The sequence below is a fragment of the Alosa pseudoharengus genome, unplaced genomic scaffold (assembly GCF_046254945.1).
Source record: "Alosa pseudoharengus isolate Yale_2024_CS ecotype anadromous, Long Island Sound unplaced genomic scaffold, YU_APseudo_1.1 YU_APseudo_1.1_scf_3, whole genome shotgun sequence".
NCBI lineage: Eukaryota > Metazoa > Chordata > Actinopteri > Clupeiformes > Clupeidae > Alosa > Alosa pseudoharengus.
The window spans coordinates 9,798,020-9,870,108 of NW_027468718.1; the positions used below are offsets into that span (position 1 = coordinate 9,798,020).

A 72,089-nucleotide genomic window follows, 5' to 3' on the forward strand; every position below is an offset into this window, starting at 1 on the left:
CTGATGTAAATTTGAAACGGTGTAGCAATAGCCAGTTATGCTACGTTTACACAAGGATATGGAAATAAAAACGTATTGCCTATCAGTTTAGCATGTAATAGCCATTTGCATTGTCTGTGAACATCTTGAGAATGTTATTGTAAAAGCTTCAGAGACTGTTTCAGTGGCTGCATTGCTACAGTATTATTGGAATAGTTGGCAAAATCTGCCCAGTTATCTTCTATGTTACTAAGTAAAGTTCTAAATTACGATTCATGCCTGCAAGTATTTCACCTTCATACAGTTACCATAATACGTTTGTAATTTATTTCAGGATTCCTCTACCTCATCTGATTTTACACCCTCAACCAGCGCAGGGGCCAAAAAGCAGAGGGGGGAAGGGAAGCAGAAAAGGGAGAAGGGAGGACATTGACCCTGACAGTCAGAGACTCCAAAATCTGCAGGAGAGGAGAAACACAGAAATCCAGACCCAGATCCAGTTGCTGGGAGCGCAAGAAAAAGACCATATCCTCCAAAAGGTCATGTTGAGGCTCCCAGGACTGATGTTTGATGTGCTGGCCTTGCATGAAGACAGAGAGAGGCCAAGAGTACCTGATGGGGGTGGACTACACTGGTGTACCTGTACCAACTGCCGGGAAATGGACTCTGACCTGGAGAGGCTCTGCTGCCGCCAGGCCCCACAGAACTGCATTAGTAGGCTGGCCTACATGCAGTACTACATCCTGGATGAGGGTGTTCTGAGGCTAGCCCGGGCTGCTTGGAATGACATTTTTGCAGTTGATGATGCACAGGAGCCCGCGGTTGAACAAAGACAATACAGACACACAGCCTAACGGCAATTTGTGCTATGGCAGCATGGTCGCCTTGGAGTTGGGAACAGAGTGGTGATTCCCAGCTGCTGTGTCTGGAGGATCAGGGAGACTTTTCCTGACCCAAGGGGTCAGTATACTGGTTTCAGGGTGCGCCGACTCATGTGAATGAGTATTGTAAATAATTTTCATTATGGTGTGATGTTATTTGTTATACTTCTAGTTTGCTTATTTTTTGAAAAATAAACAGAAAACACAGTGAGGATTTTTTTTTTATTTGCATACATAACTATTTACATAATACAGACACACACCCACCCCCCATCCCACCCACACACGCACACTCAGCGCTCACTGTGGGGGACACTCTCCCCACGCGTAACATGAGTTCGAACCAGTTCTGCGGTGGATGGTTGCGGTGTAGCGGCCAGCAAACCCAAGCGCCTAGGGTCATCGAGCCAGAGAGTCTGTCTCCTTGGAAGACCAGCTCCACTTCTCAGTCGGTGCGGAACAATGGCCCTCTGCAGGTCCGTAATGTAGCCATAGTTCTTCTTCTCCTTCAGGCCATACACACTCCAGCATTTCGATTTCTTATTGTAGTAGCGCCTGTACCTGCAAAGGAGACACAGTTTGTACTATTGTCTTTGCAAATCTGACTATTAGGCATAAATGGTTTTCTATGGGAAAGCATTTAACACTTAGACTAAACACTTACATCTTTTGACCTTGTCTGTTGCGCGCGGGAAGGCGATGATTATGACTGTTGTAGTCGATCGCCGCCAGCAGGGTCCGTGTGCGGTACACTGCTGGACTGTAGGCAAACCGCTTTCCAGCGTACATCAGGATGTGATTCTGGAAATTCTCCAGATCCGCCGTAGTCCGGTAGGATGTGAGAAACAAACCAACTTGCTCTTTACCAGTTTCAGTAAGTGAAAGGATCACAGTCTATGGGAACCCCGTTTCATTTAGATAGCTTCTGTGCCAAGCTGAGAGGCCAGCCAAGCAACCAGTACAGACATCAAGATTGGCATGTGTAAGACACTGCTTTACATACACAGTATAATTCCAAGAATTTATTTATTGTAATAGTCTTGGACAAGAATAAACTTACCTGAAGGTAATGAAATTCCCCACATCCTTCAACCACCGCTTGTCCAATACAATGGCTGTGAGAGCCTGGTGAGCTGCTGAACCTGTAACAATTCATATTGTGAATAGGCTGATGGTACATGCATATTCAGACACATTACATGACAATCACAATACAATTACCTTGTTTTATCCAAGGTTTCTCCTGGGTTCTGTCTCCTAGAGGTTCATGCTCACAGCATCCCGTTGACCATGTGTGCTGGTTGCGGACATGATGCAGGAGTGCATGCCACTTCAGCTAAAAAAAACTTTAAAAAAAACACACACACACATACCATGTCATCTCTCCCACCTTTTTCACACCCCAAAACATTGGTTGTGTTTACAATTTTGCAATTCACATAAACCTACCTTGAACTGTTCCTCAGAAGAGGCTTGCTTGGCACAATACCAGAAGTGGTTTACAATGTCCTTTATCCAAGGCAGGAGGTCTGACTGGTCCCTCACTGTACCAGCCTGAAAAAAAGATGTACATGTTACATAGCCACAGCATGAACAGCTTCAACTATCCAATGAGGGTGTGAAAAAATGGCATACCCGTCGGATCTTCTTCCCCAAATTCTTGGCTGCATGCCAAATATCGAGGGAATGCTTCAGACCCTGTGCCTTGTATTTGCCACGTTCAGGATCTAAGAAATAGTAGTCATTACAATCAGACATACCAACATGAACAACAGGAATCTAAAGACCACATTTGTCAAAACCACACATTGTCCTTACTGAGCAATGCTGAGATTTGAGGATGTGCGTCGGTGACCACCTCGGTAACATGGATCTCTGGAAGAAGTGCATCCATTGTCCTAATGAAGCACTCCTTCTCCATGATCACCGAATTTCTGTTCGTCTCCCGCTTGTCGACAGAGACAATATGCACAATGTCACGAGAGTCTTGCTCTATAGTCGTGTACGTGCAATATTGTGCACAGTGGCCTGTAGAATGAGAAGAAAGTTTATCGTGTGTGAACTATATGCACCATAACAAACTATGTCACATGAGCATGTGCCCCCCCCCCCCACACACACACACACAAACACACACACACACACACACACAATACCTGGAGAATCCATTCTGCCATCACCTAAGGAGTAAACAAAACAAAAAAAAACAATGTTACAAAGGTTAGTGTTATTGACTTTCACAGCAAGTCAAAGGCATGTCGCTGTAATCAAAGATGAAGTAAGGAGTCTCACCTAGGACAACAACTTCATCCTTCTCCTTCAAACGGGTTAGAACATCAGCTCTAATCTTTTTCCAGAACTGTTCAACTGGTTCAATGCAATAGGCGTCTTGAATCTTGAAAAAGGTAGGCTCAGCCACCATCCCCATTTGCATGAACTTGAACAGAAAGGCAATCTTCCTGTAATTGTTCCCGGAGAGCAGTATGTTGATGCCCAGCATGAAATCACCTCCCTGCATGCCGTACTTCAACAAGGGCTGCGAATTCCACCGCCACAAAGGGTGTCCAAAGGGACATAGCTGTATTAGTGGAGGGGTAAACAAAAAAATACCCCAGAATGAGTGACCATCATAAATAAAGACAGGATGTCAAATATTGGTTAGACTTACTACGACAAGTTGTTTAACCTGACAAATTCTCTGAAAACAGCATTCCATAACAGTTTGGTGCTGCCAGTAATGGCCCAAGCGTTCACACCTTCATAAGCCAAAACCAGCTTCTTTTCAGACAGCCCCCCTCCCCCAAGTAGGGTCATTGTGTTGTTCCAACACTAGTCTCAACCACATTTGCCAATACCATTGTGTAGATAATGGGAGATTACTGACAAAGTGAAAAACTTTCCATATGAAGACAACAAATTCTTGCTAATTGCAGTTTGACAAAGCATTACACACTTCACACAGTAGTAGAACATAACTGCCAAATGGAGCTGGGGGATGTTCTTTCCAGATTATAGTGTACCTAATTAGAGAAGTTACAAGACTTACCCATTCCAAGATGACGCCAGTTCCCCTAGGTTTCAGGGTCACCTGAAATGGTGGTCCTGCAGCGCATGCTGTCCCTGTAACCTTGTTGAAGTTGCTGCACCTCTGTATAGGCAACTGGAGGTAGGTGGCCAGCGTCTTTAGGTTTTCATTATAAACAATACTGGCACTCTTGCCAACCAGGTCATCTTCACAATCAACCTTGTGTGAGTCTGGAATATCGCTCACATCATCTTCTGGGGCAGTAGGCATCGCAACATCAAGCACGGCCTCATCCAGGCTGATCTTGTGCAGCTGTTCAATGTCAGCTGCACCTCCAGGACTGCAGATAGATAAAAAAACAAACATGGATTCCTGGACTAGTTAGTAACTACCATCACTGTAACTACTGTTCTCGCTCTAAATGCAATACACAACATACCGTATCTGAAGAAAAGGGATATCATCTTCCTCAGAACTGTCCCCATCTTCACAGAACCTTGGGTTAGTCCACCGCTCATCCATGTCAATGCTGCACATATGATCAGATAGATAGTTAGCCAGATAGCCAGACTTGAACATTCATGAAATAGAGAGAAAATAGAAAGAAAAAAAAATCATGAGCAAGTCTTACGTGCTATTTCTCAAATCGTTCCTTGCTTCTTCATCTGGAGAGTCACACTCCTCCTCTGCAATACTCATAGAGTGCATGCTGCAAGTAGTAGAAATAAACGATTGAAAAAGAATGTTCAGTCAACCAGTACAGTCTACAAACCATCGTGTCATTGTATGAGGCAGACCCACCTGGCTTCTAACACACCCACTTCTTGTGTGTCCAGCGGTTGTACATCTTGGACTGTGAAGTCATCCCTAAACAACAAAAGAAAATTGATTATGAGCAAAAATCGTAAAGATCTGCAAAGGAGACTGAAAAACGATAGTTCTAGTCCTGAAAAAAATACGCTACCTATGGTCAGACTCCTCAGTAACGCTAGACACCGGCAGCTGTGGTGGTTGTTTGTGTGTGGCTTTGCTAGGTGTCGATGTTACTTGCCGTGTTCGGTAGCTGAGGGAAAAAAGAGATAAAGTCGGCATGTTTAGTATCTGTAAACCTCACAACACTAACGTGCATGACATGCTTGCACACTCACATTTTCACTCCGAGAAGTCGCAAACATAAGTTTCCCAGTCAAATATCCTCCATCGCCAAAAATCAACTCACAACCTCACTAACGCTAGCATGCTAGCAATCATAAACACTAAACATAAACTAAGAATGAACAACTTTGGGAACGACAGAACATTTGGGGTGATTTTGGCAGTTATTGTTATCCTTCACGGCATTCAACTCAGAACAGCAGCGGCAGAAAAACGCCTTATAAACACAAACTTACGTGCTTAGCGATAGTTAGCAAAATAGCTAACGCCTTAGCTAACATTGAGCCAGTCGATATATAAAACAATCTACAATGTAACGTTATTGTACACAGATCTATGCACACCGTTGGTGAAAAAATGATTATTACTTACAAGTCCAGCAGCAACAAAGCCAAGTCACCATCAGTACTGCATCTTGTAGCCTCCTTCAGCTCTCGCCAACGAGTGTAAGCTGGTCCAATATTCACTCTAGTTCGAGCTCTTTCTCTATCATGCTCCCGTTTTCTTTTTTTCGCCTCCTCCGACAAACCCTTCCTTTTCCTTGCAGGCTCCGTCATGATGATAATTGAAAAGCTACCTGGCTGCTAGGTATCTTCCATTTATATGTACCTGCCGAGTATGCTCCACCCAGAGCCTTGCAGGATGCTCCACCTATCGGCTTTTGTAACGCTTGCCGTAAAGCAGGTCACATTTGTAGTCTCATTCGGACTACAAAACGCTACCCGACGACCCAAACTTACATAGTGCGGTTATAGCCGATAGAGGGCCGCAGAGCGAATGCGGAAGTGCCGTTTCACCCTGTTATGAGTTGATGAACCACTGAAACGAGTATGGAAACATTATTTTAAGGTACAAAAAACTCTTTGGTGTTGCTTTAAAGATTCAATCACAGCTATGAAAAGAAATAGCGCACCTACTCATACACCGGTCAGAGCTTTAGAACAGATAGATGCGGTATCAGAATCCCCAGGTTTTTCAACACCACAAATAGATGCATCTGTATGGCTTCAATTTTAGAAATCTTGTAATGATTACTATGCTATGCTTATGTCTGCTGTTTACAAAGGCTGTGATGATTGTAAATGTAATGTTTTTCTTTTTTCTTCTGTTTCTTTTCCTGCGATTTTCTTATTTTTATATTGGTTTATGATATTGTGTGACATTTGATACATGTATGACCCATGATATGTATATACCATTTCTCGGTCTTTCAATAATAATAAAAAAAAAACATAACTCTGAAATATCATTTGACTTGTTTATTTATTATGACACCATTTCAACACTTTTTTAGATACATGTCATTGGGTTGAGCATGCTGCACACATGTGAATATATTACATATACATTTACATGGTTGTAATTTTTTCACAAATAATGAAACCATATTATCATTTCTATCTAAATTTTCAGAATATTTAAGTAACACATCTTCATAGCATAAACCCCTCATATAGAAAGAAAACACAATGTTGACCGCATGTGATAGACGTAAAGTCTTGCACTTGCTGATTTGAATACAACAGTCGATTACCCATGTTCTTCAAAAATGTGTAAATGTGTGGAGGAAATATGTCACTGTCTGGACTATTCCCGAAGCTGTCGAAAAAACACACATCACCTTCAGCAGTTATGTATGTAGCTAACCAGTGTTCACCAGGTTGGTCTGAATTATGCGTATTAATTATCACAGATGTTGGTAAGTGATACACGGGTGTTTGAGGTAACTGATCACAAGCAAACACCCCTTGAAAATATGCATTTTTGGATATATTATCCATAATAGCCGATAATTCAACAGTGTTCATGATCTTTCAGTAGTAGTCCATCAAAATCTGTCTTCGATTAGACACCTCGATTATACTGTCAAATACGGCATACACAATCAAATTTATAGTATTCGTCAGCGGTTGTCTGAACCGAACTTCCAATCGGATATTGCCTGACTTTATTAATGACAGATGCTGCCCACACTCCTCGTCAGGGGTTAAGTTAAATGCGAACATACTGTATCCTGCTAAGAAGTCTTGTCGGTTTATGACCAATGCTTTGTTTTTCAGGTGTCTTCCAGTGGATAACACCAATTGGTAAAACTCACGTACGGCTGATGCTTCATTAAATTTTGGTTGTAGCGGCTTAGACGGGTATTGCTGTCCATCTACATAAACGGCTAGGAATTCCAGATCATAATGTTTAAACGCATAAGGGTTTTTAGTGTAAGATCCAGTATAGGCATCATTATCGACCATGGCTAATATGATGGATTTTGGTAATGGCCCCAGAAATAGGTTTTCCTGATTAGCCACCCGCGTACCAGCTGGTATTGAGAAATTTTTTAGACATACTCTATCGATAGGGTATTTAGCAGTGGCAGACTGCAATGCTTGTGCATGACCCAGTCTCACAGCCGGAGATACAGAAACTTTCTTCACAAAAAGACTTGCTGAAAGAATGCAGATTTTGTATGCTACAGCATCGCTACGCATTAGACAAAATTCATCCTTTGCTCTAGTTAATCTTATTTTGATATCAACCCCGTTTAACATCAATTTTTCTTGAAAAAATATGTCACTATGGATCGGTGCTAACAATTCCACAACATTGCTCTGTTCAGAAAATGCGGCCCTCTTTGTGAGACCTTCGTTAGCCCCTGCAGGATTCCCATCATCCATATGGCCAGCTGTGTCCCGCCGAGAAAATTGTCTCCAGGGCCTCACGGTCATAATTCAATAGACAATCTATAATACACCGGTATGGATATGTGTTTGAGCTCTGTGATATGAGACGATCCCCCAGTGTCACGTCGACCTGCGAGAAAATTGAGCCGCCAGGATAGTTTATCATTCCCACAGGCGCCCCCGGTGGTATGTCCGCCCCATTGGGTAAGGTGATTTTTACCCTTGTATATAAGAATGAATTATTCAAATCAATATAGTCATCGCCATGCCCCGCGATGAAGTATTCCAAAGGTCCAGTTTCTGACAGAGCCGATATGGGGGGTATCTCAACATAGGTGTTTTTCTCTATAGCCGTTTGAGTCATAGGCACTGTAAAAATATCCAACTCAGATTTGACACACTCCGCCGACATCCCGTGTATCAGAGCCATGGTTAGAATATGGATTTACGCCTCTTTTTAGCAGGTCTACCACCCCGTTGTTTACTCGGCGCCTTCCTTTTCGACACTGATCTTTTCTTAGACTTAACATTGTTTTTCTTTGTGTATCTTCCTGTTCGCACACCCGGAGGACGTTTCATGTTTCGACGCTGCATCACTAACACCCCCGATCCCTCTTGACCGTTGTGGGGTTGCATGACATTGCTCACAACATCGCTGACGATATTTTTAGCAGCAGCTTTTAAATGCGGTTTAGCGATGCCTATACCTCTACGTAATAGAGGCATAGCCATTCTGTACAGACCTTTTAGGAGCGATCCCAAGCCGAATCCTCCATACATAACAGGCCCCCCGGCGAAACCATCAATATGTCCACCCGCCTGGTTTTGATAATATGCTACATAACGATGTGGGTCCGCGTAGGGATTAAATTGTTTCATTTTTAAATTGTTGGAATTTGTTTTACAGGTCTGAAATGGAGTTTTGTAATCACTTTGCCGTACTTGAATGCCACGTTGTGATTCTGATCACTTTTCACCTCTATGGTAATGTCGTCAATGTGTGATTTAGACACACGTGCGTAGTGTGGTTTGTCGTAGCCGATTGTGACTATATTTTTTGTTTCCCCCGTTATTTCTACACATCGTAGGAGGGATACATAATAGTCACCTACAACTTGGTGGTCTATAATGTCTGTATAGACAAACAACGCATATTCACCGCCATACAAATCAGCAATGTGGGGGGCGTATCTACCGACGCTTCCGGGAGGTACCACAAATGGAACCATTTCTTCAAAACCTAGAATCCTGGCTAGCTTCCCTCGGAATGTTAACGAAACACCACTTTTGGATGATGTCACACGGACTTTGTGAAGTAGTTCATCATAGGTAAATTGTATATGGGACCCGATTCTATTGATTTCTTCTATGATATCAGCAATGCTATTGTAGAAAGCTTCACGAAGTTCACCAACAATAAGGATGTTAGTAGTTGTATCGGTAATTGTAAATTTTGAATGTTTTTTCTGAAATGGAACCCATGTTTTGGGATACATAAACTCGATTAAAGTAACCTCCCAGGCCCCCCTTAGTGTTAGTGTTTTTGCCAGTTTAGTTCTGTAGCTGGATATTCTATTGTCGAGGTAGATATCACGACACGCATTGCTTGGTAAAGTCACATAAAAACCTTCGTCCTCCATGATGTCGCTGGTGTGAATAAGGATACGTAAGTTGCGCTGTGATTTAAAAAGCATTTTTTAAGCATCAACGACATCTTTTGCGGGGACCCATGAGTTAAATTTTGATGGCCAACCTAACCATTTCACCAATACCATACGCGTCCTACCCACTCTTTTTCTTTCCAAAATCTTTTCCACTTTGAACGCCTTATCCCTGTTTATGAGAATTTTTTGCAACTCCTCTTCATAAAAGGTCCCTTCTAACATGTCTCCATCATAGTCTTTCAACCTATAAACAGGAGGGTTTCGATGTACACACTCCGCTATGGTGAAAAACTCCCGTGTGTAGTTTTCCTCATAACCCTTTGTGAATGCGCCTCTGACCTTAGATACCCTAACAAGATCTCCTATTTTGAATTTGAACACAGATTTTTTGGCAGCAGTAGTCTTGCCACCATACAGGTTTTTAAACACAACGTTTTCATTTTCTTTTGTCACATCCACAGGTCTCATCTTGATACTACGATGATAGGTGTTATTATAAGACGAAGGTAAGATGTCACAGTAGCGTTTAGAGTTGGCAGCTGTCAGATAACGCCACATTCTTGATTTAATAGTTCTGTTGAATCGTTCCACAACACAGGCTTTTAATTCACTCCCCGTGGCAAAATGATGGATGTTGTTTCTACTCATTATTCTCTGAAAATGGTGATTAAAAAATTCCTTCCCGCGGTCTGTCTGCAACTTTTCGGGTATACGACCCTCTTCTATGATTGATTCAAAAGCCGCTGCTACCTCCCGCCCTGTTTTGCTTTTCAAAATACGCACCCAGGCATATTTGCACTTACACTTGAAGGTGTGTAGTAGGTTGTATTTAGAAGATCCTCCATGTTGCACCCCACACAAGTAATGACGGACCATGACATGCGTTCACAATCTTTTATTAGTCAAACAGAATCACATATCCATCAACGGTAGTGAATCAAGGTAGTTTAAAAATTTAACACACGCATCAAAGTTCTTAACAAGTAGGAAATCCACTAAGCTATTCACAACCGCATAGACATCTACAGCTTCATTTCTATGTTGTTTAATGATACAGATATCAGTCACATATGTATAGAGCGCTATGATGTGGCCTATTTTGAATGTATTCTCTAGACTGACAGCCATACATTTTACAATTTCACACACAGAGACCTGAAATGAATCTGAGGTGTTGTACCCCCAGTGTAGGACGTGTGACCAGTCATGGCCGTATGTGCGAGCCAAAAACATCTGTTTCTTGATGGCCCTCAGACGATGGTAAGGCACAACAAAATCAGTGGTGTAACATGTAGATTCCTCTGCTATGACATTACACAGTAAGGCTGATAGCTCATGTTTCACACGCTCTTTTGGCCTGCTGGATCCACAGCAGCGATTCCCCATTACTACTTTTTGTCCCAATATGAGAGAGTTTCAAGAATAATGTCTGAATCACGCTCCTGAATGTTCTTCTCCTTGAAATCGTGTAAATAGCCACAAATGTATGGTTCTCCTGTTAATTCATAGACAATAGCTTCTACAGACCCCCAGATTTTTTGAGGATGTGCCCGGTATCCGTAATGTTCCAAAAGATGATTCAGGCTTTGTAGTAGTGCAGGCTTGTAAAGGCGTTCTTTTATACTCCCAAGATGTGACTGAAAGTAGTACGCATCCGGTTCAAAGAGGCAGGAATGCTGAATCTGGCTGGGGTGGTTTACAAGGCATCCAAAACAATCCTCCTGTAGTTTCTGGCCAATGATGTGTTGTAGAATAGCACACACACCGGCCTTGACAAGTCCAAGTGGTAGTTCCGCCAAGCAGCCGACCACGTCTTCTCCGCTAGCTTTAGAGGATTCACAGGTATCTGCTGGTGACACAATCATTAGTGTTTCATCATTTTCGCGCTCTTCTAAGTCGATCATCTCATCATGCCAAACATACGTTTCAGTCATCTCAACGCCTGTTGGTAGTAACACAAGTAGTAGTGTATGTAGTAGTGATAGTATGATGTCCACAATGTCTCTGAGAGTGTAGGACGCTATGTGTCACCACCTCTTTTCAAGTCTCATGAACGTGGGGGCGCTGATTCCGGAGCTGGTTCTTTACACTGGTTGGTCAGTTCCAGATCATCTTGGCGCTGCTGGAAAAGACACGCCTTGACGCCATGGCATCTTTCCAAATTAGCACTCCATTTGAACAATCTATCAACCTTTTTGAAAACATCACTTAGAACATGACGGTCTTTCCATAGATACTGCACTTTAGGTGTATCTGTGTATTTGCCCAAATCTTCATAATTATATATTCTGTATGCACCGCTAGACAGGCGAATGAAATCCTGTGGACAGCTGGCATAAATATGGTAAGACTTGGTACAGAACGGCCTGTTCCAGCCTGCACTGAAGGTGGTGTCCACAGCAGGATGTTCAAGATTGTTCCAAATATCCCTAAACATCACCCAATCTGCATCACAAAATGATATGTGCACCATGTCCTCTGAAAACACCAAATCCGGTGATGCCAAAGCGTATAGCTTCACACTGCGATCTTCCTTGTCGAAAACATAGCCTCCTATACGCCCATCGCTCAACAACCATTGGTATTCCATGGCATCATTAGGTTTACTCAGAAAATTAACAAAAGTTTCAGGTCTCCTCCTTTGTGGTGCATAAGTTATTTCAGGATTCGATAGCTTGGCGCTAACTGGCATGAGCGTAATCCGTCTCTTTGATTTTCCCGATTCAATCATATCAGCCATGGTAAGTTCTGTTCAAAATCACTGCTACCAATGTTAGCTATACAACCACCACAGCTTTTATAATCTCAACCTAGAGGCATGCCGGGGCAAAACACACCCACACAAAAGGGTTTATAGATGACCATGTGCCTGCATACAGACGTCACTACTCATAAACAGTTCTTTTACAATGTTATCAGCAATAGTGTACGTAGGTAGTAGGCAGACCCCCCACATGAAAGGGGTCTCAAACAATACACTCAGAGACATGCCAGGACAAAACACCACCCCTACAATGTAAGGGGGGGGGGTTCATAGACTATCATTTTGGTCACCTAAGGGACACCATGAATTCACTTATAAAGGTTACATTACATTGCATTGCATTAAAGCCTGGCAGCCGAAATAGCTCAGTTGGGAGAGCGTTAGATTGAAGATCTAACTTCGAATCCCTGGTTCGATCCCGGGTTTCGGCAGCTCTATTTCTTTTTTGGGGGACAGCTGTGGCCTACTGGTTAGCACTTGTAACTTATAGCTAACACATTTTTCAACCAAAACCACTAACAACATGCTAAACACAAGTTATAGGCTATGCTAGTAGCATACTATATGTATATTTTCAGGTCTTAACAATCCTACACATTTCATACAATGTTTATCACATAACAACAAAACACACATGTGGGTTTGGAGGCCAATATGGCCGCCATGGGTTTGACACCAGTCACATGACTGACACATGACACTGTCACATGACTCAACATCCAACATGGCTGCCAAGGAGGCGGGGTCTTGTTTGACACCAGTCACATGACTGACACATGACACTGTCACATGACTCAACATCCAACATGGCTGCCAAGGAGGCGGGGTCTTGTTTGACGTCACTCACGTGTCACACCAAAACAATAACAAGCAACTAATTTGCATAAAGGGGGCGTGGTTATGACATTATTTATGACGTTTCAGGGGGCGGGGCTTATTTTGACAGAAAGCACCTGATATATTACTACTCAGGCTGATGGCAAGAAATTAATTTAAATAAGTAGTCAATCGTCACTCCCACCTGGTAACCTTTCACTATTTTTTAAACAGATGTAGGCTACAGATTGTAAGTTACATGCTGTAGTCTTCAGTCAGTGATCGGATGATGAATGTCTTACGATCTGGGTATCTATGTTGTCAGGAGAAATGCGGAAATGATTTATAGTATTTCCAGTAGAAGAGAGCTAGTTGAAAAACTGGTTCTTCAAATTGAAAGCAAGTCAAGAGGTTCTTTTAGACAAGCTCTAGTCTCCCTATCGTCAAGGTGAGATTCTTAAGAAAATACTGGAAATTCGTTGTCTTTTCGAACACCTGGGGTGAGAGGTAAGACTTTGATCAAATGTATCATTGCCTATTTAGTTGGATGAAATCCAACAGCCAGTGTTGTACTGTATGAGTTTCAATTGACCTACATTTGTCAGTAAAAAAAAAAAAAAAGAATCACCAGAAGAGTTCATTATAATAGTGGGTTTATGGGGCCATTTGTTACAGACATGGTAGCCTACATTTAAAATAAGGGAGGGAGGAAGGGAGTGTTTTGTATTTTTTGAATTGTACTAACATGTGTACTAACATGTGTACCTAGATCTAAATGATTCAAAGACAGGATTTCCTTGGACCCAATAGCCATGTTCACGCATTTCAAAGCCAACTTTCAAAGGGCAAAGCCACACCACAATCGTGTAGTTATACCTCAAATGTATTCAGTATTGGGGTAAAAATCACATCAGATTGATCATACCACATTTATTTTTGTTGTTGTATTTTCATAGAACTCATAATCCTGGTCTGACTGGTTTGGCTTGGCATGAGTCACGTGAGAAACATTGGAGTCAGAATGGCAGACAGTCTTGATTCTCAGTATCAGGATGAAGATGTTGTGGCCAAAGACAGGACTTTAATGTAGGTAGAAGCATGGAATCCAAACCAGAAATGTGGGGAAACCACTCTGCAGAATCTGCAGATGACCATCTAGATGAAAGTGTGGGGGCTGGAAGTCGAAGGTGAGGACTGTGGAGCAGGTCTTTAACAACACAAGCAGCAATTATCAGAGTAATGTAATGCATGAGCGCTACAGACTCTGCAGTTATCAGAGTTATGTAATGCATGATCGCTACAGACTCTGCAATTGTTGTCAATGTATCAACTGACTCGTAAGTCTCATAACTGAGTAAAGTATTATACAATGATTCAGTCTATTGACTTATGTGATACTCCAGCAGTCATCATGGCAGACTATCACCAGTACCAAGTGTAATCTCCATGAAGAGTGACCAGTCAATGGATTACCCTATGACATTTACAGGAGGACATAAGGGCATTAGGTATTCATATTAGACCACATATAATAACTTTAATATAGACTATTGACATGATAATGTATGTATAATGATGCTGTCTATATTGACTTATGTGATACTCCAGCAGTCATCAGGGCAGACAATCACCAGTGCCCAGTGAAATCTCCATGAAGAGTGACCAGTCAATGGATCACCCAGTGACATCTACATCAGCATATGAGCCGTCAGAGAATTTCACTCCTGTTGCTTCTAGGTATGTTTGGTAAATATGTTTGGTTTTCCCTTTTAACCCACTTTAAAAATACACCAAAATATGTCTATCAGAAAGGTATAGAGATTTCACAGTGTATCAAATGATGAGGTTGATGGGCACAGGCTAAAATTGTACTGCTAAGGATATCTCTATTTTAAACTTTGGTTATATACAAAATATATGCATTTATATATTATATCTCTCACAGTCAACACACTACAGAACCTGGAGGTGTCCTCTGTGCTGTTTGCCCAAAGAGGGCTTTCAAGTCCTGTGTGACCTGCATGGCCTCCTTCTGTGAGATCCATGTGAGGCCACATTACACAGCCCCAGCACTGCAGAGACACAAGCTGGTGGAGGCAACTGAAGATCTGGAGCAGAGACTCTGCCCACGACACTACAGACAACTGGAGCTGTACTGCAAGACTGACCAGACTGCAATATGTGTACTGTGCATGGCAGTTGAACACATTGGACATGACATAACAGAACTGGAAGAACATCAGGTTGGTGTGTTTGTCATATTCAGTGTCATCATTTGACTTCAAAAAGAAAATGTAATATGAAAGAACGATGGCCCCATAACTCATGTACTCTTGTATCCTTAGCAAATGCAAATGAACAAATCAGAGATGGAAAAAAAGACAGGTGAGCATAGTCATGCAGCAGGTACTAAATAACAAATTAACAAAGCATATTCTATATAATAGTGCCTCACATACATTGTAGGGAGAGATCAAGAATTATTACAGTTTTCCATTTACAGAAAAGGTTGATCATTATACTTCATTCCCAGCTGTGCCTCCTCCTGGGCCCATTGAGTTCACCTCAGTGAAGCCGGACTCTGTGTGTGTGTGCTGGAGACCTCCTGAGGGACTGACTGGACCCCACAGATTCAGGGTCTCGTGGACGAGTGAAGGCAGCCAATGGCATCTGGAAGTGCAGGACCTGAAACTACATGTTCAGGAGCTCACTCCAGGAGAGAAGTACACATTTACTGTGGCCACCCTCAGGGCTGATGGCAAGCAGAGCCCATGTGTGTCTGCAACTGTGCAAACAGGTTTGGTTCTGGGACTTAATTCCTACATTATTAATAAGTTAAACAAAACAGTATACAAAGTCAAAGAACCTGCATCAATGCCTTGCATTTTGTGTAGTTATGTTGCTGATCGAATCATAAACTGGCACAGCAACAAAGTGGAAGTTTCTTAGCAGCAAAGGAGCCCACCATGAACCTATTATAAGTGTGGAGGGGGGTGAGTTGAATCCGGGATGCCAGACACCGAAAGTAACCTTTATTGATAACAGTGGCTCACAGGAGAAATATTATGTGTTCTGAGCTGAAACCATTGTGTGCTGTCCGCTTGAAAACCCCAGTGAATGTCCATGAAGGCTGCTCTGATGGTTATGTTGCTGGTTTGGGCATTCAGGCCACTAGCTTTGCTTAGAGCTGGAGGTTGTGTATTGTTGATGTTAAATCTGTTTGGTTGTGGAAATTATCAGTCAGAGAAACTAAATATCCTGCAGACACAGTTGAACTATCAGCTGTTAAAGTGTAACTCTGGCGAAAATTAACCCCAGGGTCTTTTTCTGCATGAAAACACATCAAATAACCCGTGAAGACAGTATTTTTCGTTGATCAACCACTACAGAGCTTGCCCCGGTATACGATATAGCCCCAAATCGCAAACAGTGGATTAGATAGATAGATAGATAGATAGATAGATAGATAGATAGATAGATAGATACTTTATTGATCCCTAGGGGAAATTCAAAGGTCTCGGTAGCATACAGACATCACACACAACATGCATTTACAGCAGTGATGGTAAATATAAGTATAAGTATAAACATATAACCAAACTCTACTGTACAATAGAGACAATATGAGATAAGAAAAATAACAACACTAAATACTAAATATACTATATCAATTAAATAAAAAAAATTCAGAGTGTGCTTGAGGGTGATCAAGCATGAGACGCTTGCAGTGACAGGGCCGGGACTGGCCTGTAGTTCTGTGTGCATGGCAAGGTGCTCAAGAGAGTGAGTGTAATGGTGAAGGTGCAAAAAGTAGTCCAACAGTAGTCCTGTAGTTCTGTGTGCATGGCAAGGTGCTCAAGAGAGTGAGTGCCATGGTGAAGGTGCAAAAAGTAGTCCAACAGTAGTCCTGTAGTTCTGTGTGCATGGCAAGGTGCTCAAGAGAGTGAGTGTCATGGTGAAGGTGCAAAAAGTAGCTAAGGGCGGTAAGCAAAACGCTTCCCAATTAGCATTTTTTAACCAGTAAAGTTGTTCAAAACCTTGTCAGTAGCTTTCTCAGGGTCCCTACACATATAACGAAACACCAACAAAGCAGTTAGCAAATCTTTTTATATTATCTCTTGTAGTTCTTGTAACTCCGGAGGATTTGGCACTCCAGAAGCAAAGTGGCCTTCCTAAACACCTGCGTAATTGTACAGGTCTATACATTGGGATTGGCCCCTCCCTGAGACCTTACTGGCCTCTCTGCTGATGCTACTGAGAATATTTTAGTTTGACAATACAAAGTTTGTATAGCCATCAGTGTCTGATAGTAAGTTTAGCTATTGTGATTTAACACAGTAAATAACTAATACTATAACATTGTAATAAACATTTAATTATTGCAGATATTCCTCCACCTGAGGGTCTTACTGTGGATATGCATTTGACATCAGTCACAGTAACATGGAGCAAACCAGCAGGAGTTGATCAGGCCTCATACTTACTGACCCTCTGCAGTGATGGGGAATGTCTACAGACCACTTCCACCAAATCCCTTCAACACCGCTTTTCTGAGTTGGAAATGGAGAGGAGATACACTATCAGTGTTTGCTCAGTGCTGAAAGAGGGGCAGAGCAAACCCATCTCTGAAGACATCAGAACAAGTAGGCCACTTGGCAGAAGTTCTCCTTTTCTGGTCATTTGTGTGTGTGTGTGTGAGAGAGAGAGAGAGAGAGAATGAAAATGAATGATCCTCTCCTTAGTTATTGCTAGATAAGGAGGAGGAAATTAATTTATATTTCTTTATCTCTGTTTCCTCCCATGTTGGTGTTGCTTTGGGAAGTCTGCCACAAGAAAGTGATGTTTAATGTAGAAAGTAACCATTATTGATAACAACAGCTCAACATCACAGAGACGGGAGACATTTTATAGAATGTGTTCTCTTTCTCACTGACACTCGTCTCACTCACTCACACAAAACATGGCAAAAACATTGTTGGTCTGGAGGCAGTCAGAGATAGGAAAGATATAACAATGTTTTCTGAGATGAAACCAGATATTTTGTTTTCATTACAGGTGTTCCAGTCCCAGAGAATCTGACTGTGACTTCAGTGACTCCAACATCAGCTGATCTCAGCTGGAGTCTGCATCAGGGGATGGAGCAGATTCCACACAGCTTCCTGATCTCCTACCACAGTGAAGGGACTGAACCACAAACCATCTCTACAGAGTCCTGCAGCACACAACTCACAGGCCTGCAGCAAGACACTCAGTACACTGTCAGTGTCTGCTGTAAGCTCAGAGATGGGGGAAGGAGTCTGGCTACTTCAACTGTCATGCACATTGGTGAGATAAGACAAAATTATCTATGTTAAATCATGGTTAATGTTGTATATTTGAGTTCAACTTGAAGACAAAAATAACACCCTTGCCATGGAGTCAGAGAAAAGTAAAAAAGCTGAAATCATGACAAAGATTACTGATACGTATTACTTACTTGTACTGGATACTTAATATTCTTCTGATCGTCATCCCCAGCTGTCTCTCCTCCTGGGCCCATTGAGTTCACCTCAGTGAAGCCAGACTCTGTGTGTGTGTGCTGGAGACCTCCTGAGGGACTGACTGGACCCCACAGATTCAGGGTCTCATGGACGGGTGACTGCAGCCAGGGACATCAGGAAGTGAAGGACCTAAAACTACACGTTCAGGAGCTCACTCCAGGAGAGAAGTACACATTTACTGTGGCTACCTTCAGAGATGATGGCAGATGCAGTCAATGTGTGTCTGCAACTATGCACACAGGTCTGGTTTCTGGGCTTTGTGCATAGAGTACATAATTTACAAGTTGTGATTCATAACACTATATACCAGTGTTTCTCAAAGTGTGGTCCGCAAGCTATCCCAGGTGAACACGAACACGAGCAGACGTAGTAAAATATAATATAGATGAGTTGTTTGCAATATTGAACCAACTTGTATGTAAATTCAAACAGTTCTGCAATACTGCCTATGTAAGCTACACCAGTTTAAATCATATGAGTCGCAGTCCTCTGACACAATAAACAAGGTGCAAAGACGGCAAGGTGGTTCAGCGAGTCCAGTAGGCCTATTGTGTAATAAACTGTTGAAGTAGGTCTACTGGGTTTTTTTGTTTAGATAAGTGGTCCTGCTATATACTTAAGAAGTATGCCAATTAATGTGTAATATTCTAATGCTAAGATTACTCAACAATTTGAAATAGACAGAAATGAGACAGAATCACAGAATATTATATCTCAACATTCTCTATTTGATGGTCGCCAAAAAGACACTTCAGTGGCCAACCCCGAAGATCAGAAATCCAAATTGTTGTACTTGGAGAAAAAGAACATTCGCCTTAAATGGCATGGGATTGCACTTTCAGAATATTGGTGAAACAAACAAATTCCAAGAGGGTTGAGACTCAATTAAAAAAAAACACGCTTGGGTATCAAGATCCTGAGTTCATAAAGAAATGGGAGCAAATCCTAAACAAGTGCACTTTGGACTTAACTTTGCTGATCATCGAACAAACCAAACGTGATGCCGGGAGAGTGACGGCCGAACTACAAGAATTAAAATCTGAAATAAACTCTCAGCTCACAATCCTGCAATCAGAATTTGAAGCTGAATTAAAACGCTTTGAAGAGTTTAAAATCAAGAAATACACCTGAGATGTTCACACAAATAAAATCAGCTAAAGGATATCCTCCAGTGTGCAATGTATACTCTTCTGAAATTTGAAATAGTATTGGTAATTTTTTTATTTTTTATTTCAGATATTCCTTCACCTGAGTGTCTTACCGTGAAGACGAATGTAACATCAGTCACAGTAACATGGAGCAAACCAGCAGGAGTTGATCTGGCCTCATACTCACTGTCCCTCTACAGTGAAGGGGAATGTCTACAGACTGTGTCCACCAAGTCTCTGTAGCACCAGTTTTCTGGCTTAGAAGTGGGAAGAGAATACTCCATAACTGTTTCCACCGTTCTTAAAGGGGGACAGAGCAAGTGCACCTCTAAAACTATCAGAACAAGTATGTACAGTATATACAGTGATCCCTAATGTGTCCTTATTGACTTTGATGAAAGTCAATTGTCACCAAGAGTCAAAAGTAACATAAGCTCTGTCTTGCATGCATTTACATAAACACATACTGTCAGACAGTTCATTTTGTTAAGACAGATTGATGTTATTATTAGCATTTTCGAATCACAGAGATATAGGAAATGTAGAATATGTTATGAAATCATGAATGTATTAGCCACTAATGCACCTTTTATGTTCATCACAGGGGTTCCAGTCCCAGAGAATCTGACTATGTCCTCAGAGACTCCAACATCAGCTGATCTCAGCTGGAGTCTGCATCAGGGGATGGAGCAGATTCCACACAGCTTCCTGATCTCCTACCACAGTGAAGGGACTGAACCACAGACCATCTCTACAGAGTCCTGCAGCACAACTCTTACAGGCCTGCAGCCAGACACTCAGTACACTGTCAGTGTCTGCTGTAAGCTCAGAGATGGCAGAAGGAGTCATGCTACTACACACATCCAAACAGGTGAGACATTGGGTATGTACGGAGCCCGGGAGAGGTCACTTTAAGTGCTATTTTTTCTGGTTGTGATAATTTGTGAGCACGTTTTCCTTTAATTGAGCCCTCGAAATAATAAAACGTGACCCCGTTGTAGGCCTAAATTGAGCTCTCGAAATATGTATTTCGTGCTCACATTTAGTAATTTCTGACATTTTCTCTACACTCACTGTGCTGTGGTGGCAACTTCGTGTTACCTATCAAGCTATTGGCATGGACTAGGCCTACTATCAGGTTGTCTGTAACATTACAGTTCATATTGGTAATGTGATGATAACCGTAGGCAGTTAATTAAAGCCTTTTTAGGTTTTACCATTAGGTGGTCAGGATGGTTAGCGGACTTCTACTCTTTGTAGCAGGGTCACCTGCGGTGTCAACCGCCAGCCATGGAGACCCATAATGGGGAAATGTAACTACTACTCGGGCTCTGTTGTAATGACCCATTTCCACTACCTCCAGGGCCTAGTTTCCCAAAAGCATCTTAAGCCTAAGAGCGTCGTGCCCCAGCAGTGGTGCGACTGGCTGGGGCACCTGCACCGTGCGCCGGCGACCCGGGTTCGATTCCCGCCCCGTGGTCCTTTCCGGATCCCACCCCGACTCTCTCTCCCACTCACTTCCTGTCAATCTCCACTTTCCTATCTGATTAAAGGCATAAAAAGCCCAAAAAATATACTTAAAAAAAAAAAAATGCCTAAGAGCGTCGTAAAGTCGCTCTTACGAACGTCTTAAGATTTGCCATCTGTTTCCCGAAACCATCGTAGCTTAAGAACGTTGTGAAAACACTCGTACAGTAGATCTACGAGTGCTCCAGAGTTCTTGTTACCGGCTAAGAGCGTCTTAACAGTACTTCTCACTGAGGTCACCAACAGGACATACAGAGGAATTACAACTAACTTAGAATACATAATCCAATTTACGTTCCCATTCTTTATTGTGTTTACCTGATGAATCAGATTTTAGCGTGCAAAATAGTATAGCCTACATTTAAATTAATGGTCATAATAATGTGATGAAAAGCGGACAAAAATGCAATCCAGTTATGAAACGAGACGTTGCCAGAATAGTTTGCCATTATCTTTGCTAAGTGAAGGCTATAATTTATTAGGCCTATGAGGTAAAAGCAGAGAAAGGAACATGTGGTTTAGTATGTACTGCATCAAAATCTAAGCCTACACATTTCCTCACTTTTTTACTCGACTTCTTTCTTATCTTCAAATGTGTTCTTAAGTGACACCGCAAAAAATTATTGCATGGTGCAACAATCTAATCTTAAATAATTACAATTATTTAAGTCTGTGTGGGGTATATATAACCTAGCCTACTTGGGATGCTAACATGCAGATGTCAGCGTGTTTCTATTTTCGTATTGATGTGAATTAATGTGTAGATCCGATGTTTGAATGGTAGGCCTATAGCTGTGACATGCAGTCACCTGACTTCACCATCAAATTAGAGGATATTTCAGAACTATTAACATGGACAGCTCCCCTTAACAGCATTTTAAGAGCAGTGCATGCGCGTTCACGCTACGAGCATGTTTGGGAAACAGTCGGAAAAACCAAACGAACGATCGTAAGATGAATTGTAGAAAACCCTCATAAGAGCGTGTCTCCGTCGTTATCGGGAAACTGGGTTTTGGATTGTTGACTAAAGCCTATGTTTTTGTGCATACAATTTAATTTGTTCGTGCACACATTTTAATTATTTGTGGGTGCGTTTTAGTTGATCGAGATCTCGTATATACTATAACGTGCTCATGTTTACATGTGTGAAGACAATATTGAGTGTACGTTTTACAAATTGTGGCCACGTTTAAGTAGATCGTACACACAATGTTCTATAACCATGTTCACTAAATTGTGCTCTCGTTTTAATAAAATTGTGCCCTCGTTTTAGTAAATCGTGCGCTCGTTTTAGTAAATAGTGCACTCATTTTATAAATTATGCGCTCGTTTCAATAAATTGTGCCCTCGTTTTACTATGCTTAAAATGAGAGTTCAATTTAGTAAAGTGAGCGCACACTATAGTAAAACGAGAGCACAATATAGTAAATTGTGCACACGATTTAGTAAACCGAGCGCACAATTTAGTAAAACGAGCGTACGATTTAGTAAAACGAGTGCACAATATAGTAAATTGTGCGCACAATAGAGTATTAGTAAAACGAGCACACAATGTAGTAAAACGAGCACACATTCCCTCAACATGCAAAACATTTTGCAATGACACCTCTAGGGCTCCGTAGGTATGAAATTATCTGTTTCAAATAAATGTACTAATAATAGACATATAAATAATTGATATTGCTTCCCACAGGTTGGTAAGATTTATAACTTTTTTTTTAACATTTTTAGTTTCATCATTGAATATATTTGTTAAATTTATTTTTCTTTCATAGGTCTTTTTATTGACTTTTTCATCACAATACAAAACAAACAAGACATTAAGAGTTCAACACAACCCTCCAGCCCACAACCCCCCCCCTCTCCCACATTCTCTTACAGACAGGGTTCTAAATTAACTTTGATCACCAGCCAACCAGCCAGCTTTCTAAAGTTACCAGCCAATCAGAATTTCCACTAACCAATTTTTTTCAGTGAAAATAAGAGAAATTATGAGTGCCACTGAATGCATTTGATCATTTTATTAACATTGTTGGCAAGAAAAACATATAACAATACATACAACAAAATATACACAGACAGTGCAAACACTTCATTTCAAGTTTGGGATCTATCTATCTATCTATCTATCTATCTATCTATCTATCAATTAATCATTTGAATCACATGTCTTCAGAGCTCTTGTTGTTCTTCAGCCAAAATGAATTTTAACCCGCATTTGATGTTAATTTAGAACCCTGCATACAGACAAGGGAAAAAAGAAAAGAAAAACAAATTAAGATAAATAATAATACAAATAAATAAATGATAATAATAAAGAAAAAAACGACCAACAAATCGGAAACAATCATATTTGTGTTATACAGTGCAATATAAGAGAAGCCACAATATTCAAATGGAAAGGACAACCATCCAGCACAAAAACTATTAATCGACTATACTGTCAGAGTTTGTATTGGTGAACTAGTTATCAAATTCTGTCACAATGCTGTAGAATTGCAAAGAGCATACACAGTAAAACTGTGAAACGTACATATTCAGTGTCTTGTACTCACTTACTCCCCTAACTACAGCAATGTGTAACTTTACTGTAGTTTTCAAATGGCTGTACAAGTACCGTAGTGCTGTCTTGAGCATTTTCAGGTAGTGTCACCGAGTTCTGACCTTTTTTTGCATGGGAAAACACTGAGAGCATAAACTGTCGTAATGAAAACATGACAAAGCCATTTGACTATCTTGTTACAGTAACGATGGTGTCAAGACTTCTCATTTTGATGACACTGGCAGTTTCATACTTGCTTTTGAGGAATGCACTATCCATTTTGAGCAAGTGATGTGCTATTGCAGGTTGTCCAGTAGGTTTTGCAGTTTGCACTAATTGTTTTGAGAAATGCACTAACTGCTGTGCAAATGTTAATAGTGATGTGAGAAAAGCACCAAAGGGACTGAGAAAAACTTTAATGAAACGTACGGGCTGCTGACACTGGTGAAATGCACTGAGGGTTCACTTAGCCTTGGTCACAACATGAGCTTTTTGAACGATGTTTCGAAGCAGTGGTCACATAACATGGCTGTTTTGAACCACGTTTAAATCCTTGAAGTCCTTTGAGTTAGATCAATTAAGAAAATAATTACCGGTATGTGTATTTCAGGTATTCCTGTTCCTGAGAGATCGACCGTGTTTGCGCTGAATGTAGAATCTGGTGATTCAGAATATGATGTCAGATGGAGGGCCGATATCAGCTGGAGTCTGCATCAGGGGATGGAGCAGATTCCACACAGCTTCCTGATCTCCTACCACAGTGAAGGGACTGAACCACAGACCATCTCTACAGAGTGCTGCAGCACAACACTTACAGACCTGAAGCCAGACACTCAGTACACTGTCAGTGTCCGTACTGTGCTACAAAGTGGGAGGAGGAGTGAGTCTGTATCCACCAAGTTCCACACAAGTGAGTTTAAATGTACAAATGCTTACAATTACACATTTAAAACACCATATGATGTATACACATGTGGTCAAAAACTCCAGGCACACTCAGATGTGAGAAAACACTGCAGGTGTATTCATGACGCCGGGGGCAAGTTACCAGCAACAGCATGTTCAAACCCAAAGTTCTATACGGCAAGGCCCCATGTGATACATTACATGTTAGTTACATCACAATACAAACCACATGGGTCCTTCTTACTTGAGCATACAATGGTCTTTTCCAAAACTCCTCATACATGCAGAAATACAACAATACATGGATACTTTTTGGATATATGTGATCCTCACGCCAAGTAGGGCATTGGGGCAGCCGTGGCCTACTGGTTAAGGCTTCGGGCTTGTAACCTAAGGGTTGCCGGTTTGATCCCCGATCAGTAGGAAAAATGTGGGCGGTTGGTGGTTGAGCAGTGCTCTCCCATGCCCACATCTACGGCTGAAGTGCACTTGAGCAAGGCACCCAACCCCTCACTGCTCCCCGAGCGTCACTGTAGCAGGCAGCTCACTGCTCCAGGTTAATGTGTGCTTCACCTTACTGTGTGTTCACTGTGTGCTATGTGTGTTTCACTAATTCACAGATTGGGATAAATGTAGAGACCAAATTTCCCTCACAGGAACAAAAGAATATACTTACCGGTATATACATATAAGTCATGTGGCTATACCCCAAGGAAGTAAGATAATAGGTCAATACAATATACATCCTTTTTCTTGTCATAGTATGCTCATCCACAGGATATTCCTATTATTTCTGCCTTTAATAGAAAGAGTACCCCTAACTCATGAAAGAAGGGGTCGCATGACCTTTATTAAAAAGTCGTGACCTGGAGAGAGCAAATGACAGACATAGCAAAGTTGATGCACAGTATTGAATATAAAGATAAGCACACACATAATATATGAAAATGTAATGTTATACATAAAAACTTTATTTTGATTTTGTTAGTGATCCAAACTTTCTACCACACACATCTTCCCCCATTTTTAAGCCTAATATTTGGGGTGTGCATTAAACATGAGAACTAAATACCCTGTTGTTTGCCAGAAGTTGATGTCATACCATGTTGTATACTTGGGTAAATGAGTTTTTGTTTATGTATGCGCCAAGCAAACTTTCTTGGCTGAAATTCAATGCAGGTTAATGCCCACATGGTTCTGTGAAGGCAAGATCACAAGACTTTAGTGTTTGATTCGTACAAGCCATGTATGTAGTGTATGTGCTGATACAAACACATAGTTGAACAGTTACTTAGCCTATCTGATTTTTTTTACAGGTGTATCTGAAAACGTAAGTCATCAATACGTTTCATTGTTTTTCAAAATATGACCGCCGCCCAGTCCAGCACATTTTTTCCACAAAAAGAAATCACGCTGAAAGGCCTATATGATTCTAACTGTCTCACTAAATTGCATTATCCACACTCAATTCTCACTGGTATCTGCTAGACAACAAGTACCAAAACAAGATTAGTTCATAGATTTCACATGTAAAATTCATTTTATACAACCCCACCTCCATCTTGCCTGTTTATAATTCTGAGAAATTCTTGATTGTTTGTGTTATGTTTATGTTATGTGTGTGTGTGTGTGTGTGTGAGTGTGGGTGTGCGTGCGTGCTTGTGTTTGTGCCTGCGTATGTGCCTGTGCATGCAAGCGTACATATGTCTACTGTGTGAGTATGTGTCATACGTATGATTACTGTGAATGTATGTGTGTGTGTGTGTATCTGCTTGTGCACATGTGTGCACATGAAATGGGTTAACATGACCCCTGGAGGCAAACATACGGAAAAAAATGGTCATCCTAGGCCCTACAGTTCTCAAGATATTCACAGAGAACTGTGTCTGCCCTACCCTCCTTCCGGGGGGTCCAGCGGGGGGGCTACAGATCAAAACGAAAAATGACGGTTCCATGCTATCCATGTGGGGGTACATGCCCACCAAGTTTCGTGTACCCTGGTCTTTCAGTGTCCCGGAAATCCTTGTTGGTGTACGTCACTAAATGTACACATAAATTATTTTATTGTAAGGCCCTCCATGAACCAAAGTACACAAAACTTGGCATGCATTCGGAGGGTGTCATAATGATCCTACACTTTTAATTTTGTGCAGTTTTGACCTTGTCAGCCAGAGATATTGTGATGAAAACACCTAATTTTTTGCTTTTTAATTTTTAACTAGGTGGCGCTATACATGAAATAAGTGGTAATGGGATGGGTTGACATGCCCCCTTAAGACCAACATATATAAAAAAGATGGACCTCCTAGGCCCTACGGTTCTCGAGATATTCACAGAAAACTGTCTCCGGCCACCTACAGGCCAGTTGGTGTATAGTAACATAAATTAATTTATTGTGTGGCCCCCCATGAACGGAATTCCACGAAACTTGGCGTGCATACAGAGGGTGTCATAATGATCCTACACTTCCAATTTCGTGCAGTTTTGACTATGTTAGGTCACAGATACCTGCAATTACAACACCTCATTTTTACTTTTTTGTGTTTAACTAGGTGGCGCTATACATGAAATGAGTGGTTATGGAATGGGTTGACATGGCCCTTTGAGATCAACATACAAAAAAAAAATGGTCCTCCTAAACCCTACGGTTTTCGAGATATTCCCAGAAAACGGTGTCTGCCCTACCCTCCTTTCGGGGGGTCCAGTCCAGCGGGGGGGCTACAGATCAAAACGAAAAACAATGGTTCCATGCTATTCATGTGGGGTTACATGCCCACCAAGTTTCGTGTACCCTGGTCTTTCAGTGTCCCGGGACTCATTGACGGAAATTTGGGCATGCGAAAAAGAAAAAAAAAAATCTGACTAAACCTACCTCCGCTTCGCTGCGTGGCGGTCATAATAACACTTGGTTAGAATTAATTTTTTGCAGTGCAACAATACATGGATACTTCTTGGATATATGTGATCCTCACGCCAAGGGACAGCCGTGGCCTACTGGTTACAATAAGTAAATTCAATAGTCAATCTTTGAAAAACAATGAAACGTATTGATGACTAAAGTCTTGTGATCTTGCCTTCACAGAACCATGTGGGCATTAACCTGCATTGAATTTCAGCCAAGAAAGTTTGCTTGGCGCATACATAAACAAAAACTCATTTTTGACGTTAATATATTGATCACTCAGTAATTCTGATTAAACACTCCCTTTTCCATACATCATGATATGGCCTGCCACTGAGATCTCCATGTCAGATAGTCAGTGTGCATTATACTTCAGACATACCCTGGAAATCCAGAGTTGTCGCGAGACCACAATTTTAATTTGCTCAGCGAGTCACTCTGGTGATGCTCATTGATGATGCTCTGATGCTCATTACCCATGTCCTTGGAGCCGAGCTGATGTAGGCGGCCAGAGGCGAGCTAAACAGATGACAACAGTGCTGCAACGTCGAAGTCCGGAATCAGTCAGTAAACATTGGCCGTAGTGTTATCCAATTGCGTGCAGTGATATTTTCAAATGCATGCTTGGTGCCGCCCCTCGAGTTGGGCCATTTTCATTACTCGTAGCCAGACCTTTAATCTTTCGGATTTAGGTCGGGATTTCCCGGCTACATTGTACATACATTTTTCCTTCATTTCATTGTCCATATTGGGGGGTGCATATTAAACTTGTGTAAATATAGTAGCTTCCAGTGGCAGTCCCAGTGATGCATACATTTTTGGTGTGTTCTTTTTCTCATCAGGTGAAAGGAGGATTGTGCTGGTTGGGAAAACAGGTGATGGTAAAAGCAGTGCTGGAAACACCATTCTTGGAGACCAGGTTTTCAGAGTGGAAGTTCGTCAGGACGCCGTAACAAGCCAGTGTGAAACTCAGAGTAAGATCATATACAGAAAATATACAGTCATTGACACACCTGGATTCTTTGACACAACTGTTCCAAAGGAGTCATTAAAACGTGACATAGCAAAATGCATCTTTGACAGTGCACCAGGTCCTCATGCCTTCATCATTGTGCTGAAGTTAGGAAAACATACAAAACACGAGGAACAAATCATAAAACAGATTGAAAAATTATTTGCAGATGACACCTTCAAACATGCAGTGGTTCTTTTCACACATGGTAATGACCTGAAGGGTATGAATATTAAAGAGTATGTGGGGAACACTAAGAGGGAAAAAAATACACTAAAGGACCTTGTGGCTAAGTGCCATGGCCGGTGTCATGTCATAGATAATGAACACTGGAGAGATCAGGAAGAGGGGGAGAGTAGCAACAGAACTCAGTTAGCAAAGCTTTTCAACACCATAGAGGAGGTGGTGCAGCAGAGTGGAGGTGGTTGTTACACTAATGAGTATCTGATGCTAGTGGAGAAAGCCATACAAGAAAAAATGCAAACTTTGAGGGAGAGGCGACAGAATCAGGGTTACTCAGAGACAGAGACATTAGACAACAATATTAGAGAGGAAGCCAAGGAAAAAGTGAGGAAGAGAATTTTGGTAAATAAAATTGTGTCCATACCTGCAGTGATGCTGGTTGCACTTTTCTCCTTACCTTTAATTCCTGCAGTTCCAGTCAGAAAAATAATTAACAATGCTGCAGCTAAGATGAGAAATTTTCGTGAAGCAGCTGTGGAAGCACTTGAACAATTATGCTTGTCACTTCAAAGTGTGGTGCATAGATTGTTTCCATCTACCCAGGGGAACTACGATAGGTTATAATAGGGGGGTCTGCCAACTGAACTGAACATAAAATGGGAATATTTGGGACCGTCACCATAGAAAGTATTTAGCTTAATTTACCTTAAAATTACTGTTAAAAAACAGCTTCCGAGTCATTGTTAGGCCTATATGATTTTTTTCGGCTTGAATGGTGGCCGTCTAGCTTCTCCCTAGCGCCTGTGAGCTGAAAAACCGACAGCCTCAGAGACAGAACATCTCGCAGTCTCGCGATGTAACAAATTGCTTTACTGCACTACACACATACATACCAGGCACCGGCTAGAACAAGGTATCTGATGGAGTTTCTCAGACATTTGCGAGAAGCAGAAAGCAGGTAAACCGTTGTAATTAGCACAACTTTTGGTTTCAAATAGTGAAATCACCTGTACTGTTTCTACTTCGACACCTCTGAGACAGAGGCACCATCCCCAATCCGGTGTAAGGCAGCTGTAAATGAATAAATCTGCATCTTGTTGTTTACTTTGCATATGCAGAGCCTTCTATGTTTGGGTTCAAGTTAGATACTTCAGAATTCTACAGTAGTCAACATTAATTTGAAGGCATACACATTTAGCTGGTGGACAAACCATTGAAACTAACACACAACATAGAAAGGATCATGATCAAGGCCAACAATTATCTGACAGGGAGAAAAGAAGCCAAGGAGACAGTGAGATGTTAATACTCCTACAGTATGATCATTTCTGCAGTGTTGCTTATTGGATTTCTCTACCCACCTTTGATTCCTTTTATCCAGTTTATTCCCCGAAGACAAGAAATAGCCTACTCTTTTCTGATTAGCTGACAAGTGGCTATTAATTCTATATGGACATCTGTGAAGTATTTGGTAAAGAAACGTTTGTCAACATTCCATATCAATGTTCTTTTAAATGATAATTATAACAAGGAACCAGGCTTCACAACAATAAAAATCAACTGTAAACAAGCAACTCACCATTATCACAGTCAGTGACCAAAAAAAGAACAAACTGAACGAGTCAGCTTCTTTTTAAACTAATCCGCATGCTTCCTTTGTGTGCTATAAATGCATGACTCCGCTTTGCAGCATGGAGTTCTTTGCCTCTGCTTTGTCCATCAATTCCCTATATCAGGACAGCTCGGCAGCCGTTATCCCTTATGATTAACAGCAGGGACGTGCACAGGAATTTTGAGGGGCAGTTGCTCTGACCTGAAAAAAGGGTAGCCTATCTATGTGATAACTTCTCTGCAAGCTATCTGTCTGATTATTTAGGCTAAACGTGGCAAACTCAGCCTGGATTTATGAAGATTTTAATTAATTTCATAAAACTTGATGACGATGATCGTTCGTTTGTTATACATCACAAACTCACCTTTTCCGACAACGTTGAGTCGTCTCATACTGTACGACAACCGCGACAATCTCCTTCCAGGGCCGCTTATGCAGGCTCAGCTCAGGTGCCGGTCGCTGCAGCCACGTAAACAGAGTTTGCCCTTCCCCTACTGACTTTCACTTTCGGTGCCCGAATGGAAGTGAATGAGGCTTTGCGATTTTTTTTATCTAGGCCTACGTGAAATTCTGCATCCATTGTACGATTTATTTTTTTATTTTCCCCATTGGAAGGGCAACATGAGCCAAGAAGGGCATATGGGCAGTTGCCCGGGCAACCTGAGCAACCCCCCTGTGCACGTCCCTGATTAACAGAGCAGCAACTTGATAGCTTTGGTATAATCACTTAGACAATTGGAGCTGTCACTGAGAATTGCATTTTAATTTGCACTTATTTTGAAATAAAATGTTAGCCTGACGAGCCAGACCCACATTAAAATGTAGGGTCTGGGCACTCACCGTTCGCAGTGCTCAGTCCGAGGGGCGGGATAATCAGTTGTCTTTCAAATTCCCTCTGCACGCAATAGGACATCGGCAGCGCTATGAGTCCCATGCGTTTCCCACCAGCGGAGCTAGTTGGCTAGTTCAAACGTTTGCCAACTTAATAAAAGCTTAACTCATGTCACACTGTTCGCCAACAGCAACATCCATCTTATTTGTTTTCAAGTAGCAGGGAATTCAAGCCAAACCGTTGCAACTCTGCCATCAATCATTATGTTAAGCCCACCTAACGACTCTATACACGATTTCATTGGCCTGATTGAGTTTCGATTTCTGGAGCTCACAAGCCAACGGAGAGTTGCTAGACTTGCCCTGGCAGCAAATGTAATCGCTAGGGGCGTGTGGTCAAAATTAATCCAAGACAACTGGTGTGAGACTGCAGCTTTATTCACGACGCCGGGAGCATGTTACACACATGAAATGTTAAAGTAACAAGCCCACACATCTGTGGGTGAAGCCAATTCTTATACCTTACCCCACACCCATGGAAACTCACAAGTTGTCACCCTCCATTAATCACTTAACCTTCTGGTATTTTAACAGAGATAAGAAATGTTTACATCCCCACTTAACCATCTGGTGTTTTGACAAAGATAAGAAATGTTCATGACCCCGCATCCTGGGGTTACCCACAATTCGCTGACACAAGGGTTAAGTTAACTAAACATTTTAACCTAGGAGTTGCAAAAAACACAAGGGTCAGAGTAAGGAGATGGCAATACGATTTCACTACATGTATATAAGGTATACTAAACAATGAGAAAAGTAAAAATTATCCCACAGGCGTGTCTAGATTTTTAGGCTAATAAAATGTATGACTGAATAATTAAATGAGTTAGAATGCCAGAAGTAATAAATAAATGCAACTTTAAAACCTAGATTGTGTATTCTCCGGACATTCTCCAGATATTCACACACTGGCAAACTGATAAAGCCCCCAAATGTGGATGTATTCCATGAGATGTCAGGTCATGTCACGCACTCATGTTTATGTTTTAGTCTGAAAGTATCACAAAGGTCTGAATGTCTTTATTTTTCTTATCTGGGATCTGTGGCTAGCACCAGAAATACAGTCGCTCAGCTCAGACTTCCTAAGGATGTGGAAACAATGATGATTAACAAGCTTTAATATCTTAAATACTCTGTAGATGTTTATGCTATGTGTAATTGTAGTGTGGTACTGTAATTTGTATGTGAATTAATAAAGACATGACATTTTATTGTTTTGGCTTGTTGATTGATTGTTTTCTACTTCCTCATACTCCAGCAGCTGTTTTGCCAAACCCAGATTTCCAGGTAAAGGGGCACTTAGCATGCCCACATTTTTACGCAGCAGAACCGTTTCTACAGCCATAACCGCAATAGGTACAGACTCCACATTTGTACCATTTGTACATAAAAATCCCTTTGCCCCCCGGGTATCAGGGAATATATGTCGTCCAAAGGAAAGGAACAGCAATTTCTCAAAGTAGCAACATATTCGGACTGACAATCTTTGTGATTTTGCGGGATGAAAGAGTAAACAAAATGTTTCATTGGTTCCTTAAAGTTACAAATTATATGCAGAACTCTCTTTAGTGGGAATAGCCTATTTAACTAGACTAATCTACTAGAGTGTTCTGATAGCATGTTTTTTTTTAAAAAAGGTTATTGGGGTCAAACAGAATTAGCCTAATATTGTATATATCCTATAGACCATCATTATACCTTTATTGAAAATTGCTGTGGCCCAATTCTTAAATTACTATTGACTTTGTAGCCCATCTGTGACATGCTAAGCCTATAAAATAACATAAGCAGGTCTACAACTGAGAACGCTCAATAGAAAACATGGGTGGAAAGTTCAGTAATAGGAGTGAAAAGGTACACATATTCGTATGAAACTGTTTAGGTACAGGATGTTATAGGTATGGTTGTGTACTTAATGTATCAAATGCAGTCTTAAACAGTAATTAACAATAGGCTTTTTTGCTTGCGGGCTGTGTTCCAAATTTGAAGTCTCTCAAAAACAGATTACGTGGTGGACCCTATTCCTATGTCAGTTAACGCCAAAACGCCATTTGATACCTTTTCAAAATAGCCTACTATTCCCATTGTGCATCAGTAATATTGCCAGTGAATTTTAGATTAGGAGTACCTACAGGGTTACTGTACCGAAAATGAACCGTACCGTGAGTTCAAAACTGAGGTACACTCCAAACCATGATTTAAATGTGCAGGACTAATTTTTACCATCAATTTAAAGCCTGATGTCATTAACAGTGGACAGTGGTTTGAATGACGGAACTTGCTATGTTTGGCCAAACAACGCCACTTTTCTAGACACAGGTGTACCACGGTGGTTTAGTAACAACAAAGCCAACTGATGTAGAAACGGAGCACCTTAAAGGAAATGTCTTGTCTCAAAAATGTATTTTCTCTGTCTTTTTTAAGGGCTGTTTAGGAAAAACAGGTCAGATTTCATTGCTTTCCTATTGGACATGCCGCACCTTCATAAGAAATGTTTTGCACATTGCAAACAAAACATTTTTGTTTTTGTTTTCTTATCTTCTACAAAGATCAATAAATAAATAGATAAAGAAAAAACTAGACCTCCAATGGAGACATTGAAGAGATACAGTAGGATGGAAACCAATTCAGGTTAGAGTCTCTTAGGGGAGCACAGTAAGAGCCGCATTATCAGCAGTGCATTCCAGTGCAAACCAGCATTAGTAAATGTGTCAGTGCTGTGAGCAGAATGCACTGTAAACGCGAACAGTTCTACTAACTCATATTGTCGGTGTTGTACTTAAAATTTGGTGAAAAAAATGTTGTTAGCTAAAGAAGGAACTTTTGAGTTGTCTTAGTCAACAGTAAGGTTTTAATTGTATTTGAATAAATGTTTTTGAGTAAGCATTGCCCATTATATCTTCATTTTTGAGTAACCAGTCATATGTGGTGTGTGAAGACATGAACTTCATCTTCAGAAAAATCAAGATGGTGTTCATCAAAGTGTATTTAGTAGGGCTGTCAAAATAACTGCTTAATTTCGATTAATTAATTTGAGAAAAAATAACTGATTAAAAAAATTAGTGCAGATTAATCGATTCCGTATGACCTTTGACCCCGAGCCGTTCTAGTCAGTAAAATTTAGACTGACTAGAGAGAGAAAACATGCTGCCTGGATCATTGATTGCAACATTTACTTTTAAAAAACGGCCTGATGGTGTTGATAAAAAATAAAGTGTTGAAAACTAGATGTACCGCAGAGCGGTACAAAATATGACCGCCGCCCAGTCCAGCACATTTTTTCCACAAAAAGAAATCACGCTGAAAGGCCTATATGATTCTAACTGTCTCACTAAATTGCATTATCCACACTCAATTCTCACTGGTATCTGCTAGACAACAAGTACCAAAACATGATTAGTTCATAGATTTCACATGTAAAATGAATTTTATACTACCCCACCTCCATCTTGCCTGTTCATAATTCTGAGAAATTCTTGATTGTTTGTGTTATGTTTATGTTATGTGTGTGTGTGTGAGTGTGTATGTGTGTGTGTGTGTGGGTGTGTGTGTGTGTGTGCCTGCGTATGTGCCTGTGCATGCAAGCGTACATATGTCTACTGTGTGAGTATGTGTCATACGTATGATTACTGTGAATGTATGTGTGTGTGTGTGTGTGTGTGTATCTGTTTGTGCACATGTGTGCACATGAAATGGGTTAACATGACCCCTGGAGGCAAACATACGGAAAAAAATGGTCATCCTAGGCCCTACAGTTCCCAAGATATTCACAGAGAACTGTGTCTGCCCTACCCTCCTTTCGGGGGGTCCAGTCCAGCGAGGGGGCTACAGATCAAAACCAAAAATGACGGTTCCATGCTATCCATGTGGGGGTACATGCCCACCAAGTTTTGTGTACCCCGGTCTTTCAGTGTCCCGGGAATCCTTGTTGGTGTACGTCACTAAATGTACACATAAATTATTTTATTGTAAGGCCCCCCATGAACGAAAGTACACAAAACTTGGCATGCATTCGGAGGGTGTCATAATGATCCTACACTTTTAATTTCGTGCAGTTTTGACCTTGTCAGCCAGAGATATTGTGATGAAAACACCTAATTTTTTGCTTTTTAATTTTTAACTAGGTGGTGCTATACATGAAATGAGTGGTTATGGAATGGGTTAACATGGCCCCTTGAGATCAACATACAAAAAAAAATGGTCCTCCTAAACCCTACGGTTCTCGAGATATTCACAGAAAACTGTGTCTGCCCTACCCTCCTTTCGGGGGGTCCAGTCCAGCGGGGGGGCTACAGATCAAAACGAAAAACGATGGTTCCATGCTATCCATGTGGGGTTACATGCCCACCAAGTTTCATGTACCCCGGTCTTTCAGTGTCCCGGGAATCATTGACGGAAATTTGGGCATGCGAAAAAAAAAGAAATCTGAACTAAAAAAAATCTGACTAAACCTATATGACCGCCGCTTCGCTGCGCGGCGGTCATAATAAGGCCGGCCTGTCTGTTTGAGGACAGCGGGCAGAGAGAGGAGTATCACGCTTTGGCCGATTCAGCAGCCTGTCCAGTTTGTTGTATATAAAACATGGCATGACTGACTGGAAGATGTACAGTACACTGCTTATGTGTACATCAAGATGTGTTGTTATGTCACATTGTCATAATACAGTCACTCAAATGTATCAGAACCCTGGAAGATGACTTGGGAACACATCTCTTGTCTTTTATATGTTTTTCTAATCTTTTCTCATCATTTTGGTACATTTTATAAAAAATAATCAATATTGACTAAAAGGAGAAAGAAACAGATAAAACTGTTGAAAAGATTTACATTTCTTTACTAGGGCTGTCAATCGATTAAAAAAATTAATCTAATTAATTACATACTCTGTGATTAATTAATCTAAATTAATCGCATATATAATTTTTGCTGTTAAAGTATTTTAAATATTTAAATTCAAATGGATCATTGAATAATCAGCATTAGTGACATTAAAGTTCAAAAACTCTTTTATTATTATTTTCACTGTTCAAATAATGGCCATAATAATCTTTGATATGAAATAAATTCAAAAGTGCTTCGGGAAGAAGTTTTTTTTTCACATACAAGGCATTTCAGGCCACAGATATAACCTAGGGGACACAATGAAAATAAATTAACACACCCCCCTCAATGTCAACACTTATTTCTTTGCATTGATGTGCGACTATAGAGTTGATGAACTCCGGTGATATGCAAATTCCTTGCTGCAGACATTGCAGAGGACTTTATTTTTAACACTTTATTTTTATCAACACCATCAGGCCATTTTTTAAAAGTAAATGTTCCAATCAATGATCCAGGCAGGCACGTTTTCTTCTCTCCTTCATTTTACAGTCTAATTTTTACTGACTAGAACGGCTCAGGGTCAAAGGTCATACGGAATCGATTAATCTGCACTAATTTTTTTAATCAGTTATTTTTTCTCAAATTAATTAATCGAAATTAATCAGTTATTTTGACAGCCCTATTCTTTACATTTACATTTGTTTACTACAGAGAAGGGATCATGAAAGGGGATAGCATCTTAACATGACAAACATATTGTAAAATGTACCAATCTATATTCTAATAGGTGCAGGCCTGTGATATACAGGAAGCCCCCTCAAATCACAAGACATGCAGTTCATAAAGCTGGCATTTAAAGCCAAGTTCTTAATCAGCCAAAGGTGTGTTTTTAAACAAGTGATAATGACATCTGTCATTCCCTCATCTGTCAAGAGCTGGCAGCACAACATCAAACAGCACGTCGGTATTTTGACAGTCAGCGCATCTGAAGGAATCTGCTTGCACAATTCCACTAGTACTTGATTTATAAAAACCTGTGTGTGACCAGCAGAGTATGGCCTACATGCACTGTGCACTCGCCTATTATTTGAACTCATAGGCAAACTGAACTGAAACTAATTTCACAGGTCTCATAGGCAATGACAAACAGGGGTCCGTTGCACAAAAGCAGAATTAAGACATCCGGGATAAGTTACTGAGCTGCGCTCAATGAATCCAAAACAAGAGCGTACAGGCTTAATTGGTTGCAATAAGACCAAGCCAGGATGAGCAGACACGGATTCATCAAGCCAGGTGAAACCTATCCTGGATAAGTGCGCGCTCACGGCTCCCTCAAATAGACCCCGCCACCGATCACAGATTCACTGATTTACCATGGCAACTAGCGGCTTCATTGCTTCTTCTACGGTGTGAAGTAGGTAGCGATAGCCTTTTCACAACAGCAACAAACAGCAACACCTCTGTTTAGGAGAATATTGCAACTAGTTCCGCGACCACCACGTGCGAAATGGTTAGGCACTCCCGTGATGTCACATTGTCGCATGACAGGTCGGGAATGGCGAGTATGTAAAAGTTAATTAATGATCACAAACGTTTAATTAATGACAATGGGTCTAGGTATATGTGATAACAATGTGTAGTGGGCAGTGGAATAATTATGACCGCCGCGCAGCGAAGCGGCGGTCATATAGGTTTAGTCAGAATTTTTTTTTTTTTTTTTTTTTCGCATGCCCATATTTCCGTCAATGAGTCCCGGGACACTGAAAGACCGGGGTACACGAAACTTGGTGGGCACGTAACCCCACATGGATAGCATGGAACCATCGTTTTTCGTTTTGATCTGTAGCCCCCCCGCTGGACTGGACCCCCCGAAAGGAGGGTAGGGCAGACACAGTTCTCTGTGAATATCTTGAGAACTGTAGGGCCTAGGATGACCATTTGTTTCCGTATGTTTGCCTCCAGGGGTCATGTTAACCCATTTCATGTGCACACATGTGCACAAACAGATACACACACACACACACATTCACAGTAATCATATGTATGACACATACTCACACAGTAGACATATGTACACTTGCATGCACAGGCACATACGCAGGCACACACACAAGCACGCACACGCACACGCACACACACACACACACACTCACACACACACACACACACACACACACATAACATAAACATAACACAAACAATCAAGAATTTCTCAGAATTATGAACAGGCAAGATGGAGGTGGGGTTGTATAAAATTAATTTTACATGTGAAATCTATGAACTAATCATGTTTTGGTACTTGTTACCAGTGAGAATTGAGTGTGGATAATGCAATTTAGTGAGACAGTTAGAATCATATAGGCCTTTCAGCGTGATTTCTTTTTGTGGAAAAAATGTGCTGGACTGGGCAGCGGTCATATTTTGTACCGCTCTGCGGTACATCTAGTTATTGGTTTCTGTTTGTGGTGACTGCTGACTGAGATAAGGGATGAGATTAAATAGATCCTGGAACTTAGCCTGGTCTGGAGCAGGCTAGCTCCAAAGAATAAATCGCCATGGTAACTTATACCATAACATATCCTGCTGCCCCCTATCCCGCTTTTGTGCAACTGGATCACAGATAAATTCAGCCAGGATAACCAAGATATCCCGGCTTAATCCCTTATCCTAGTTTTGTGCAATAGGCCCCAGGTTTTTCTTGGTCAATGGAGTAATGCTTTTTTCAGAGGGTGTAAGATACTGATTTTTAGATCAAGCTCCAGACTACGCCTATGTTCGTTCATTGACACATCTGTAGTCGCAATGTTTGATGGAAGTGGGGCGCATGGGACTTCAGTGTCCACCGCGGCACGCACAGGAGTGGCCAAGCAGCAAAACGGCAAAATGACGCTTGCACTGTGCTTTGCTCAAAAAATACACAAATGCTGTCTCATTTACACATTTTGTGTCAAAATTAGGTAAAATTATGTTAGATATGATTCAGATGTAATCTTTTTTTTTCAGTCAGGACTATTTGATTTAGCTGACCAGGACACCAAACTGCCATTGCATTTTCAATCTATTGTATAGCCTACCATATATACAAATCATATTTTATAATCACTTCATTATATATTACATTAGGTCACAAGTACACACAATACACAGACAGGCAGGCACTCACTTTAACAGATTTCATAGATACTGCATAGTGGTCCATAATAGCTTCATAATGACAGTTGTCTCTGTTTTTTTCTGTGTGTATGTGTGTGCAGGATGTCATCAGCAAAAGCTATTTCCATTGGTATTGACCAGGGTACCACCTACTCCTGTGTGGGGGTGTTCCAACGCGGAAAAGTGGAGATCATCACCAACGACCATGGCAACAGAACCACCCCCAGCTATGTGGCCTTCACAGACACAGAGAGACTGATTGGCGATGCTGCAAAAGGTCAGGTGACCAGGAATCCCGACAACGCCATCTTTGATGCCCTGCATCTGATTGGAGGAAAGTTTGACGTGCAGTCTGGTAGAAAACATTGGCCATTTGACGTCATTTGTGATGGAAGAAAGCCCAAAGTTCAAGTGAAGTACAGAGGTGAGACAAAAACATTTTACCTGGAAGAGATCTCCTCCATGATCCTGGCCAAGATGAAGGAGATTGCTGAGGCCTATCTGGGACAGGAAGTAGCCAACGCCGTCATCTCTGTTCCTGCCCACTACAGCTACGCCCAGCGCCAAGCCATCAGGGACGCTGCGCTGCTGGCTGGACTGAACGTGCCAAGGATCGTCAGCGGGTCCACAGCTGCAGCCATTGCTTATGGGCTGAATAATCCCAAGACTGCTGAATGTAACGTCCTCATCTTTGACCTGGGCGCTGGCACTTGTAATGTCTCCATCCTTACCATTAAAGATGGTCTTTATCAAGTAATAGGCACAGCTGGAGACGCTCACCTGGGTGGGGCTGACTTTGATAATCGCATGGTGGATCACTTCGTGAGAGAGTGTGGGAGGAAATTTCAGAAAGACCTCAGCCAGAACAAGAGGGCACTGATAAGGCTGCGCACAGCATGTGAGATGACCAAGAGAACGCTGTCCACCAGCTCCCACGCCAGAATTGAAATCGACTGTCTTTATGAAGGCATTGATTTCTACACCTCCATCACCAGAGATCGATTTGAGGAGATGACCGCTGACCTGTTCAGGAGAACACTTGATCCTGTAGAAAAAGCCCTGAGAGATGCCAAGTTGGACAAGTCACAGATCCATGACATCGTCTTGGTGGGAGGTTCCTCCAGAATCCCTCAAATCCAGAAGCTGCTGCAGGATTTCTTCAGTGGAAAGGACCTGGTCAGGAGCATCAATCCTGACGAGGCAGTGGCCTACGGCGCTGCAGTGCAGGCTGCCATTGGTCAGGAGCATCAATCCTGACGAGGCAGTGGCCTACGGCGCTGCAGTGCAGGCTGCCATTGGTCAGGAGCATCAATCCTGACGAGGCAGTGGCCTACGGCGCTGCAGTGCAGGCTGCCATTGGTCAGGAGCATCAATCCTGACGAGGCAGTGGCCTACGGCGCTGCAGTGCAGGCTGCCATTGGTCAGGAGCATCAATCCTGACGAGGCAGTGGCCTACGGCGCTGCAGTGCAGGCTGCCATTGGTCAGGAGCATCAATCCTGACGAGGCAGTGGCCTACGGCGCTCTAGTGCAGGCTGCCATTGTCAGTGGAGACACGTCTAAGAACATCCAGGACATAGTGCTGGTGGATGTGCTCCCATGTTCCTTGGCCATTAAGATGGCTGGAGGAGTTATGACCACCCTCATCACCCGCAGCACCCATTTGCCATTCAAACGGACCAAGACCTTCACCACCTACTCAGACAACAAGTCTGAGGTCCTGATCCAGGTGTATGAAGGAGAAAGTGCCAAGACCAAGGACAACAACCTGCTGGACATGTTTGTGCTAACAGGGATTCCCCCGGCCACACACGGTGTCCCCGAGATTGAGCTCACCTTTGACATTGAGGCTAACGGAATTGGATATGTTTCAGCAAAGGTCAAAACAACTACACAGCCATATGTATTGTTACTTAGCCTGTATGCTTTAGCAATTTATTTGAATGCCATGATCTCCACACATGCAGCTTATTAAACATTAATTAAATCTTCAGTTCCCACTCTAAATGCAGTTCACATTTGTCTACTAGGAGTTGCCCTGTGTTGTCATCAGGTTATTTTATAAGAAATTTGATTTCTTTTATGGCTTCATAATTCCATACACCAAGGTGATTAGTTTATTTCATGTTTCAGTTTTACACTGTGTACTTGACAAACGTTATACTGTAAAGCCTATTCTCTGTCTTTTATTTTGTATTTCATATTTCCATACTGTATTTGGTGTGACTGTCACACTGCGACCTCGAGACACAGAGATCTTTGTAAAAAAAAACACCAGAATTCTCTTTTAATAAACATTTTGAATATGAAAGCGTTTAACATGTAACATTAAAATACTATGTGAAGGTCTGTGTGTGTGTACATGTGTTAGTGTGTGAGAGAATGAGCACCATTTGAAAGTAATTTCTGAAGATCATTTTCTACTCTAGAACTCCACCTTGAGTGAGATGACGATCAGCTGTAAATTCCCCTGACATTTTCCCCCTTACCCCATCACCTATGAATCAGTATTGCCATGAAATAGCCACAGCTGCTGATATGGCATCAATCCTAATTTAGTCCATCCTAGGCCCATATCATGCAACCAGCACAAAGTGGCGCAAATCTTGACGCAAAGCTTATTCTTATCTTACACTCAATAATGTGTTGATTTTCACCATGCGCTTCTCTCCTATTAAACCCTGCACCCAAGGGTATGGTAATTAGCAACATAAGGTGTGGTCTGGCGCATGAACCAAAAATCCCTATCTTACACCCTCTAAAAATCATTACGCCACTGATAAAGAAAAACCTGGTCTATAGCTAAAGGCACATAAAGCACAGCTGAAGACGCCAAAACACTCCCATTACTGATTAAGAAAGAACAACCATTTTGCGCCAAGTGCCCGACGTTTGACCACATAATCGCACCATTGAATTAGCCAATGTGGACTGGTCACGCCTTTAACTTTACGCCTCTGACCATCCGTTTCTGATCGCCAAAATAGAGCCCCTAGTCTCCGTCGTTCATAACCTGCTGTAAGTGATATTTTCCATATATATATAGAATTCATATCTATATTTTCCCACTGTTCCTATAACACATACAATACAATTATCCTAGAGCATATGGTTAAATTATGTTACTGCGGGTTGTCTTTTTGATTATTCCTGCCAGATTAAACAGGATATCTGCACATTTCCTGATGTATATACTTTCCATCTTTCACACAAATACGCCATTTTAATAGAAAATACATTTTCTGTTGCTATTTTGTTCACCTCTAGACCAAAACCAGTGGTCTCACTATTATCTTTCCCAGAATATGCCCCAAATAATATTGTGGCCTGTTTACATTACATGGGTGCAGTGCCCCCCCTAGTGGACACACAGCAGAAGCCAAAACACAGCATGAACTGAACAGTTTTCTAGGAGAAAATTCACATTACCATCATCAATACTATCTGGTAACAAACTCATACATTAAGGGGATAACTAAACTGAATCCAGTTAGGTTATCAAGTTATCAATTAGGTGATCTGGCTTACCTGGTTAATTTACAATCATTATTGGTATCAATTTACTTGAAGGTGTCTACATAAGAGTGACATGACACTGTCATGAACACACAACACTGTCAGGACACATGAGCCCTAACCCTAACTCTAACCCTGACCCTAACTTGTACAATACAAAATGAAAAAATAATCAATTTTACTTAGCTTGTTGTCCGTGTTGTCCGAGTTGTCCGTGAGCACAACCAGACAAACCAGTCAACAAATAAAACTCTGTGTGAATGTGTGTGTGTGTGTGTGTGTGTGTGTGTGTGTGTGCGTGTGCGTGTGCGTGTGTGTGTGTGTGTGTTTGCGAGAGAGAAAGAGAAGCTGAGCTGTTCTTCCCTGAGAAAATGAAGTCAGTTTTAAAGGCATAGAGATGGTCATTTCTCATATGTTGGGTGGACAGTTGGTTCCTCTGGATGAGAAACACTTATCTCTGGGTGGGTAATGCCCTTTCCAGCCCACTCATAGACACACCCCCAGCCTAGGCTATTAACTGCTGTGCCATTACTGTATTTGCTGTTGATTATTGTAAACTGCTGCTGTTTAGCATATCATATGAATTATGTTTTAAGTTGGTTGTTGCTGTATGGAAGTTGTCTTATGCATGGATGTTTTGTGAGTATTAAGTGGTTCATTGGCTGCTGTGTAAGTAAGTTGCCTTATGTGAACATTTGCTCAGTGTTGCTCTGTAAGGACATTGTGATTGTACCTCAGTAAAGTAAAACATATCTTGGGAAGGGGAGGGGGGCACAGAAAATGTAGACTAGGGCCCATGACCACTTTTATCTGCCTCTGTTGACAAGGTAATTTAACAGAGAATGATTGACACACCTGGGTTAAGATACTTACGGACTGATGAGGGAGTAGCAGGGCTCAGGCAAGACACAGAGCAGAGTACAGTTGGAACATGGAACACATACAGTATGCAGCACAACAACACAGGCAATCAAGGGGAAACCCAGCATGCACATTTATGCACTATTGCACTGCAACCTTTTCTACCTGCACCTTCAATATTACAGTCCATTTAGTTGGTTTATCAATTTAATAAAACATGCAAAGTACAGTTAATAATTTCTCATTTTTAGTATGGTACAGTGAAGTTTAGTTTTCTCCCACAACATGTTCTTTGTATCTTTCAAAGAATGATTCTCTTTAGATTTATTTCTTTGAAGTACAATAAGACGAAGTCTCATATGAAATGGCTTTGTTTCTTCCTAGTCTCCTCTCCTATAGGTTTCCCTCTCAGTATGTCATCCCTGGTTCAGAGTCAGTATCAGCTCTAACTGTGCTGCTCTACTCTTACTGAGGCCTTCACTGGTAACATCTGCAGAGGAACGTTTCTGGGAGTATAGAAGTATGGAAACACTCTCTCAGTGAAAGTGTGTGTGAGAGTGTGTAGGTGTGTGTTATTATCAGGGTCAGAGAATGACAGCTCTCCTCTGTCCCAGTCCAGCTGCACTCTGATCCTCTGGAGTTTCTGCTGCACTGTGAGGAGAGTGGGGGCATGAGGAGGAGCATATGGAGCTGCTGGCCATATCAGTGCCCTAAGCAAGTTGCTTTGTGGTACACACACACACACACACACACACACACACACACACAAACCATTAAGCAGTTATTGAACATGAGATGACATTCTTTAATTCAGAGCTCTCATCTAACACAATAATAGCAGTACATTTTAGATTCAGAACTGACCTCCACATGTATATAATCATATAATGTATTATACAGTATAGTATTTAAAAACAATAATTGAACACATTATTATTCATTTGAATTTACATTTATTACAGTGTTTTAGAGTTTACATTTTTTTTTAATTCAAAGTGACATTTCAGTATGTAAATTGGAATGCTCTCCATGACAACTGTCATATAAAATTCTGCCACCAGGAGGAGCTGTTTGTTATCATGCAATTACCTTCAGTTGCTGGACCATATTCTGAAAGGCATCTGTACTATGGATGTTTGATAGTTGTGGTCTGACATACATTGACGTTCACATTTCCACAGTTGGATACAGTGGCATTGAATATTAAGTGAAAATGTCAAAAGTGTGTGAAGGCTTGTGGTAAAGTTGATTAATTCTGTTCATGGGGAGTCTGTGTGCCAATAGTGCTAAATAGTGTAATAGTAGTGTATTCTAAAACTTTAAACAAGTGTAATAATGTACATTCTATGACTTGATGCAATATAGAGGGGTCATATGAGTGAAAAATAATTAAGCAATTTAGAAATTATATTACAGTCACATAATTGGGATAGTTAATGATTTATTTGGTTGGCACACATTTAAAACAAATTTTGGTCCAACGCCACAATTGTTGGATTACACACACACACACACACACACACACACACACACATACACACACACACACACACACACACACACACACACACACAACCACTCTGATCACACATACCACACAACACAACTCTCAGACCACATGCACTACCACACACTATCAAATTGTATTATGATGAACCTGATAGGTTACATGAGGTGAGGTTGGAGGTGAGCATTAGCACAACTTTAACTTTTGATGTCCACATTAGTATTATTTCTTTGACACACAATAACACATGTTTTTGCTGTCATAAGACAGTTTAACTTCTATAAACTGTGCTGCTCTACTCTTACTGAGGCCTTCACTGGTAATATCCTCAGAGGAACGTTTCTGGAAGTCCAAAAGTATGGAAACACTCTCTCAGTGAAAGTCTGTGTGAGAGTGTGTTGGTGTGTGTTATTATCAGGGTCGGAGAATGACAGCTCTCCTCTGTCCCAGTCCAGCTGCACTCTGATCCTCTGGAGTTTCTGCTGCACTGTGAGGAGAGTGGAGGCATGAGGAGTAGCCCATGCTCCATATACAGCATCATTATACTCCATAAACCACCGTCCACCCCTGAAGTATATGCATCCCTTCCTCTGGAGAGACTCTGTCATCACACCCACCTCCCACCCTGTGTTCTCTCCAACCTCCACATCCCAGCAGTGAGTCCCTGAGTTAAATCCCTCAGAGCCCAGGACACTGGTATAATCATCAAATCTCTCTGGGTTATCAGGAAGCTGCTGCCACTCATCACCACGTCTCACACTGGTCAGATCCTCAGACAGGATGAGTTGTGGGTGTGCAGTGTTGGGATCCAGAGTCACAGGAGCTGCAGAGAGAAAGAACACACACATGTGTGTGTGTGTGTGTGTGTGTGTGTGTGTGTGTGTGTGTGTGTCTGTGTGTGTGTTTATGTGTTCGCGTGTGGTGTTCTAGTGTGTGTGTGGTGTTCTGGTGTGTGTGTGTGTGTGTGTGTGTGTTGTATGTGTGTGTGTGTGTGTCTGTGTGTGTGTGCGCGCGTGTGTGGTGTTCTAGTGTGTGTGTGTGTGTGTGTTTGTGGTGTGTTAGTGTGTGTGTGTGTGTTTGTGGTGTGTTAGTGTGTGTGTGTGTGTTGTGTGTGTGTGAAAGAGTATGCATGTGTGTGTGTGTGTCTTCACTGTCTCCACAGTTGGCTAGTGCTGCAGTCTTTCCACCTGATCTACCACACTCTTCAATCACACACACACACACACACACACTAGCACTCTGATCACATCACACACACACTTTGATCACAGAGAGGAGGGATGTTAGTGGAGTGATGAGGAGTGACATCTCATACACTACTTACGCAAACACACACACACACACACACACACACGCACACACACACACACACACAGACACACACACACAGACACCCAAACACGCTACCACAATGTGATCACATATACTAGCACTGATCACACATACACACACACACTACCACTCTCTGATCACATATATTAGCACTGGTCACACACACACACACACACACACACACACACACACACACACACACACACACACTACCACTCGCTGATCACATATATTAGCACTGATCACACACACACACACACACACACTCACACTACCTCTCTCTGAACAGATATACTTACACTGGTCTCTCTCTCTCACACACACACACACACACACACACACACACACACTACCTCTCTCTGATCAGATATACTAACACTGGTCTCTCTCTCTCTCTCTCTCACATACACATACACACACACACACACAGAGCACAAGCACACACAGACACACACAGACACACACAGACACACACACAGACACACACACACACACACACACGCACACACACACACACACACACACACTACCTCTCCCTGATGAGATATACTAGCACTAGTCACACACACACACACACACACACACACACACACTACCTCTCTCTGATCAGATATACTAACACTGGTCTCTCTCTCACACACACACACACACACACACAGCACAAGCACAAACACACACACACACAACCTCTCCCTGATGAGATATACTAGCACTGGTCACACACACACACACACACACAGAGAAACACACACACTACCTCTCTCTTATCAGATATATAAATAAGATTCTCCAATATGATCACAACAACACAAAGCTCTGCTAGGCCCTGGGCAGCATGCACACACCCACCCTTACCACTCTCTTCACCCCCAGCCTAACACTGACTCCAGCATAGGCCCAGCATAACACTGACTCCAGCATAGGCCCAGCATAACACTGACTCCAGCACAGGCCCAGCATAACACTGACTCCACACCATCAGCATAACACTGACTCCAGCATAGGCCCAGCATAACACTGACTCCAGCATAGGCCCAGCCTAACACTGACTCCACACCATAAGCATAACACTGACTCCAGCACAGGGCCAGGCTGTCTTCTGACCCCAGGGCTGCCCTGTAGAGCTCTGCTAGGCCCTGGGCAGCATGCAGACACCCACCCTCACCACTGTCCCCACCCTAACCCTCACACTGACTCCAGCATAGGCCCAGCTCCCCTCCTAACCCTAGTGTTGCCCTGTAGAGCTGCCCTGGGCCCCAGGCTTCCTGCAAACACCCACCCACACCTCAGACCTAACCCTGACTCCAAACATGACTCTCACATTTTAGATATTCTGTTTGTCCATTTGAAATATAAGGATAAAACAGATATTTTCATGACTACAATGAGAAATAATGCACTTATCATTGTCACATACAAGTATCTTAGCAAACAGCAAAAATGGATTCAGCAGAAAAAATACCCCTAGAGGGAGACGACACGATAGAGACTGATTTTTTTTTGTCTCAGTGAAATTACTATTTTGTGTTTCAACTTGATGTGTAAGTATAGTATAAGTATATATAATCTTTTGATACTGTGAGGGAAATTTGATCTCTGCATTTATCCCAATCCGTGAATTAGTGAAACACACACAGCACACAGTGAACACACAGTGAGGTGAAGCACACACTAATCCCGGCACAGTGAGCTGCCTGCATCAACAGCGGCGCTCGGGGAGCAGTGAGGAGTTAGGTGCCTTGCTCAAGGGCACTTCAGCCGTGCCTACTGATCGGGGTTCGAACCGGCAACCCTCCGGTTACAGGTCCGAAGTGCTAACCAGTAGGCCACGGCTGCGTGTGTAAATAAACACCAATACTTGATGTTTGGATCCCTGTATGTTTACAGAACTATGACAAAAGTATTACCTCAATCTGACATAGCCTACCTTGTGCAAAGAGAAAGCAAAAGCCAGATGTGTTTTTATTTATACCATCAGTGTGTAGTTGACACACTGTGTGCTTATCAATGTGATGGCTTGTGTTAACTGATACAAAAATACCATTTTTACGAAGGTGTGAAGAATAACCCCTGGACAAATGTAACTGTACCATCTACTCCAGTAGCAGTCTATCCTCTCCTCATTCCTAACATTGCTGATGTGTGTTTGGTTATGTGGAAACAGCAGGCTACTCACTGTACTGAACAATCTCCTGCATCTTCTCCCAGACTCTGAACTTCAGGTTGCCCAGGTGCTTTGCCACATTGATCAGAGCTCCTGAAACCCTCTCTGGATCCTGCAGTGTGCACTGGGCTCTGGAATAACATTCAGGAGTCAGTGCTGCTGTGGGTTTGGGTTCAGAACCACAGAGAAGAGAGAGAGAGACAGGAGGCAGATCACTCACCTTTCCACTGTGCTCTTGTAGCTCTGGGAAATAAGAATAGAAAGAAAATGACAGCCATTATTGTTATAATTAGGTATTTTGGAAACTGTACAATCCTGCCCCCCCTCCTCCACGTGAAGCTTAAGGTTTTCATTTTTTGATTGTAAAGTAACAAGTAAAGTGATTATTAAACAGATGATTTTATCCAAAGTGCACACAGACTTGGAAATTAACCAGGGAGGACAACAGATTGTCTATAATGCTACCAATCCACCAATACACCCACACGTTTATAAAATATGTATCCTCACCCTAACTAATCATTAGTGCATGTGTATGTAACAACTGTTAAATAATGGAAATAGTACTTCATCAACAGAATATTATTGCATAATTTTAAGTATTAACAATTCCTAAACATATTTTAGATGTAGGCTTATTTACTATGAACAAACCAGCGCGACTCGGACATGCTGACAGGGAAATGTGTTACTGTTATGCTTACCTTCATGCAGTGCATTATGGGAGAAATGTACGGCTAAGATACTGGGTAAGCTCCCTAATGTTATGCGTTAATCACCGGTGAGTGACTTGTTATGTATGTGTGTAAACTAGCCGGCTGTTGTGTTGTCGGGATGAAAGGGTTTATGTTACGGGATGTCACCCAGGTTGTGTAGTATAGCCACTGGGTATAAGCTGACCCATTCCAAGTTGTGTGTATTGTTCTCTGTAAATGCTGGTAATAAACTGCCAAGAAAGCAAGTATTCTTTGCCTCGTCACATGTCTGTACAAATACTGTATTTATGAGAATTAACATAGGTGCAATGCTTTACAAATGATGAACAAAGCATTTTGTAATAGTTTGCAATTGGTTTATAATGGGAAACTGATTTCATTTATAAGTGGTTGTTTCATTATTTATTAAGTATAAATCATGTACTTACAAACATAGTTTTTGGATAGACTTATTTACTATGAATAAACCATTTATAACTGTGTGAACAAATGCTTTACTGATGACAAATTATGCATGAACAAGAAATTACTAATGATGAACAAACCATTAACTAATAAGTAACAAAGGCTTAATAATGATGAATTGTGTGTAGTTATTATAAAGTGTTAACAAATTATTCTACGATAGCAGTTATGTGATATATTTGTCAATCTAGCTTTCAGCTTAGATCTGTGTGCATTCTTGGTGTTGGGATGATGTTGGCCAATCGTGAAACATGTAGACGCACAGACCGCCTATATTCAAGAATGATTACTTCCACATTTATGAGCGATAGCGTAATCTAGGTACACTGCAGTAATTTTTACTGTCTAGCCTACAACATCAAATACATCGATTGTCATCAGATGTTGTATGGTGTGCACGTCCATAGTGGTGTATTTGCAGGCACAACACTGTTAAAGCGCCTGTGAGATCCAAAATGTTTGGAGAGGCGGAGCTCCCACTCCTACGCGTGAGATAACTTAATTTCAAGATAACTGATTGGTCAGTAGGCAGTAGTTTTACACGATTTGAGCTATAACTTAGCACATGACCTGTTCCGACCAGGTTTGGTTGGCAGCATAAGACACCATGGTGATACAGCGATGCTAAAGCAGAGCCACTTTTGTGTCACAGCATACCCTGGCTTTGAGCGCAACATACCTCCCTAACTCACTAATCGAGCTTCATAGTATACCCCACTGCAGAGGAGCAACTCGGTACAACCACGACCTTCTGACCTCTGATTGGCCAAGTTCCCAGACCATCACCACCCCATTGTTTTGTTGCTGACTAAACATTGGACAGCTGACAGGATACTGACTGCAAAGATATCCTCCTTCTCCTCTTCCTTAGAACAGACAGAGAAACTATATATTCCCAAAACATTTGCTAACCTCTGCAAAAACTGCACAATCCCTTCAAAACAGTTGTACCTGTGCTCAAAACTAAACACTGTCTTTGTATCATCTCACAAAACAGTCTAAATGAAACACTACTGAGCAGTCATTAGACACTGCATCAAAAAATGGAAATCACAGTGTTCTGGGCTCATATAGCTCTAGGAGACATTGCTGTTGTTTACAATACAGTGAATGTATTTTGCATCTATGAAACAAAGCAAAACAAAGCAAAAAGATTTCAGAATTCAGTGGACTGAAGATTTACTGTTAATCCAATAAACATGAAGTATTGAAAATGGGGGTTTGTCTTGACAGTTTTGAGAAAAGGGTGGAAGGTTTCCAAAAATGTGTTTTAGCAATTGTGGAAAAACTGTATACGGGAAAAGACAGGCACTGTACTGTAAATGAGAAGTACATTGCAGTCTAAATCCTACAATGTACTGTGAAGGCCTTACTGATAGTTTCTGTCCATTGTTGATATAAACCTGCACTGTTCAGCAACCTGTTTACATTCTGAACTAGCTTATATTGGTTGTGTCACATCATTTGAAATGTGTGATCATTTTTGAGTAGGTATGTTTAACATATGACATCTGTGCTCTATACTATTTCTGATTACCTTATACCAAATTTTCATTTCAAGAACTGTGTTCAGGCAGCTGAGAATTTGGCCCAGAGAATGGAGTTTAGTGTTTAAGCGATTGTGAAAAACTGTAATGACATTCTGAAGTCATCACTGATCATGTGATCAGATCCATATTCATTCAGCCTTCTGCTGCTCTCTCATCTTAGTGTTTCTCTCTCCAAAATAACACCAACTGATTCCACAACCCATGATGTGGTATGAATGTGAATGTCTGATGTTGAACTGTTGAGCTTCTGTGTTGGACACTGATGCACCAGAAATAAACTTCATATCTGACAGGCTGAATCTGATCTTTTCATCCATCACAATCATTCATAGGATATTAATAAAATATTACAGCCAGAGTAATTTATCATTAAACCAGATCTTACACACTTCATTATACAGACGGCAGATGGTTCCTACCTGCAGGAATGTGATGTCATCAGATCCCATCTTCTCCTCTATGGCTCTGATTGTGTCTGAAAGAGATGAGATCTCTCTGGTCATGTTCTCAATCTTCTCCTTCATCTCGTAGAAACTGGTGAAGCTTCTCAAAGTCCTCCTTGATCTGCCGCTCTGTGTGTTGAGCCTGAGTCTAAATAAACAAAAAACCTAAAATTATTGATCCAATCATCACTCTTGAAATGATTTGCTTTTACATGATGACATTAGAAATATAATTGCTTTATTAAATAATCCAGATCTCACCTTAATATGTGTTGCTGTTTGGTCACAGATGAGTTTAACTTTTTCAAAGGTCTTCAGTTTCTTCTGTAAGGGCTGCAGTTGTTGACAATGAATGAGCACAATGTTCAGTCTACACTGCAGTACACTTACAACACTGGCACTATGAAACCAAGTTGCTGCATGTGTAGGGAGTGTGTGAGGGAATATGTAGATATATATATATGCATAGATTCAGGACTGATATGGTGATGGCATGGGGGCAACACAACATATAGAAAAGGTATATGGGTGTTGCACATTAAGGGATATATTAGAGATGTTAAGATACAGTATATAAGGCACAATTAATGTGGGAAAATGTATATTTCAAAGATTTAACCCTCCTTTTGTTTTCAAATGTGACCGATTTATAATTATTTTCTCTCAAAAATATTGTTAACTTATTCTGACTACCTTGAGGCTCCTTGACTTTGTTAACACAGGGCATCTGAACACACACAACAGATTTTGATAATTTCTATAACAATTTGAGTGTTTTATTTAACTTTAGAACACCCATGTGTATTTCTGGTCAAAAATGACCAGCCATTAGAAATGAATGGGTGAGAAAATGGTCAGTGTATAAAATTGAATCTAGGCACAAACTTATGATCAGATGGACTGTATGCTTCTGTACATTAAAATACACACACAAACACACCCTCACTCCCCCTCTTTGCTTCTATGACAGCCCCCACTGGAACCTTTCCCCAATAGAATCTTCCCCTTTCTGACTTGCATGAGCTCAGGTCAGTGAGGCCTGCTGGCCATGGAAGAATATCCAATAGAACACAAGTTGATGCAAAGGTCTATCACAACATTAGATGATAATATGTGTGCTACTATGGAACAAGTTATAATGAAGTGGTCATTTTTGACCGGGAACACAAAACTAGTAAACATAAAATGAACACAACAGGAGGGATAAAGAAAATTGTGTAAAATTGTAGTGCATAGGCTAATTACACCACATCTCATAGTCTATAATAACTGCAAGGGACTTGCAAACAGTGGTGATATCAACTTCTACTTTCTGTTAGAGCAAGTTTAAGGAGAGTTTGCTGCTGTACACACAGAGTGGGAGTGTAGAAGAGAATCAGAGTATCTCAGCTCAGAGGTCTGGATGTTGCGCAACACTCATCAGTTGAAACAGCAGGGTGTAGAGTGCCATCTACTGGTGCATTAAAGGCATTACAATACCTTCTGCCATGACTGTCTCACTTATGGGTGACCAGATCAAGATGTGTGTTTATAGAGCCCACTACCAGTATTACCAGAGTAGATTCTTACCTTACGGTCCTGTGCTGCTTCATCTATGGGATTAAATGTGTGATTTTTATGTTTCTTAGACGTCTGACACACCAGACACACAGGCTGCTTATCCTCCAGACAGAAGAGCTTGAGTTTCTCACTGTGCAGACTGCAGAGCACCTCAGACCCTGCTGAAGCTTTCTGACTTCTCTCCTGTAAGAAGGTCTCACACAAGTTCCTTAACGCCATGTTAAGGGGATATTCTTCTCTTGAGCACTTCCTCCTGCAGTAGGGACATTCTCTGTGTCCTTTGCTCTCCCAGAACTGCTGCAGACAGGCTTTACACACACTGTGAGTGCAGGGCAAAAAGACAGGATCCTTGTAGATGTCACAGCACACAGGACACGTGAGATCCTCCTCCAGTTTAGAAGCCATTTTGTCTCTGCAGTAAACTCTCTTCTCTGTTGTCCTCAGTCTGGTTCACCAGCTTCACTTTCACTTTCAGCAGTCAGAGCAGACGTGTCAATTATAAACTCGGACCCGTCTCTGCTTAACGCTTTAGTTCAAAAGATTTTCAGCCTGCAGCTTCAAAGAGTTTTCTTCAGTGGTCAAAACATTGTTATGAAGAGGGTTTGAAGTGTCCTGTTTCCCACATGAGAGTGTCTATAGGACAGAGAATCAACCTGCCACACAACTTCACTTCCTGCTCTGGTGGCAACCAGTGACAGGGAGGGACTAAGGTAAAGAAGGATTCTGATTGGTTATTCTAAGTTGCCAGACCAGTTCCTTGTTCACTGCCACCCCACTGGAGTTCAGTTCAAAATTCCAGTTGTGGGTGTGAACTGAACCTGACAGAGACATGAAGACTGACTCCAGATCAGTGGAGTACACACAGACTCTCTCCACTCACAGACTTTGATCTTGACATTCAGGTTAAAAGTAGGTAAGAGTTTAGCTCTGGAGACATAACTACCTAACTACCTTACAGGTGAATAAACTGTTTCAGTATATTAGTACATATATTGCAATTTGTTTGCACGGGGCAGCAGCACAGGGTTAATTATTACACTGCTGTAGTTATAGACTCATACAGTTACACTAGATACAAACAGCAGCTCAGTCATATGAATGTGGTGTGGAGAGTGTGTAGAGTGTGTGTTGTGTGATGTTAACAGCAGCTCAGTCATATGAATGTGGTGTGGAGAGTGTGTGTAGTGTGATGTTAACAGCAGCTCAGTCATATGAATGTGGTGTGGAGAGTGTGTGTAGTGTGTGTGTTGTGTGATGTTAACAGCAGCACAGTCATATGAATGTGGTGTGGAGAGTGTGTGTAGTGTGTAGAGTGTGTGTAGAGTGTGTGTGTACAGTGTGTGTAGAGTGTGTGTGTAGAGTGTGTGTAGTGTGTGTGTAGAGTGTGTAGAGTGTGTAGTGTGTGTAGAGTGTGCATGGGTGTAGATTTAGGGTGGGACGCTCATGACTAGTCCTAACCAATATTTTAAGATGACAAAATTGTCCCCACCAATATTTTAGCAAACTCATTTGTGCTGCTGATCATTCCGACAGCCAGCACGACAGAACAAGAAACGTCGTAATTTGATTGGCTGAAAAACCGAGGGGGAGGGGGAAGGGTTATCTGACACGCATGCTGCACAAACATTGCTTTATTCTTGCACTGGTAGTCAAGCGAGCGGGTGTTTCAACGACAACGGTAAGTTACCAGGGCTGTCTGTCAATACATAGGCCTACCCCATAAAAGGCCAGAGTGAAACATTTTGATATTCCCTTTAACCTTCAGCATACACACAAACCCCTTTTTGTGGTGTGTAGATCAGCTATGTCACCCAAGAAGAAGAAAGGGGACATACGAAGCTTTTTCATAAAGCAGAGTGTAAGTAAGCAAAATAACTACAAGCTAGCAGTGGTAGTGACCAGGGTTTCAAATTATGCAGATTCTATAATGTGGAAAAATAGTATTAACTGGTGATAGCATATGTTACCCAGGATATTGTTAAAGATAAACCTAGCTTCTGTAATCTTTCAACCAAGGTCAGGAGTATTGATTAGTGGTTTGCAGCATGGCATAGAAGTCGCGCTATCACAATAGATGACCAAGTCACTGAATGTTAATTAGCCTACCTTAAGTTAGAATCTTAGAAGTCACAATAAACATTGGATCTGGACATTTTTCGTTTCTATTCTGTTTATGTTATGTATTTCTGAGTGTAGCCTACACAATGCAGAGAAATAAAAGGGAGACCCAAATTCGTTTGAAGGACTGCATTGCATTGTTATGACACATGCTGTAAAAACGTGTTGGCAATGTGAATAAGTTAACACTGTTGGTTATTCAAATATAATGAATCATTATTTGATGAATAATATCCAAACGACACTATCATATACAATATGGTAGGAGGAAAGACAGCATCAAACCACTACAGATGGATGGCAGGTTGAGGAAACAGCATCAGGGCTTCAGGTGAGGTTCTAATTATTAGCCTACGTCAAATTGTCAATTCAGTTGGAGTCAGCAGCATTGCTGTACAATATAATGAGATGGAGTAGATTCACTTCTGTATTGTGATATTCTGTATTGCCAACAGTCTAAAATAACAAAGGAAATCGCCATTAAGGCACTGGTATCTTACAGCAAAAGAATTCCAATTACAGTTAAGCAAATACAAATATAATTTAGAGTCGCATAAATTCACAGACATATTCAATCCTAAACTATGGTGCATTTCCATACTCAGTAACATAAATAAAATACTATACTATATTATATTATGATTATATAATCTGGGCAAATTTAAAATTTAAGATATGCTTAGCTTCTGTTATCTGAGAAACAAAATTGGCATCTAGTGGTCAAACATTTATTTACGTTTAAACAATTGTTTTCGTCTGCACATATTTCTCTCAAGTCGGAGATGCTAGTTTAACTTTAGAGTACTATACATAATGAAAGAGGCTATTGTCTATTGACAGTCTGACTCTTGTCAGTAAAAGTTAACTTTTCAGCCGGGGGGGTCCCCACCAAAGCTGAGACCAAACCTACGCCCTTGAGAGTGTGTAGAGTGTGTGTGTACAGTGTGTGTAGTGTGTGTAGAGTGTGTGTGTAGAGTGTGTGTAGAGTGTGTAGTGTGTGTAGAGTGTGTGTAGAGTGTGTAGTGTGTGTAGAGTGTGTGTAGAGTGTGTGTTCTCAGTGAGTGGAGTGAGTGGAGGACCTACAGGGAGCAGATAATATGAGCAATGATAGTATGGACAGCGTGCATGATATGATACAGATTCATATGGGGAAATATAAGCAATCTTATGGGAAAGGGAATATTCATGTGATTGAAGGACAGTGCCAGATAGTGAATATAACCAGCGTGTGTGATACGATACAGATTCATATGGGGAAATATGAGCAATGTTATGGGAAAGGGAATATTCATGTGATTAAAGAACAGTGCCAGACAGTGAATATGACCAGCATGGTCCAGATTCCAACCTCAATGAATGTTTCTGAATACTGTGGCACAACATATTCAGCATATTACATCTTGAAGTCTTAGATATTAAAGTTATCTTCCTTTAACATTGATGTTGCAATACTAAGTACATCTGAATGCTTACTCTCAGAACATGCCACCTGTATAATATCACATTGAAATTACATGAATATTTCATGTAGGCCTGAGCCTAATCATTGGAATTGCTTGATCAAATTGGGTTATCAGCCTGAGTCAATTTTATCCTTATGACCTGAGAGAGATCTATTCAATAGTGGAAATGTAAAGGGAGCAGACAGCATACAGACATGTTGTGTCTGAGGATTGACATCATAAGAGGGGGGGGGGGGGGGGCAAACCCAACTACCACCCTGCAATTCACATAGTTACACAGTGTACCTACAAAAAAATATGATAAAGTGCATTGAAACTAAACATATAATTAACTTAATTTGTTTTATTTGATTGATAAAACATCTTCCCCTTTTATCCTCATGTTTCGGCAGAACGTTGCTCTTTATCATTCACACACTTATTCCTTCAGAAGCACTAGTACATTAGTACATTGAAGGACTGCTTGTTTTAATGTCTGTCTGCATATTCTTTGTGTTTGTTGTTTCTACTGTGTGTCTCACAGGCAGATTGGAGCAGTAGCCACAGCTGAGTGACTGGGATATAACACAGTAAAACAAATGGACAGAGCCGCTCCACAGGACTCCAACACAATGGATAGAACCCTTATATCTAACAGAGAAATGGCACAATATTGATCATGTGGGTTTTAGTATGTATTGTAATGTAATATATAGCAATTATTTTGAGAAGCACATGCCACCTTGCTGTGTTGGGATCCAGGGTCACAGGAGCTGCAGAGAGAAAGAACACACATGAGCTGAACACTGAGTGATGTGTGATGAAGAGGTAGGATGTACCTACACTGAGTGATGTGTAATGAAGAGGTAGGATGTACCTACACTGAGTGATGTGTAATGAAGAGGTAGGATGTACCTACACTGAGTGATGTGTGATGAAGAGGTAGGATGTACCTACACTGAGTGATGTGTGATGAAGAGGTAGGATGTACCTACACTGAGTGATGTGTGATGAAGAGGTAGGATGTACCTACACTGAGTGATGTGTAATGAAGAGGTAGGATGTACCTACACTGAGTGATGTGTAATGAAGAGGTAGGATGTACCTACACTAAGTGATGTGTGATGAAGAGGTAGGATGTACCTACACTGAGTGATGTGTGATGAAGAGGTAGGATGTACCTACACTGAGTGATGTGTGATGAAGAGGTAGGATGTATCTGTGCCATGTTCCTGCCATTCATCAGGCTTTTTTCTGAAGCGTATCTATTCTGATACAGGGGGGTGTATTTCTGTTTTGAAAGTATTATGTTGATACATTTTTTATCAAATAATATTTATGATTATGATCATATTTATGACACCGGTGTGCGTGTGTGTGTGTGTTTGTTTGTGTGTGGGTATGTGTGTGGTGAAGAATTCCCCTTGCTGCTGTTGCAGTATTGTGTTCAGCATCTCCTAGACAGTTATTTCATGTTTGCTCGTTTGGGGAGCTTTGGTCACTTACGGCTCATACACAGTTGCGTTCCATCAACGCATGCCAGTGGGTGTTCCCGATGGTAGCTATGCAAATTAATTGAAGTATACCCGTAATTTGATTGGCTGGTGTCATCTGTTGTTCGCTTGTTCGTAATTTGATTGGCCGGTGCCGTCCGTCGTTGCAGCAACAGCTGAACTTCTCAACTTGAGCAACGGGAATCACTGAACACATTATTATTCATTTTTATATACATTCATTACAGTGTAATGTAATTTAACACGTTTGTGTTTTATTCAAGGTGACATTTCAGTATGTAAAGCCAAATGCTCTCCATGACAACTGTCATGTTAAGTTTTGCCACCAGAGAGATCTGTCTGTTTGGCATCAGAGCAATAAGCTTCAGTTGCTGGACCATATTCTTCACCAGATATCTCATAAGTGACTGAAAGACATATGCACATGTACAATAAATGTTATAGTTGTGCTGTGGCAAATAAATAGACCTCATGGTAATTTTTTGGAGACCCCACCACCACCAGCTGTCAGTATTGTTCGTGCAGTTTGGAACACATTTCCACGGTTGGATACAGTAGCTTTGAATAAAGAAAAAAGTCCAAAGAGTAATTAAAAAAGGCTTGTAATAACCTTACGAATTCTTATGAATTCTGTTCATAGAGACAAGTGTGCTAATAGTGTCATACAGATTGAAATAATTTCAAAATGTCAAAAAAAGTTAAAAAAAAGGGTTGATATGACTGAAACATAGTGAAACAAATGAGAAATTATATTGCAGTCAGTCACATAATTGTAGTGTTTAATCATATATTAGGTTGTCACTCATTTACCTATTTAACTAGTTTTGGTCCATTACCACACACACATACCAATGATCACACATACTACCACGCAACAAAATTCTCGGAAATACAGTATCACACACTAACAAATTGCACTATGGTAAACCTGATAGATTATGAGGTGGATTAGCACAACTTTAACTTTTGACGTTAACATTTTTGTCTCATATAAAATGGCTTTGTTTCTTCCTAGTCTCCTCTCCTATAGGTTTCCCTCTCAGTATGTCATCCCTGGTTCAGAGTCAGTATCAGCTCTAACTGTGCTGCTCTACTCTTACTGAGGCCTTCACTGGTAACCTCCTCAGAGGAGAGAGAGTGCAGCCAGTATAGAAATATGGAAACGCTCTCAGTGGAAGTGTGTGTGATAGTGTGTATGTGTGTGTGATGAGATATCGGTGTGCAGTGTTGGGATCCAGAGTCACAGGAGCTGCAGAGAGAAAGAACACACACATGAGCTGAACACTGAGTGATGTGTGATGAGGATGTGAATGACACACACACTACCACACTCTTCAATCACACACACACACACTAGCACTCTGATCACATCACACACACACTCTAGTCAGAGAGAGGAGGGATGTTAGTGGAGTGATATATACACTACTTACACAAACACAGACACCCAAGCACAAAAACAGACCCCCACACACACACTACCACAATGGGATCACATATAGCACTAATCACACATACACACACACACACACACACACACACTACCACTCTCTGATCACATATATTAGCACTGATCACAAACACACACACACACACTACCTCTCTCTGATCAGATATACTAACTCTGGTCTCTCTCTCTTTCTCTCTCACACACACACACACACACACACACACACACACACTACCACTCTCTGATCACATATATTAGCACTGATCACAAACACACACACACACACTACCTCTCTCTGATCAGATATACTAACTCTGGTCTCTCTCTCTTTCTCTCTCACACACACACACACACACACACACACACACACACTACCTCTCTCAGATACTGACACTGGTCTCACACACAGACAAGCACACACACACACACACACACACACACACACACACACACACACACACACACACTACCTCTCTCTGATCAGATATACTAACACTGGTCTTTCTCTCTCTCTCTCTCTCTCTCTCTCTCTCTCTCTCACACACACACACACTACGTCTCTCTGATCAGATATACTAGCACTGGTCACACACACACACACACACACACACACACACACACACACACACACACACACACATAAACACACACACACACACACAAACACAAACAAACACACACACACACACACACACACACACATATATACACACACGCACACGCACACACACACTCTACCTCTCTCTTATCAGATATATTAGCACTGGTCACACACACACACACACACACACACACAGACACACATCCAGACATGTCCACCACACCCCTCTCCCCAGTGCCACTCTCTCCCACACATGATATGGCGGTGCCTGCTCGGGCCCAGAGGCGGAGAAAACTGCCGGCCCATCTGAGAGACTTTGTTTACAGTTGTTATGTTGTGTTGTGTGTATTTGTTGTTCCCTCAGGCAGCTAGGCCTTTAGTTCTTACGTGGTGCGTTTTATTGTGAGACATAGGCCTACTTTTCGTTTGGAGCAGCATACTGGTAGGCTATCAAAAGCAAAAGATGTTCAATTTGGGATTTAATTTACGTTTGGACTGTTTGATTATATTGCTAAATATCAGGACTGATGACCACTGAAATCTGTGGGGTATTTGATGGTTTACTTTTAAGTTTCATGTAGTTGAAAGAGTGTTGGAATTTCCATCCACTTATTGCGAGATAAGGCATCCACTTTCATTCATTCATGGAACATGTGCTGTGCTGTAATGGAAACATTACTCCGTATAGCCAAAGAGGTCTATGATAGCCTAAATGTAGTTATTTTTTTTAATTACCGGTATGCATGATTTACTTTTTTATAACATTTGTAGGCTGATGTCCGGCAGCAACAATTGTGTTCAAATGTAGGTTACTGCTTCAGCCTCTGGCAAGCTCAGAAGGGGGCGGCATGCGACTGGTAGCTTGAGAGCGACGTGTTGGAGACTCATGGTGTAGGACAGCGTTTCTCAAGCTGTGGGCACGACCCACTACTGGGTCGCGGAGACATGCCAGGTGGGGCGCAAACTGACGTGAAAAACAGGAGTTTTTTTATTATTTATTTTTTTATCTGTAGCCTAGGCCCAGGTAGCACCCGATGCGCAATGAACGCACTCTGTTATAGGGAAGCGCTCATGTCAAGGCAGCTTAGTTAGTCCAGACCTGAATGAGATTTTGAACGGGGTTGTGAGAGGGGTGAATTTCATCAAGACCCGGCCCTTAAAAGCGCGTCTATTCTCCGCACTTTGCGAAGAGATGGGAGCTGACCAAAAGGCTGTACTGTTTCACAGCGAGGCAAGGTGGCTTTCCTGAGGTAAAGTGCTGTCGCGCGTGTTTGAGCTCTGAGTCGCCTCTTCTTGGAGGAAGAGCGCATGTTTGAATCTGCAAACACGTTCACTAATGAACATTTCTTGACGAAGCTGGCCTATCTTAGAGATATATTTGGAAAGCTCAATGAGTTAAATCTCCAGTTACAAGGCAAAGACAAGCACCTACCTCACCTAGCAGATAAGATTACTGCATTCACCAAAAAACTTGAGGTATGGGACAGGCGCCTCGATCGCAACAGTATTATGCCTTTGAGAATCTGAGTAAAATCGCTGAAACGTCTGATTCGGGAGCCACTCTTGTGATCCCATGTATTAAACAGTAGGCCTACATCACATCCCTGCAAAGTTTATTTCAAAAATATTTCCCAACCAGCAGTGCTCAGTATGACTGGATTATGGATCAATTGAATGCAGCAGTTTGGTATTTCATTATGACCGCCGCGCAGCGAAGTGGGCATGTACCCCCACATGGATAGCATGGAACCGTCATTTTTCGTTTTGATCTGTAGCCCCCCCGCTGGACTGGACCCCCCGAAAGGAGGGTAGGGCAGACACAGTTCTCTGTGAATATCTTGAGAACTGTAGGGCCTAGGATGACCATTTTTTTCCATATGTTTGCCTCCAGAGGTCATGTTAACCCATTTCATGTGCACACATGTGCACAAAAAGATACACACACACACACACATACATTCACAGTAATCATACGTATGACACATACTCACACAGTAGACATATGTACGCTTGCATGCACAGGCACATACGCAGGCACACACACAAGCACGCACACACACACACACACACCCACACACACACACACACTCACACACACACACACACCCACACACATAACATAAACATAACACAAACAATCAAGAATTTCTCAGAATTATGAACAGGCAAGATGGAGGTGGGGTTGTATAAAATTAATTTTACATGTGAAATCTATGAACTAATCATGTTTTGGTACTTGTTGTCTAGCAGATACCAGTGAGAATTGAGTGTGGATAATGCAATTTAGTGAGACAGTTAGAATCATATAGGCCTTTCAGCGTGATTTCTTTTTGTGGAAAAAATGTGCTGGACTGGGCGGCGGTCATATTTTGTACCGCTCTGCGGTACATCTAGTTGAATATATTGTACAATGCTGTAAAATATTGGCCTATGCTTCCTAATATGTTGCTGGAAAACAGTAATATGTGTGTTTAATTTACAATGGCACATTATGTATTTATTTATTATTATATCTGCAGCACCAGCTGATTTTAACTCTGCTGAAGAGGATATATTTAGAACTTGTAATTTTTCAATAAATATGACAATTTTAAGCTTGACCTACCACTTTCTTAGAGCGATGAGGGACAGGTGGGGCTCGAAAATGCCCCCTTGATCAAAGTGGGGCATGAAAGAAAAAGTTTGAGAACCACTGGTATACATGTACAAATAACATTTCAATATTTTCAGCCCAAGGAGTATTGACTACATTTTATTATGACTGCCGCGCAGCGAAGCGGTCATAATAAAATAGGTTTAGTCAGATTTATTTTTGTTCTTTTTTTTTTTCTTTTCGCATGGCCAAATTTCCGTCAAGGATTCCCGGGACACTGAAAGACCGGGGTGCACGAAATTAGGTGGGCATGTAGCCCCACAAGGATAGTATGGAACCATTGTTTTTCGTTTTGATCTGTAGCCCCCCCGCTGGACTGGACCCCCGAAATGAGGGTAGGGCGGACACAGTTTTCTGTGAATATCTCGAGAACCGTAGGGTTTAGGAGGACCACCTATTTTTTTGTTGATCATGTCAACCCATTCCATAACCAATCATTTCATATTTCATGTATAGCGCCACCTAGTTAAAAACGAAAAAAGTAAAAATGAGGTGTAATCGCAGATATCTGTGACCTAACATGGTCAAAACTGCATGAAATTGGAAGTGTAGGATCAGTATGACACCCTCTGAATGCACACCAAGTTTCGTGGAACATGTTACTGTACACCAACTGGCCTGTAGGTGGCCGGACACAGTTTTCTGTGAATATCTCGAGAACCATAGGGTAGTGATGGGCAAATGAAGCTAGCAGTGTGAACCTAGCGACACTAGCTGAAAAGCAAAAAGATGGCCGCCACACTGTCATTTTTCAACATAAAAGTCCTTAGCAAACCAATATTTTTGGCTACATATACTGGTTTGGGTAAGGACTTTTATGTTAAAAAATCTACATGTGGCAGCCATATTGGATTTTTTCATTAATGTCGCTAGCTTCACACTGCTTGTGGTTTAGTGGTTCACCAAAGCTTCATTTGCCCATCACTACCATAGGGCCTAGGAGGACCACCTTTTTTTGTATGTTGGTCTTAAGGGGCCATGTCAACCCATCTCATTACCACTCAATTCCTGTATAGCGCCACCTAGTTAAAAATTAAAAAGCAAAAAATTAGGTGTTGTAATCACAATATCTCTGGCTGACATAGTCAAAACTGCACAAAATTGAACGTGGTAGGATCATTATGACACCCTCTAAATGCATGCCAAGTTTCGTGGACTTTCGGTCATGGGGGGCCATACAATAAATTAATGTATGTGTACATTTAGTGACTGTACACCAATAGAGTTTTCTGTGAATATCTTGAATACCGTAAGGCCTAGGATGACCAATTTTTTGTGTATGTTTGCTTCCAGGGGTCATGTTAACCCATTCCATATGCACATATGTGCATAAACAGATATTCACACACAAACATACACACACACATACATTCACAGTAATCATACGTATGACACATACACACACAGTAGACATATGTACGCATGCATGCACATGAACACACACAGGCACACCCACAAGCACATGCACGCACACACACACACACACACACACACACACACACACACACACATAAACACGTACACGCACACATGCACACAATTCAAGAATTTCTCAGAATTATGAACAGGCAAGATGGGGCTGGGGTTGTATAAAATGTATTTTACACCTGAAATCTGAACTAATCATGTTTTGGTTAGTACTTGGATAAGAAACCTCCTTGGAAGAGTAGATTCCTGCTGGAAGTGGTGTTGGTGGCTGGCCAGTAGGTGGCACTCTTCCCTTTGGCCAAAAGCCACCAAACAAATATCAATCCCAATGTCCTATTGCAGTGACAGGGACACTGTACTGCAGATGTTTTCCTTTGCATGAATGTTAAACTGAGGTCCTGAATCTCCATGGTTGTTAAAGATCCCATGGCACTTATCGCAAAGAGTAGGTGGTTCCCTGATTTGCTTTATTTATGTACACATACATAAAGACACAAACACATAAAAACACACACAAACAAAGACACGTAAACACACACACACTACACATGCACACACACATACATGCACACACACGACAAGCACAAACACGCACACAAACACATAAACACACATACACACACACACATGCACCCATACAAACACACCTACATACACAAACACACATAAAACACATATAAACAAAAACAACCACACACTCTGCACACACTCAATTACAAACACACAAAAAATGAACAAAGTACTATAGAAAATGAACACAATTTGACAAGCGTGACTTTTTTTGTGGAAAAAATGTGCTGGACTGGGCGGCAGTCATATTTTGTACCGCTCTGCGGTACATCTAGTTAGCCATACTGTTGTCCTTTTTTGCTTCCATCCGCGCGTGCATGTGTGTGTGTGTTACCGTGCATAGGAACTTATCGGACAAAAAACCCACACTTTCACGCATACTCATGCACACACACACATACACACATGCACTTGCAGACACACACATACACACACACATGCACAAATGCAAACACACCCACACATACAAACACACGTCAGGGGATAGTTCCTTATCTCTGTTTATCTTTCCGCCCTCTCATTGCTATTTTCCACTCAGAGGTGTGAATCTAGTGTCAGAAAACAGGAAAACTTGAGGTTGCTAACCCACGTATAATATCAACCCTAATACCCAAAAACCACCTTCTGCTTTGAACAGACAGAAGTTTTTGAGTAAATTATTTGTCAAGTGTTAGAAAACAGGAAAACCCACAAACCCACAGCATGACCTACATCCCCCCACCCCTCTTTAATTTGGAAATATTCCCAGTCAGCAGAAACCACTTTCCACGTTCACCAGACAGAGATATATACATGTAAAATTTACCACCAATCTACGATTCCAACCATATTGTCCAGGAACGTGTGTGTGTGTGTGTGTGTGTGTGTGTGTATGTGTGTGTGTGTATCTGTGTGTGTGACGTGTGTGTGTGTGTGTGTGTGTCTGTCTGTCTGTCTGTGTGTTTGTGTGTGTATGTGTGTGTGTGAGTGTATGTGTGTGTGTCTGTCTGTCTGTGTGTGTATGTGTGTCTGTCTGTGTGTTTCTATGTGTGTGTGTGTATTTGTGTGAGTGTGTGTGTGTTTGTATCTTTTGAACTGTTTGTCTGACTGACCCCACATCTGACACGTGTCTTGCTAACTGCAAACTGCCACTTGGGGCACACTGAGCAGAGTGTGTACTTTATATTTCAATTTCATTTCTTGGGATTAATAAAGTTTAATCTAATCTATTAAATTTGTCACCCCTCTCTCTGTTTTCCTACACACACACACACACACACACACACACACACACACACACACACACACACACACACAAGCTATTTGTTTTTATTCTCATCGGGTTTTATTCTCATTAAGTTTACAATAAGTTTAAAATTTGGACCTTAGCTGTCCATCAAGTTGTCATTCAGAGCCATTACATGACCTGTAGGATTGAACTAAACACACTCATATCCAGAGGTGGGCACAAATACATCAAAAACTATTTTGTTACAAACAAAAATACAAATACAAATACTGGCTCATGAAATGTAACAAAATAACATAGAAAATACTGATGTGAAAAATGTATTTAATTAAAATACAAGTAATTAGTAATTTGAAAATACAAAAATACCCACACAATAATCATGGTATACCAACTTTTTAAAAATAAACTACAAGGCATATTATTGAAAACGTATCCCCAAGAGACCAGAAATACTATTTTCTGATTGGCTGGCAGAAGGCTATTAATTCTGTACATTGGGGCCCCTATGAAGTAGATCTAGTAAAAATAAATGTAAACAGCATCCCATATCAATGATTGAACTGACAAGAAGCAAATTTCGCAACAGTGGAATCAACTGTAACATAGCACAGTGTTTCTTAACTGGTGGGTCAGGACCCAAAGGTGGGTCACGGAACCGTTCTGGGTGGGTTGCAGAGCTTGCGGTTAAAAAAAAATAAAAAATAGGCAATTTAAAATGCTCCCTTTCAGATCTAATATTGGACCTTTATTTTGATAAACTTTGTTCGTAGCCTATTGCCATAGACATAGACAATGCTTATGTGACAGGTCACGTTAGACATCATTTTAGTGGTAAACGCAAGTAAGCTGCTACTCTGAATATTTGAAGTAGCCTAGCCTAGGCTCGGATATGGATTCACTTAAACTCTGGAGAAAATAGGACAGAAACCCCATTGTGTGGTGTGCAGGTAGATGACTGGCACATGAGAGCATGAAACCATCAAAACTAAAATGCCACATGGAAACAAGGCACCCCTGTCAAAGTCATACCTGTCGAGTACTTTGAAAGGTGACATCAAGAGTTGACTTCACAAATGTAGCCTAATGCCAAACATCTGCATGTTCCAAACAAGTATAGGGCTACAGCACTTCGCTTGTCTTACCATGGGGCTCACCATATCAATTGGCTTGAACGCTAAAAAATATATATGGGTCGCGACTTTAAGCACATAGGAAATTGTGGGTCCCAAAGCCAGACCAGTTGAGAACCACTGACATGGCAAACTACCCACCATCATTTCCGTAACCAATGAATGTAGAACCACAAATTTAACAGGTCAGCCTCTTTTTAAACTGAACTGCGTTTCCCTTTTTTTCAACTTTCAAAGTTCTAAGGGGATGATGAAACAGAAAAGACAGATATAATGCTTTTAAGTTGTCTACAGGGTGACATTAAATTGGCGGCACAAACAAAGAAATTGGGTTTACAACCCATGTTGACCATTTTGGCTCCCTCAGTTGACTTTTCTTTTCATTTTTTCCAACTTCAGACATGTCCAGAGGGGATCGTAAAAGAGAAAAGTTGTATCTAACACTTACGTTGGTCACAATGTACAAACTGCAAGAAAAAGGAAAAATGGGTTTACATTTTACGCTGTTCTTCCAAAAGGGTAATGAAATTAATATTTCTATAGACAAATACTACTACAATGCTACTTAGGCCAACTTTAGAGCTGAATATAGGGAATTGCCCTAGGGATATCATCAGCACCCACCCTATTCTTATGGAGTAACCCCTAGGCAACAAGAAACAGCAAAGAAAAAAAAAACTTTAACCAACAAAACAAGGTTCTGGCCTTTGGCTCCCTGATTATGATAAGCATAGCTTATTGTAACGGTTAATATATTTAACTGAGTGATGAAATGTTGGCTTATTAGAGGAAAAACGACAGAAAGAATGAAAGTATTTAAGTATTTGAAATACTCTAAACACAATCCCTCAAAGTATTTTGTTACAAACTACATTAGACTGGTTCCAATTCTGCAAAATACAAATTACAAAATATGCTAAAGTAATTAAATACGTAATTAAAATACATATAATTAAAATACTGCCATGTCTGCTCATATCCATAGCCCCCCCTCACACACACTCATATCCCCCCCCCTTCTACTCATCCCCACACACACACTCATATCCCCCCCCTTCTCCTCATCCCCACACACACACTCATATCCCCCCCCTTCTCCTCATCCCCACACACACTCATATCCCCCCCCCCCCTTCTCCTCATCCCCACACACACACTCATATCCCCCCCCTTCTCCTCATCCCCACACACACACTCATATCCCCCCCCCCACTCCTCATCCCCACACACACACTCATATCCCCCCCCCCTTCTCCTCATCCCCACACACACACTCATATCCACCCCCCCACTCCATATCCCCACACACACACTCATATCCCCCCCCCCCTTCTCCTCATCCCCACACACACACTCATATCCACCCCCCCACTCCTCATCCCCACACACACACTCATATCCACCCCCCCTCTCCTCATCCCCACACACACACTCATATCCCCCCCCTTCTCCTCATCCCCACACACACACTCATATCCACCCCCCCCACTCCTCATCCCCACACACACACTCATATCCACCCCCCCACTCCTCATCCCCACACACACACTCATATCCCCCCCCTTCTCCTCATCCCCACACACACACTCATAGCCCCCCCCCCACTCCTCATCCCCACACACACACTCATATCCCCCCCCTTCTCCTCATCCCCACACACACACTCATAGCCCCCCCCCCCACTCCTCATCCCCACACACACACTCATATCCCCCTCCCTCTCCTCATCCCCACACACACACTCATATCCCCCCCCCACTCCTCATCCCCACACACACACTCATATCCCCCCCCTTCTCCTCATCCCCACACACACACTCATATCCCCCCCCCACTCCTCATCCCCACACACACACTCATATCCCCCCCCTTCTCCTCATCCCCACACACACACTCATACCCCCCCCCCACACTCCTCATCCCCACACACACACTCATATCCCCCTCCCTCTCCTCATCCCCACACACACACTCATATCCCCCCCCACTCCTCATCCCCACACACACACTCATATCCCCCCCCTTCTCCTCATCCCCACACACACACTCATATCCCCCCCCCACTCCTCATCCCCACACACACACTCATATCCCCCCCCTTCTCCTCATCCCCACACACACACTCATATCCCCCCCCCCACACTCCTCATCCCCACACACACACTCATATCCCCCTCCCTCTCCTCATCCCCACACACACACTCATATCCCCCCCCCCACTCCTCATTCCCACACACACACTCATAGCCCCCCCCCCCCACTCCTCATCCCCACACACACACTCATAGCCATAGCCCCCCTCCCCTACTCATGCAATCACACACACTCCCTCTCTCTTTCTGTTTTTTCTCCACCCATGTACTCTATGTCAGATGTCAGACCTCTTCTGATTGGCCATATGAGGTGAGAACACAGGAAATGGAGAGATTAATAGCAGAAGCTCACAGAGCTCAGAATCAGTCAGCATCAGCACAGCATGGAGATTCCTTCAGCATTTCAACTGCTCGGTGAGTGACATCTGAGTGTGTGTGTGTGTGTGTGTGTGTGTGTGTGTGTGTGTGTGTGTGTGTGTGTGTGTGCGTGTGTGACATTTCAAAGACATTAAAATACTGTAGCACAACTCAAACAGGAGTGTTATGATCAATAATCAGCCTAGTTTCTCTGAGCAGTTGGCTGTTCACTCTCTGTAATTATTATAATTTTATAAAAAATAATCAATATTGACTAAAATGAGAAAGAAACAGATAAAACTGTTGAAAAGATTTACATTTGTTTACATTTACATTTGTTTATTACAGAGAAGGTATCATGAAAGGGGATAGCATCTTAACATGACAAACATATTGTAAAATGTACCAACCTATATTCTAATAGGTGCAGGCCTGTGATATACAGGAAGCCCCCTCAAACGAACCACAAGACATGCAGTTCATAAAGCTGGCATTTAAAGCCAAGTTCTTAATCAGCCATGGGTGTGTTTGATGATAATGACATCTCTCATCTGTCAAGAGCCAGCAGCACAACATCAAACAGCACGTCGGTATTTTGACAGTCAGCACTGGTACTTGATTTATAAAAACCTGTGTGTGACCAGCAGAGTATAGCCTACTGTACATGCACTGTGCACTCGCCTATTATTTGAACTCATAGGCAAACTGAACTGAAACTAATTTCACAGGTCTCATAGGCAATGACAAACAGATCTATGTCATTTACTTTCACTATTGACTCACAAGGGGTTACAATAGTAAACATTGCCTAAAAAAAAGAAAAACTTTACCCAAATAATGTTTGAATGACTGAATAAAAATCCTGCGGATAGCTTATTCATCCTGAAAATGAGTTGCCTTGGACTTGTTGTTAGGGCTGCTTACATCTTGTGACAGTGCCTCTTCACAGCTTTGCTTTACATGTGCTTTCCGCTACAGACCAGGTTTTTCTTGGTCAATGGAGTAATGCTTTTTAGTGGGTGTAAGATACATGTACTGATTTTTAGATCAAGCTCCAGACTACACTGTACGCGTATGTTCGTTCATTGACACATCTGTAGTCGCAATGTTTGATGGAAGTGGGGTGCATGGGACTTCAGTGTCCACCGCGGCACGCACATGAGTGGCCAAGCAGCAAAACGGCAAAATGACGCTTGCACTGTGCTTTGCTCAAAAAATACACAAATGCTGTCTCATTTACACATTTTGTGTCAAAATTAGGTAAAATTATGTTAGATACATTCAGATGTAATCTTTTTTTTTCAGTCAGGACTATTTGATTTAGCTGACCAGGACACCAAACTGCCATTGCATTTTCAATCTATTGTGTAGCCTACCAAATATACAAATCATATTTTATAATCACTTCATTATATATTACATTAGGTCACAAGTACACACAATAGACAGACAGAAAGACAGGCACTCACTTTAACAGATTTTATAGATACTGCATAGTGGTCCATAATAGCTTCATAATGACAGTTGTCTGTGTGTATGTGTGTGCAGAAAGCAGGATGTCATCAGCAAAAGCTATTTCCATTTCCATTTCCATTCCACCTGGGTACCACCTACTCCTGTGTGGGGGTGTTCCAACGCGGAAAAGTGGAGATCATCACCAACGACCATGGCAACAGAACCATCCCCAGCTATGTGGCCTTCACAGACACAGAGAGACTGATTGGCGATGCTGCAAAAGGTCAGGTGACCAGGAATCCTGACAACACCATCTTTGATGCCCTGCATCTGATTGGAGGAAAGTTTGATAGTAACGTGCAGTCTGGTAGAAAACATTGGCCATTTGACGTCATTTGTGATGGAAGAAAGCCCAAAGTTCAAGTGAAGTACAGAGGTGAGACAAAAACATTTTACCCGGAAGAGATCTCCTCCATGATCCTGGCCAAGATGAAGGAGATTGCTGAGGCCTATCTGGGACAGGAAGTAGCCAACGCCGTCATCTCTGTTCCTGCCCACTACAGCTACTCCCAGCGCCAGGCCATCAGGGACGCTGCGTTGCTGGCTGGACTGAACGTGCCAAGGATGGTCAGCGGGTCCACAGCTGCAGCCATTGCTTACGGGCTGAATAATCCCAAGACTGCTGAATGTAACGTCCTCATCTTTGACCTGGGCGCTGGCACTTGTAATGTC

The 72,089-nt window shown here is 41.7% G+C and overlaps 3 protein-coding genes, 1 non-coding gene and 2 pseudogenes across 5 annotated transcripts in view; 4 read left to right on the forward strand and 2 right to left on the reverse strand.

Annotated features, from left to right (window-relative positions):
* Positions 1-12,500: 12,500 nt before the first annotated feature.
* trnaf-gaa (transfer RNA phenylalanine (anticodon GAA)) lies at positions 12,501-12,577 on the forward strand. The gene has a single exon. It is a non-coding gene; the product is annotated as a tRNA-Phe (tRNA).
* Positions 12,578-13,266: 689 nt separating this feature from the next.
* LOC143100159 (fibronectin-like) lies at positions 13,267-28,456 on the forward strand. Of its 2 annotated transcripts, none has more exons than XM_076263123.1 (14): positions 13,267-13,469; positions 13,919-14,149; positions 14,366-14,470; positions 14,571-14,699; positions 14,908-15,205; positions 15,308-15,347; positions 15,496-15,759; positions 17,348-17,605; positions 18,018-18,287; positions 18,480-18,743; positions 19,739-19,996; positions 20,255-20,521; positions 24,330-24,629; positions 28,370-28,456. In XM_076263123.1, exons 2-11 carry the CDS (start codon positions 14,061-14,063, stop codon positions 19,891-19,893), a joined length of 1,872 nt encoding a protein of 623 aa, XP_076119238.1. In that variant the 5' UTR covers positions 13,267-13,469; positions 13,919-14,060; the 3' UTR covers positions 19,894-19,996; positions 20,255-20,521; positions 24,330-24,629; positions 28,370-28,456. The 2 variants fall into 2 exon arrangements, with proteins under 2 accessions (XP_076119238.1, XP_076119240.1); XM_076263125.1 differs by having other exon boundaries at positions 14,369-14,470.
* Positions 28,457-39,305: 10,849 nt separating this feature from the next.
* On the forward strand, positions 39,306-41,176 carry LOC143099817 (heat shock 70 kDa protein 1-like). Its single transcript, XM_076262736.1, has 2 exons — positions 39,306-40,440; positions 40,629-41,176. Exons 1-2 carry the CDS (start codon positions 39,306-39,308, stop codon positions 41,174-41,176), a joined length of 1,683 nt encoding a protein of 560 aa, XP_076118851.1.
* A 3,391-nt stretch (positions 41,177-44,567) lies between these two features.
* Positions 44,568-53,996, reverse strand: LOC143100160 (zinc-binding protein A33-like; annotated as a pseudogene).
* Positions 53,997-59,609: 5,613 nt separating this feature from the next.
* Positions 59,610-72,089, reverse strand: part of LOC143100161 (E3 ubiquitin-protein ligase TRIM35-like) — a 27,517-nt gene continuing 15,037 nt past the window's right edge. Inside the window, exon 7 of the mRNA XM_076263128.1 lies at positions 59,610-59,638. Coding sequence (XP_076119243.1) covers positions 59,630-59,638 — 9 coding nt within the window. The 3' untranslated portion in view covers positions 59,610-59,629. The remainder of the gene's footprint in view (positions 59,639-72,089) is intronic.
* The window catches only part of LOC143100921 (heat shock cognate 71 kDa protein-like), a 1,621-nt pseudogene continuing 990 nt past the window's right edge, over positions 71,459-72,089 (forward strand).

Coding starts and splice junctions, on each gene's coding strand:
- LOC143100159 (XM_076263123.1), top strand. CDS start 14,061: ATGGAATCCAAACCAGAAATGTGGGGAAACCACTCTGCAGAATCTGCA. Junction 14,700..14,907: donor TTCACTCCTGTTGCTTCTAG/GTATGTTTGGTA, acceptor TATCTCTCACAG/TCAACACACTACAGAACCTG. Junction 17,606..18,017: donor CTCTGAAGACATCAGAACAA/GTAGGCCACTTG, acceptor TTTTCATTACAG/GTGTTCCAGTCCCAGAGAAT.
- LOC143099817 (XM_076262736.1), top strand. CDS start 39,306: ATGTCATCAGCAAAAGCTATTTCCATTGGTATTGACCAGGGTACCACC. Junction 40,441..40,628: donor TGCAGTGCAGGCTGCCATTG/GTCAGGAGCATC, acceptor GCCATTGGTCAG/GAGCATCAATCCTGACGAGG.